The sequence below is a fragment of the Pinus tabuliformis genome, chromosome 8, assembly GCF_031772625.1.
Source record: "Pinus tabuliformis cultivar Carrire ecotype Pingquan chromosome 8, CPIR1, whole genome shotgun sequence".
Classification (NCBI taxonomy): Eukaryota; Viridiplantae; Streptophyta; class Pinopsida; order Pinales; family Pinaceae; genus Pinus; species Pinus tabuliformis.
Genome location: NC_142294.1, coordinates 254,705,955 through 254,778,043, shown reverse-complemented (window position 1 = coordinate 254,778,043; position 72,089 = coordinate 254,705,955). Strand labels below are relative to the sequence as shown.

The following is a 72,089-nucleotide window of genomic DNA, read 5'->3' as shown; positions in this document are numbered from 1 at the left end:
CAAGAAATCCATGCAATCTTTTCTTGGCCAGATTAACTTTGTAAAGAGATTTGTTCCATATTTTTCAAGAATCGTGTCTCCTTTACAAGAAATGATTAAAAAGAACTCAAACTTTAAATGGGACCAAGACGAACATGAGGCATTCAATCTGATCAAACTTGTTAATGCTCCATCTTTGCAACTCCAAATTTTTCCGATCCTTTTGTTTTATATACATTTGCCTCTGATAGATCATATGCTGCAATACTTACTCAAGCAAATCAAGAAAAGGCAGAATCCCCAATTGCTTTTTTCAGTTCCAATTTAGAAGGGGCTGAGTTAAATTATTTAGATGTGGAGAAACAAGCTTATGCTATTTCCAAAGCAATTAAATATTTCAGACCCTTTTTACTCAAAACACATACAAAAATCATAGTACCGTTTCTGACGGTAAGAAATCTTCTAGTACAGAAAGATGTGGGTGAGAAAAGAGCCAATTGGGTTACTGCCTTATAGGAATATGACGTGGAAATCAAAGCAGCAAATATTGTAAAAGGTCGAGGCTTTTGCAAAATGCTAGTCGGAGCATCGCTGATGTCCAAAATTCCATCTGCAGAGATACAAATGTACGAGGTAAGCCTAAACGATGTTGAGTCATTATATGCTGATATCATTTATTATCTAAAGAATGGATATGCTCCTCCAAACCTTGATCATACCAAGAAAAGATCTCTAAGGTTGAAAGCCAAACAATATTAGCTCATGAAAGATATTCTTTTTAGAATAAATTATGATTCTGTTCTCCTTAGATGTCTTGAGAAATCTGAAGCTGAAAAAGTCTTACAGGAACTCCACGATGGGCCAGCAGGCGGACACTATGCTGGAGACGCTACTGCTCATAAAATCTTACGTGCAAGCTATTACTAGCCCACATTATTCAATGACTCACATAACTACGTGAGGAAATGTCAAGTCTGTCAAACCACTGCTGGGAGACAAAAGAAACCATCCTTGCCACTGCAACCAGTTAACATTGAGCAGCCTTTCGATCAGTGGGGATTGGACGTAATAGGTGAGATCATTCCTCACTCTTCTAAATAGCATAGATATATCCTTACAGCAACAGATTACTTTACTAAATGGTTAGAATCAGTTCCACTCAAGACGGCTAGTGTTGAAAATGTCATCGAGTTCATAGATCAGTTCATAATCACTAGGTTTTGGTTTCCTTCTACTTTTATGTTTGATAATGCATCACATTTTTCTGGTAATGTGATGACTGAATTTGCACTCAAAAGGGGTTTCAAGCTTAAATACTCTGCCAATTATTACCCACAAGGGAATGGGTTAGCTGAATCTACAAATAAAAACTTAATAAGAATTATTAAGTGAACCATTGACCAAAATCATAAAAATTGGCACAAATCTTTAATATATGCTTTATGGGCAGATCGAATAATGTAGAAAGCCTCCATTGGCACTTCTCCCTTTAATTTAGTTTATGGGAAAGAAGTGGTTCTTCCAACTCATTTAGCAATCCCCTCTTTGGCCTTGGTTCAATATATTGATGAAGCACCAACTTCTTCCTTACAACTAAGGCAGCTGGAAATAATTAAGTTAGAAGAACAACGAGAACAGGCTAAAATAACTCACGCTCATCATCAAGCATTAGTAAAAGCCTCTTTTGATTCAAATATGATATCCAGAAAATATTTTCAGATGGGAGATTTAGTTTTAAAATGGGACAAGGCTCATGAGGAAAAAGGGAAACATACAAAATTTCAACGAATGTGGCTTGGCCCTTTTCAAATCATAGAAGTCATAGGTCCGTCTACTTTTATGTTACAGGATTTAACAGGAAAAAGAGATTCTTTACCTGTTAATGGACAAATCCTCAAAAAAATATTTTCCATAGGAGATCATTCTTCTATTTTGTAGAGTAGTTGTTTTAGTTTTATAATAAAACCGGTTGTAAATGGTTACATTAGGAATTCACGAAAATGATAAAAATTCTCTTTTAGATTTTGTTTTTTCACTTGTATAAATAGAATTATTTTAGAAAATTGATCATTATTATTGAAAGATATAGTTAAAGACTCTAGGCCTAGAAATGATACTAGTTTCAACTGTATAAACTTTGACAAAAAAAAAGACTTTTAGTAAGAAATTGTTTTGTATCAGTCCAATGAAAGGTATCAATAATAAAACGAAGATTCTCTGTAGAAAATCTCTTTCCAAAAACTCTATTATTGTCGTCCAGAGCCATCTTAAGGAAACAATGATTTCCTCCCCACTTAGGAAACTTCAACGTTCAGGGAATGATCCAATGATACACTTTAACTTAAAGAGTAAGAGGTCTCATCATGAGCTGGCTTATCATGATCATAGATATTATAGCTTGCTGACTTTGCCAATACTGCATACCACAACAGGGCAATGACTCAAGATTGTTGCAATCAAAAGACAAGGGGTCTCATCACGACCCAACTTGTTCAACAAAGCTATAAATCAGTGAATGTCTGTGTCATAAATTGGCTACCAAACCAAGACATTGTTCTTTAAGGGTAAAAAAGAAAATGAAAGCAATAAGTGTGGATATGGTTTTCTCTTTGAAAATTGTAAATTTCTCTAAGTAGGATATAGGATCATTGCTAGGTAACAGGTAACCTTGTTGAGGCTATAAATGCCTGCTGGCAGCAGAGGCTCTACCTAGGACAAATGAGCATATTCAAAATTGATTTACAGAGAAGGCTTTGTTTTTATTTGTATAAACCAAGTAATGGCTGATGTAGATACAAGGACTAGCTTGAGGGAGTAAATAATCAAAGTTGAAAATATAAGAAACAAAATATCATTGATAAGTAAAAGCATAATGTACTTTGTATTTCTATAATAAAGTTTAATTTTCTGGAAAATTTTCTGTTTTGGAAGTTTAGAAAATCCAAAAGAAAAGCAGAGATAACTGGTGCTTCCAAGTGAATCGCCAATTGTTGTGGCTAGCAACAACCCTCCCCTTCTTATTTAGTGTTATTACTAATACTAAATAAGTGGGAACCCTTAGTCGAAATTAAAAAAATCAATTAGTGCTTGTATTTCCTTTTTAATAAAACTTACCATTGTAAACTTAGGAAAATCTCCTTGAAAAATCTAAAAAATCTAAGTTTTATGATAAAGTAAAATTATTCCTTAGGAAATATCGCATCGCAAAAGGATCATGCATACCTCCTTGCAAGCCGAATTCCAACATTGTGAGATCGCGATGCGGGACTACAAACATATATTGCATCTCATGCATCAAACACCACTTATGTTAAAAAACTTTAAATTGCCGATATGTGATGGTGCATATCACAAATCGCATTTCGCAGAAATCAGATTAACGAAAATTGTCATATGCCACGCTCCTGCGATATTGCGATAATACGATATTGCGATATTCTGATTTTGCGATTGAGCAGCAATGCGATAATGCGATAATGTGATATTGTGAATTTGCGATATAGCGAGCAAGCGATGTTGTGATTCTGTGATGTTGCGATCTGCAATATTGCGAAGCAAATCGTAAAATCGCTTCATCGTAGGTCTTTCGAGCTCATTGTTCAAAAAAGTATTTTCCATAAACCGAGACCTGGTTATGCGCTTGAATGTTAATTAATGAATTAGTTGCTGATCATTAATGAAATAGGGTTTTGTGCTTATCAAGAAGTCATTTCACGTAAGGTGGTATATTTTATACGTCTTCGGCATTTAATACTTTCCCATCACCTTTCCTTATCATTATTTTCACTTCACTTGTAAATTGCAAGAACGGAGAGCAGAGAATGATAGAAAGGAGTACGCGGGATACTATGGGAAAGAAAGGCAAAGCCCCGAGCTCTGAAGAGAAAGAAATGGTGCCCTTGTATACAGACACCGCCTGTAACAGAGACGCTGGTATTTCTACTTGGGAAGGCATGTATAGTCTACTTGAGGAAGAAAATCCCAGAGTGATGGAAGTTACAGCTACTGCAGGCTCACATGGTTCTTCCGAGGCATCCATTACAGAGCTAGCTTGTTCGTTCTTACACAGGATAGCGGCGAGGCCCAAAATTCTCCCATACACAGACATGGTTAAATGGATACTGGACAACGCTGATATCAGAAATAGACAGTTTAAGACTCAGGGTCAAGGACTCATTGGCTCATTCGCTTCACAAGATTTGAGGCTCATGTATCATTTACCAGAACCACAGGCAACTTATAACAAGCAGTTCATAGAGAATTTTGCAAAAGAAAATCAAGACCTGGCAGAATGCACCAAAGACTGGTCAAGAAGGGATGAACCGCTAAAAAAGGATAAACATGGTATGTATAGTACTGGTTCTCTCACCTCCCCGTATTGCTTTGCTACTGCCATGCTCTGTAGACTTTTTGGAATGCGAGTCATTAAAAAAATTTCATTTGAATGGCTACCATTATTGGATGCCGCCACAAATGCTACTATCATGGATTGGGCTAAAATATTGTCTGATAACTTAGTCACGGCCATTGTAAATTATCGGTCTAAAAGAACTGTTTCTCAGAGAATTTATCCCCCTTTCTACTTATCTGCGTATGTGATGGATGCAATTTGTTATGTTTTGAAGTTTCCTTTGATGGGTTGGAAATGGACGACTCAAGACCCCTTACCCATTCATATTTATCATAAGGAATTGTGGGATTCTAAGTTCACTCCGTATTTCTATGAGATTTGTCATGGAATCATGCTGCCCCTGTACAAAATGTTGTATGATAAAGATGCTCCAAGATGTTCTCCTGAAGCAGATGTAGACATACTCCCTGTCATGAGATGGTTCGAAGAAGAACTATGTACATATGTTAGGGTATTCGGAAGTGCCGCTTCCCCTCACATCTTTCCTTTGTATGTCCCTGATAAACTCATGGCACGAGAAATTGCTTATCAAACCTGTGGGGAAGGAGGTTTGACTAAAGATTTGAAGGACAAAAAGAAGGCTATTTGGCCACAATTTCCTGTAGCCTGTGGGGCCTTTTCACTATTTGATGTAGGCCATGCATTCATAGAAGTAAACAACATAACATGTCTACAATTGTTCAAATTTCCGGGAAGACCATTCGACCCTTATGATATTGCTAAGACTTTCACTATTGCACTCAAAATAAAGGTGTTTTCTAGAGAAGATGATCTTTTTGATGACATATTCCAACAGAAAAGCACACTTGAAGAAATTCTGCATTCGGCTCAAATGCAGAATTTCAGCAGTTCAAGATATACAGGGAAAGGAGGTTAGCTAGTATTCCTTTGGAAAAACTACGCTTAGAACCCGTAAGGGAACCAACTCCAAGTATTAGTCTTAGTGGAAGTTCAGGCACAGATAGATCTAAATCTAAGTCCGGGAAAGAAACATCTGAACATTCTAAGTGATTAGAGAGTGACCATGGGAAAAGCGAGGGGTCAGTAAAGGATACTGCCCAATCAAAGGGCTCCCATCGCAACATGCTTTTACCTCCCCACAAATAGATCCACCCCCTCTCATCGTTCAACCACTAGTCAGAACCGAGCTAGATAAAGAATGGGATACCTTCAATGATTTGATCAATCTTGAAGGACAAAGCACAAAGACACCTGTGAGCAATGTACAGACAACAAAAGATATAGTCACAGGAACAATTAGCAATGTCTCAGATATGGAACATATTCCTGTTACCCCATCCTCTGAATTTGTGCTCAAAATAGAGGAGATTCCTCCTCTTGATATATTTTATAGTCCAAAACACAAGGCAGTAGTGAGAAGACAAAGGAAGAAAAGGAAATTGGAAAACGTGCTCTCTCATGATGCAGAGCAATTAGATGTCTTATAGCAAGATCCTACTACCGATCCTACTGAGAATCTCACCAAATTATCTCAGATCGGAGGAGCATATGCCCCGACAACTATTGATAAAGCATCTGAGGTACAACAACTGCTAAAAGAAAAGGAAGACCAGATACAAGTTTTGCAACAACAGCTGCAACAAGCCAATGCCAACAATGAAGCACAGAAATAGCTTGAAAGGCTACAGTAGGACTTCCAATGAATGCAGATAGGCTACCAGAACAGTTTGGCTGAGAGAGAAAGACAATTACAGGATATGCAAGAGATGCACAAGGATGACCCTAAACTTATAGAATTCATCACAGAATCCATTTCCTTGAACGAACAACTACTATAGCAACAGGAAGAATTAAGCCAAAGAATATCACAGTGGAACTCGTATTGCGAAATAAGTGATAAAATCACTAATCAAGTTGTGGATTTACAACATGATTATGATTTAATTGATAAACAAGCTACTGAATATTTGGCTTGGAAAGAAACAGAGGAGGGAAAAATAACAGGCGCACCAATAATCAATGATAATCACAAAGAAATGCTCTTTAACAAATGGGATGCGCAAATTAGAAAAGCAGAACAAGCAGTAGAAGAAGCAGCCACAACAGCAAGTAGTGTTATTGACTGCATAAATGATAATTTGCATAGGGAAAATATGATATCAGAAATCACTCCAGGGTGTCTACCGAAAGCTCAGCAACTACAAACAGACTGGAGATAGAAGGCTCAAGAAAAGGCAGAATCAATCCAAAGGTTAACCAAGTTGAATTGGGATTATTACTGGGCATACTTTGTAAAACCACATAGCCAGTGCATGACTCTCAAGTGTATCATCAATTCTGCTGAGAAAATGGCGCCAGCTCTTGCTGATTTGTTTTTCTCAGCACAGCTAAAATTGAAAGTTGGCCAGCCGACTCTTCTCGAACAGATGCTGAACGCGTGTGATTTCAAGGAGCAGATGTAGAAATAGTTAGTTAGTAATTTTAATTTTAGATTTAGTTTTAGTTTTAATTTTGTTTTATTTTTTGCCTGAAATGAGGACGGTCATTTAAACTGCATCCTACATTTTTGTAATAAGTTATTTTAGGTTTAGTTAGTAGTATTTAAACCCTTCTCATGCATTTAAAAAAGGGTCCTGAAATTTATCAAAAACTTATCCCCAGAACATGCACTTTTGTACCCTCTGAGGAGGTTTTGATGAATGAATGGAATAGGAATTATTGATATTTGTATTTAATATCTGCGACTGATGTTGTACTTCTGTACTCTTAGTGGATGTTGGATTAAGAAGAGATAAATCATTATCGCTTGAAGCTCATGAGTAGAACTAGTTATAAGTGGTACTTCTATCTCTTAACTATTTCTGCCTTTGTGTTAAAAGTGATATTCATGTTCAGTTGTTTATATATTGATGCATGAGTGTCTGAGTTATCATTTGGCACTTTTGTACGGTGATAGCTATTTGTTTATGCTTAGTGTATGAGTAGCTTATTATGCGATATGCCTTTCACAACTGTTTCATCTAACTTTTTATACGAAGTGGTTTATCTGTATTGAATTATTTTCTCATAACAATTGAATGATATTTATTACCAATTGTTATTTGAAATCATTTTAGATCGCATAACAGAAGGATTACACCCTGAGTTAGTGTAGATTTAGATATTTCTGCTTATTAGAATACAATTTGCATATTGTCATATTAGAATTAGAAATAGAGCATCTCACTTAGGAACTTTTAGAAAGGGAAATATCAATTCTTCACACACACACATAAATTGGGAAACTGGTCCCATATCCCCAGTCGGACCCCCTACACCAAATGGAAAAGGAGCTGCTAACCAAGGTCCGGACCGGGTGGGTATCCCCCTTGTTGTAGACCCAATTTTTGGGGCTTCAACAGATCGACATCTCCAAACACCGTTATGTCTCTGATTCCCATTTCTTTAGCAGCATTTAAGGCCAATATCAAAACCTCATACTCTGCTATATTGTTGGTGACCTGAAAAGTCAGCTTTAAAGACAGATGTATGCATTCCTGTGTTGGGGATACCATCATTACACCTACTCCTGTAGCTTCCCTAGAGCAAGCTCCATCAAAGAAAATATCCTAAATCTATGGCCCTTCCTTCTCCATGACCTGGCATACTGGTTTCTTTAGTTGCACGAAGGCCATCTGGGATTCCTCAATTTGGAGAATACATGCTCTAAAATTAGTGTCCACAGCATAAATTGGATGATTAGTGGGATTCTTTTCATCACTAATGATATAGGCCAGTTGAGCTTCCCCGTATAATCTCCTACTTTCACCTCCAAAGACTAGAATGGTACCATAAGACAGTTCATTTTGAAATGTCCCACCTAATCTCTTAATCCATCCTCTGGAAAGTAACATGCCAAACTTAGGAGGGACATCTGCTACCACAATATCCATCATTATGCTCTTCATGGACAGTTGGGATAAGGTGATGGCTAGATCTTTGATTAACCCCAAACATTTCACCTTTCTTGAGTCAAAAGAGAACAAGTCATGATAGGGTCTAGTGATGTCAAGGCCCAACTCATCCATGATAGCCTTTGGCATTACATTATGGCTGGCACCTGTGTCTAGCAAATAGTTGTGAAGGGTTTTGTCATGAATAGTCAAGGACACATAGAATGATGGGGAATTGTCATCAGCAGGTTCAGTCATGGTACTCAGAACAACTGGGGGTTTAGAATCTTGCAAATTGGCACAGTCATTTGATGCTTGTGTGGCTTTGAGCTCAAGGGCATCAAGGATGGGTTTCTTAAAGGCCTCATTCTTTACTAGTTCTATCAGAGGTACAGATATTTTCAGGGGACTTGTCAGGACCTCTTACCTCTTGAGCTGGTGCTTTGAGGATGTTGGCATTAGCTGTTGGTCACTTCTGCTTGCTAATCCGCTGCTCTGTGGGGACAATAGCTCTTTGGACATGGCTTTCTTTACCATTACTCATCCTTGACCTCAGGTTATATCTATGCTGATCTTCAATTTGCAAAATAGCTTCTCTGTCCCACTCCTAGATGGGCTGGTCCTTGAGTAATGACTGCTCATAGGCAACTAATGTCAAAAAGGAAGCACTGTCTTTGTCTCCCATGTAGTTCTCATCCTCTTCATCAAACTACTCATCCTCCATGACTACATTCTGGAAAGGAGTCTTCACCTTCTGTTCTTCACTCGCCTCTTTTCCCCTTTGCATTATCTACAATTGTTCATTTTCTCTCCTATATGGATTTGGATTTCTAGGAGAAAATGTATTAGGAACCCTTCCTTTCCTCGAATGTTGCTCAACCTTTAGCTTGGAGATTTCGGAGGCCAATGACTCTATCATCTTGGTCATTTTCTCTATCTTGGGGTCTAAGGATGAAGAAGATTCACCCCTCTGTCTCCTTCTATCAACATGTCCCTTGAGTTTCTCTGTAGCCATGATGTTGGATTCTACCTCCAAGGCTGCATCCTGCATTTCATCCAGAGAAGCACATCTTCTTTCTCTCAATAGCAGGTAGAAGTCAGATTCAAAGGCATTGGCATAAGTGAGCTTGGCAGAGGTGGGAGTATGTTTCACTTTAGCTGGTATCTTGTTGTACATGTGGTTGAACCTCTTATTGAAATCAAACAATGACTCCCCATTCTCCCTTTTTAGGTTCCCAAACTCGGTATGATAATAGAGCAGATCTTTCTTATCCCCCCAATGCTTTAGGAACACATCATCTAAGGCTTCAATGTCTGTTATAGACCTAGGGGTCAATTCCCTAAACCATTTTCTTGCCTCTCCATCTAGGCTTTGGAAAAATACTCGCATCCACACATCATCTTCACTAATGTCTAGATTATCGGGATAGCTATAAAAGGACTCAAGATATTCTTCATTTGTAACCCCTTTAGTCCCAGTGGACTTAGGCATGTATTTCTGATATTCTCCAGTAGGCATTGCATTTAAAGGAGTAGGCAGTACTAGAGGTCCATGCCTAGCAGTTATGATTCTTTCCATTTTGGTGGGTGCTTGTGGACCTGCTATGGCTGTGGTGGATGGAAGAGTGTTGGCAGTCTAGATGATAGAGAGCTGAGGAGTGAGTGACAAGGCTAAAGGAAAATGAGGTATAGGAGCTGAGGTTTCCTTCAGGCTTAAAGCAAGAGGAGAACCTAAAGAATAAGGAGCTTTATGAATCTCTGAAAAATTTTCTTCACTGGTAGTGCTAGAGGCTATATTCTGAACATGTATTTGTTCTATTACAAGCCTTTCTTTCAGAGATATGGAGGATTATTTAGGTTTACCTGATCCTGATACTCCTTTCTGTGATATCTTTCTTCCTTTGATGATATTTTCAGGGTTAGGTACTGGGTCAACTGGTGACTTCTGAGGATTTCTCCAAGTATGCCTCACAAACTAAGCCAGAAATATGATGTGGAGTTGCGAAAAGGTTCGACCTCCAGTAGAGTCACTAGATAAATGATTACGACCAAAAATGTGTCCAAACTTTGTCTATCATTAGAGTTGGATCTGTGTTGTTCTCCGAGGGAAGCTAAGCTTTAATCTCCTCTCCCTAGTAGTGGCGCCAATTATGTTAGGGCTCCAGGAAACTCCCCTAGGTTGTAGTTTGAAGATGCTAGGTAACATATAATCTTCAATATGGTTCTAGGAGCTTATTGGGATGGGTGATGGTTTGGTTCAAGCCAGATAACCACTTCTACTCTGTTTTCACTCTAAACATGCATGAACACCCTCAGACTACAAGGCTTTAGACCACCAATGCTCAATGATTTGGGATTTAGGTGAATAGACAAAGAATACTAACCACACCAACAAATGCATACAGAATGTATGATGGCCAGCTGCAACTAGTAAAGAAACTTGCAAATCTAATCTATCAATGTAGAGATAAGATGACAGTTATCTTGCATTAGATACAGGAGAAACCTGAGTGACCTACTCACTGATAGATTCAATTGCCCAATTCAAAGATAGGATGACAGTTATCTAGCTTTAGACATAGAAGAAATCATGAATACAACACTTCAAGCACAAGCTTAGAACAGAGGAGAAATGGGCATTGAGCAATTAACAACAAAAGAAGCTTGCATTGCTGAAAATGAAGATGAGATGCTGCAAGTTACAGAATATCTACAGTCTCCAGAATTTGAATCAAAACACAATTGCCAACCTTGATTACATATTTCTTCTCGCTATTTATGATCTATCATTACAATGGCCCTTAGTCATTTAGGGATGGAGGGGTCTTAATTGATGACCAACTACCATTAACTGTCTGATAGCATCTTTAAACGTAGCTGATTTCTCCACTACAGAAACCTGATCAGGTCTAATATCGTGCTGTCCTCAAGGTGGTCAGATTGATCATGGTAGTGGAGTTCCATGACTGTTTAATTCGGTTGTTGAGCTGTGCTGTACCCTTTTCTCCTTCGACCATGCTCTTCTTTTAATTTGGTTTCATGGTCAAACCGTTGCCTGACTGACAGAGTTGGTCATCTTCTTATTCGTGCAACAGACAGGACATGGGGTATGGAGTGCATGTTAGATGAATGATTGCGAGTGATCGTGAATGGTGGCCGTTAGATCAAGGGAGATGTGCGGTGGAGTTCATTCTTGGATGCTAGCGGTCATGATGTGAGTGGAATATGTCTGGGCCATTAGATCTTCATGCAGGTAGATCAGATGGTTATTGGGTGGCAGAGATGCACGGACGGAAACACGCGGGGGTTTGTTTGATTTGAGTGGTGATTGTTTTTATCGCGTGGGCATCGGGCGGTAAGCGGTAAGTGTCAGAACTCGTCCGATGCCATTCACAGAATGACACGTAGCAGTGAGGAAAATGAAAAACCACCCTCATCGGGCAGGTACTTATCACGCTTGTTGTCTACGCGATATGGGCGATGACTGTTAGATATGGTGGGGGGTGATCTAATAGTGGAGGAGTGTCAGACAAGTTGGTGTATCAGATGGGACATGGACCGTTGGATTGGCGGGGAAAGATCAATGGCGAAGATGCAGTGAAGGTGCAAGATGTCTTCGGGAAATATGTTATAGGTGCATAAGGCATATGGGTGAGGTTTTATGGGGATTTTGGCTATTGCGCTTAGGACTAAGGCCAAAGAGGAATTTGTCAGGGCACGAAGGTTAAGTTAGGAAAGAAGAAGGGTAAAGTGGGAGCGGGTTAAGGGAAGAAGAGGAATAATGGCCCATGTGGGACCCTTTTAAGGACAATGAAGCAGACTGAACCTTTCCTTCAACCTTCAAAAAGTCAGTACTGCATCTCAGGGCTAAGAGGAATGATTGCTTATGCAAGTGAAAGGCATGAAAGAGGTTCCTCGCTCTAAGGAATCAAGTGGGAATAGTAGTCCTGGAAAATATACGAGGTCAGTATAATATGGTTATGAATTTATATTATGTAATTATATTATGTTTATGTTATGGATAGGCTATGCTGATGGTTACATAGCAAAATGAAAATATTGTGCTTTACGGTATGTTGGGACAAGCATGGATAATAAAATAGAAGCAAGTTCGTTTGGTAAGGATATTGTGGTCTTAGCATGTGTAGTACTGGTGTTGTGTACATGTAGCATATGTAATATTGTGTACATATGATGTTATGTGCCTATTGTATATATGGTTTTGTGTATATATTGTATATCGAATGTTGAGCATAGATGGTGCTATGTACATGTTGGATATGCGGTGATGCATACATATTGTACTATGCACATGTTGGATATATGGTGTTATGTGCATATGGTGTTGTGTGCATGTTGGATATGTGGTGATGTGTACATATGGTGTTGTGTGGATGTTGTACATGTGGTGTTATGTACATATGGTGTTGTGTACATGATTGTACATATGCTGTTGTGTACATGTTGTACATGTGGTGATGTGTACATGTTTTACATGTGGTGTTGTGTACATGTCAAGCATGTGGCGTTGTGTATATGTGGTGTCATGTAAATGTCGTGCATGTGGTGTTGTGTACATGTGGTATTGTGTACATGTTGTACATGTGGCGATGTGTACATGTTGTGCAGGTGGTGCTGTGTACATGTGATGTTGTGCACACATTGTGGAGGTGGTGTTGTGTACAAGTGGTATTGTTTGCATGTTGTACATATGGTACTAGTGTACATGTGGTAATGTGTACATGTTGTATGTATGGTACTGGTGTACATGTGGTATTGTGTGCATATCATACATGCTGTGTTGCAGGCATGATGTATGTGCATTGTAGTTGTGGCATCATGACATTTGTATTTCTTCTATTGTGTTCTCTGTAGTACATGTATTGTGTTGTTTTGTACATCACATGTAGATACATGTATTGTGTGGTGTTGTACATCAGGTATAGATGTATGTACTGTATTGTACATCGGGTGTAGGTGTATGTATTGTGTTGTGTTGTACACTGGGTGTATGTGTATGTGTTGTATATCAAGTGTAGGTGTATGTATTGTATGGTGTTGTACGTCGTGTGTGGATGTACATGTTGTGATGTACACTATGTGTATGTGTATGTGGTTAAAGAGAAGGCGCTAGGTTCTTTTCAGGTGTGGCAACTGATCTGGTGAATGTACGGAAAGAAAAAAGGTAGAAGCGAAGGACTGATTGAAGGATAGGTATCAATATTTCATTTCAATTTTATTATGCATGTGATTTATGCTTATGATTGATGATGGTTACATGTGATCTATGATTTTTTGCTTATGATGATTGCATGTGATTCATGATTGTGATCTATGATGGTTGTATTTTGAGCTAATTGGATGTGATATGTTTATACATGATGATTTGATCAAAGATTCTAGTTTGACTTGTTGTGATAGGAAGTAAACATGATTGCAAGTGTACCCTATTGACGAGCCACCAATGAGGTATGATTTGAATTTATTTCAATTCTTCTTTAGTCTAATGGGAATTATGTGCTTCCTACAGGAAAACATTAAAATGCCTTGTTGGATGGTTGAAACCGACTGCAAGAATTAGGAGCCTTAGTAAAAGGAATTGGAATATGAAGTAATATGTTGGTAAAGCACTTGAGGAGCATGGCCATTGTGGGACATTGGTACCCAATAGTGTCCATTTATTTCCATGAGCATGTTATGATTGGTATGATGGTTTTGAGCCAGGGATATGCCTTGGTTTTTGGACCTTCCGATGCCAGGAAACCTTGCTAAGGGAGGGGTCACCCGAGGGACTGTGTAGTAGAGAAGGGGATACCCCCAAAACTTGGAAGGTGTGTGACTGCACAGAAGGGGGTGGTTGGATTGCTTGAGGGATTGTGTAGCAGAGAAGGGAATGTCAAGGAATGTACTTTTTTGGTCATTATCATTTCAAGATGGAATCAAATGCACATTGGGAATGCACCCTGGAACAATGAGTTGATAACTATTCACTTAGAGGACAAGTGGTGCAGGATTGATTCAGAATTTTCCTTTGATAGTGGATTCTGGAATTCCTAGGAAGTAAGTGAATCTTGGTACTAATTTTGGGGGTGGAGGTGTGAGACTTTGGATTCCCTTGTTGCAGATACAGGCATCATATCCTTTTATTTGTTGGTTGAGAAAATGTACATATGTGTACTTTATTGTAAATAATGTATGGTTATTTGTTGTTTCAAGAAAATGCTTAGAAGTGTGTATGTGGTTATTATTGTAAATACTATAAAGAGATGTGTTATAAAGCTCTAGTAAACAGTATGATTGTCATGTTTCAGTAGTGGTCATTAAATAATGCAATAAGATGTGTTATAAATCACCATAGGCACTATGTGTTCCCCCAGGGAGGAGGGTTCTATAATAGCCTTGGTAAAAATACATGTAAATATAAAAAACAAGACCAAGGTCATGGGACACGTATTCCAAGATGAATGGTGGGAAAAACATCATCATGGGGTGTCACATCGGTTTATTAATAACTAAGGAAATTGGCAAAGGAAATGGAAAAGGTTTTGGAAAGGCATGAGGCATTAATTGACATTTATTTATGAAGATAATGGAAATTAAGAGAAAAGGAAGAGGAAAGGTCACAAGTCGCATGTGAGGAGGAAAATGAAGGAAAATAATTGAAAACTTAAGAAAATAGAGGCCTCATTAATAAAAAGGCTTCTGAGGCTTAGATGGTAGCTTTTGGCTTAGACTTTTGTTAGTTAACTTATGGTTCTCTCTTTTATTCTCTCATTCTCTCATACTCTTGGATACTTAGAGTTTTCTTGGAGCACTCTGGTAGGAGTGTGGCATACTTGGGATTTCAAGTAAGAAGTCAAAGGAAAAGCAGGAAATTGTAAGAGGACATCGAGATTAGTCGCTACAACGAATTTCGCTTGCCAGTGCCAAGTTGCATTTATGATTTCCTTGCTATTTTTCATATGCATGGCATATGCATGTGGTTATTTGGTTATGATCTATCATTGGCATGGAGGATTTCCTGTATTAATAGTGGTTTTGCCTAGCCTTTTCATTTCCTGGATAGCCATGTTGTTGTGGGTTTTACTTTTGCTTTCTAGTTGGATTTCTTGTGCCTTTGGTTGTGGGTCGAGTTATTATTTCCTAAAATCCTTGGTTGGACAAAAGCTCTGGAAGCCCAGTAACAACTTGGGTTGAGTTACAAGTCCTGGAAGCCTTTGTTGGAAAACCACTCTGGAAGCCCTTGGTGGCTTGAGTTATTATTCTTGGAAGCCTAAGTTGGGCAAACACTCTAGAAGCCTGATAGTAGTTGTGGGTTGAGTTACTAGTCCTAAAATCACTGGTTGGAACAAACAATATGGAGCACTCGAAAACTTGGGTAGAGACCAATCTGTGATGGTTAGTGATGTCCAATCGTTAAGTTGAATCATTGGTTGATGGTTGAGGTGGTTGGCCTATAGAAGCCCTAGACAGTTTTGATTTATTTGTTTAATGAGATCCAACATTCATTCTTAGAATATGCCATGGGGGTGACTATCTGAAAGAAATATTTAGCTCAACCTAGTCTATGATTGGGTTGTTTGCGGAAGTCCCATTCATAGTCAGCTTATGCAATCATCAATAAGAGCTCTTCCTCCTTGGTATTTTATGGGTGAATATACTTGTCTATATGTGGCTTATATGGCTGTTATGTCCATGATATTTTTGTTGGTTATATGATGGTTATGAGTGAGTTTTATGACAGTGAAAATATATGTCTCTCATCATGTTTTGGTTAATCACTGAATGTACAATGAATATATGGATTAATATATGGTAATGTAGTTATTGTGATGTAGTAATGTAGTTATGCTTCACAAGATCACAAACCCTGGTTTGACATTTAATGACAAGTAATTTAACTCACAATTAAATTATCCATCAATGATCTTGAAACAATAAATTATATGAAGTTTAGATAGAAAAAGAAAGAAATTGAAATATCTTATCTATTGGACCAAGTGTCGTCTTTTTTTTTTTTTTCTACTTGACCAGGACCCCCATTGGAAATTACAAATAGATAATTCCTCTTCCACAAGAATGCAATGGGATGATCACTTTTTATTTTCTTAGATGTTGCAGCCACCATTACCACACCAACATTGGCCTATCCTTCTAATGCTTACCTCTTAGATCGACTCACTCCTACACATGCTCCAATTCCACAAGATTTGCCCAACAAATGCCCTTTCACACAAAAATAGGGGCTCTTGAATTAATGGTTACAAAATTTTCATATCGAAAGAATATTTTCTCCTCCCTTTAACTTGTTGTCTAGCCCTTGATGTCTTATAGCATACTTCGACAAAATGTATTTCAATTCTTGAGCCTATTATCTTGGTAAAATGAGGTTTCTCTCAAGATTTGAAGTTGTTGTTGCAACCTTCATTCCAACAGATAGAATATTGGTGAACCCTTATGAAATTGAAAGAGAGGGAATTATCAATTAGGGCATTCATCCCATTATTTTTCCCTTTTCATTCTTCCCTTTATTGGGCCATGAATACTATAAAAATAAAGAAAAATGGACTCCTACAAGTTTGTGCATATAAACAAAAATGGATTGGGAGTGTATTGTATCAAAATTAAAACAATTGGAAGGGAAATCCACTTACCTTAACCTTGAATGACCTCGAAAATGCGTATTTATCCTTTATTGGTCACTCACGCACTTCTACAACTCCCAAGAAACAAACAAGAATGAACAAAATGAGCCGAAATCCAGTATTTAGTTATGCACGGGTCAGCTTTTTTTAGGGCACATGTAAAAAAATTGGTGAATGATTTTGGCACGTGCTCGACACAAGTCAATCTTGTGTCAAAAACATTTAATCCCCTATTCATGTTCAACATGATGGATTTAGGACACAAATGTGGGGCGGGGTGGATTGGTGGACGTGTTAGGTGATTTATCATTGATTAAACAAACCTTGGAATGTGAGAGGAAATATCTGAAAACAAATTTTTATTTTACCAATGCACCTAAACTATTTCATAATTTTCAGTGAAGGAAATGATAATGAAGAATTTATGGATGAGAGTCCATAAAAAAAAATTTCATTGGGAGTATAATGCATGAGCATCTTTCTTTATTAGAAATAAATGTGCTTAATTGTTCCTAAGTCTAAGCAGTGTCTAGAAAATGCTATATTATGTAAAATTATATTTAAATTGATTATATTTGTTTAGATATTAGTTAAGATAGGTCCCTAAGTTTCAAAGCATTCCTCTCAACTTCCTCCAAATATGTAAGAGAGGAATTATCTCTGGGAAAATAAAGATATTTCCATGGCTAATAATAGAGAGGGACACAATGCATTTTTTGGGAAAGCAATGAAAGTCTTGATCACGTTATGCTTGAATTTTTCTTCTAACGTTGAGTTTTTTTCATGGTAATATCATCTAACCATGCATAGGGAAGCTCAACCATGTTACAACCAATTTCATTACAAGACTTCATTCATAGCACCAAGTGTCCAAGGCCTGAAAGAACATAATTATTATGGTAAATCTTGTTTAGACGAAACATGCCCCCAAGCATAGTGGATTTGGAATCTTGAGATAGTGTACTCAGTTTATATATATATATATTTACATTTACATTGATATTGACATTGGAAAATAAGCAAATTCTTACATCGTAAGAGTTTGGAGATTGATATATAAGTTCTATTAAGAAATGGATCACTCTTAGAACCCCATCCTAACTCTCCACTATCACAAAGGTAGCTTCACATCTACCAAAAATTCAAAGTGATCTCTATCCATTCTTTGTTTCACATCTCAAGCATTAAGTTTTCTATCTCACCCGAATTACCACGAGTGAACTTCTCCAAGATAATACGTAGTTGTACCTTCTAGTATGATTCCCCAATTAAGGTAATGCCCTTTCAGTCCAGTAGTTAATCCAGCTATGAAGAGTGACACAAGATGGTGAGGTGCGGCTTCGCCTTCACAGTTTAGAGGCATTTCTATAGGGGAATAGCTTGATAAAGACTCCTAATTACTACGATGGAAATGGGGCAGTTCAGAAGTAGTTAGGAAGGGAAGATACTAAGCCGTTAAGAAGGGGATAGCACCCGGCGTTAAGCATAGTGAAAATAAATATTAATTTATTAACCCAATTTAGTTGGGTCTTTCTACTCATTTAATTTGTTGGTGAACTTTGATCTAGAATCCAAGTAGAATATACTAATCATCCTTATTCCAATGTCAACACTAACAATATTTTAAAGTTTAAATTAATTTAATTGCTTTCCCTCCTCTTTAATCCTATGTAGTTTCCACCTATAAATTCTATTTTTACTCTTTAAAAATGAATGGTAACTCTATGTTCCTCTCTTTCCCTTTTATTTCTTTTATAAATGATTTTAATTAGACTTCCTTCCATTCCCTCAGAATACATGAGATCTCATATATATATATATGTTTGTTAGTTATAATTATTTAGATATGTTTTCATTTTATAATAATTTACGCATTTGAAGTCTAATGCAAGAATGGGCTAGATATTAAAAAAAAACCGATAGAATAAATATTTCTAAAACTTTAATGATAAACAACAACATGTACGGTTACTAAATTAATTTGAAAAGAAATATGGTGTTTTATTGTGTCGGGAGATTTTTACAAACCAGTATGAGAGAGATGTGTATGTGGTAGATGTAATGTAAAAAATATTGTATGTTAACATTTTTTTAATATTATTAAAATGTATTATTTTAATTTAATATTATAATATTTTTAAAATTTAATCTAAAAGAAAAAAAATATGAGGAAGATGTATTTGTGTGAAATAATAATGTAACTATATTTAAATTAATTAATAAGTACATAAAAACTCAATAGTTACAATAATCTTATAATATAACAAGATTCACAACCATGTATATTCATCTTATTTTACCATAGATATTATTAACTTATAAATAGACTTTGTAAATAGGATTTGTTACAATACCATGAATTATCATGAATAGATTCCCAAAAATCATAACTTATTTCAAAATCAATTTTTTCATAAATATTTTATTTTATTTTTTTAATAACATTTTTTAAATTAAATCTAAGAAGAAAAAGGTATAGATTTATTTAATAAGCCATAAAAACTTAATACATACAATAAAACAAAATTCATAACCATGGATATTAAACACCTTTTTCTATGGATATTATTAACTTACAAATAGGTTTTGTAAATAGGCATTGTTATGACACCATGCGGTAATATCATGCTTATCATCAATATGGTAAAGATGTTGTAATGTCATGTCCTGTCTAAACATTTTGACTAGGACAAATTACATAAAATAAATAAATAAATAAAAAATATAATTAATGATCAAAATAAGATAGAGGTTAAATAATCATTTTATCATTAGTGGTTTCTTGGTTCTAGTTTTTTCCAACCCATAGTTTTTCCCATGTTATTCTTGTATACAAATATATATAAAATACAAAAAAATAATTAATAATTAAAATTTAATAAAGGTAAAATAGTCAATTTACCTTTGGACAACCCAGGGTTTCTTAGAGGTAGGGTTTGACAACCCATAGTTTTTTCCATGGTGTATATATATATATATATATATATATATATATATATATATGAGTACTATAGGAATAATTTGTTTATATATATTAGATAAGAGTATCATGGACACAATCTATATATATATTATTGGCTTAGATCTATCTTAACTTTAGATTTACCAAGTGTTGAGAAAGATTAAAGAGTAAATTTCTTTGAGAGTGAAAAATGATTCAATCCATCTTAACATTTGGTAGATCCAAAGCTAAGAAAAATCTAAGCTGATAAGCATATAATGAATAATAAATACTTAAAAAATAGTTTATACAATGAATAATATATATATATAAAATAGTTTAACGAATGTATAAAATTGTATAAAAAATATTAATTTTCTGATTATAATTAAATTAAATTATTTTGAAATGGAATAAGAGAATAACTTTTTAATTTATGAAACATACTTTATGATAATATCATAAAATTTTCAACGTTAGACTGTTAATAATTTTGAGTCAGTTGAACATCATTATATTTTTTCATGTACTTTTAAGAATAAAATCATATTCCTTCAAATAATTGGAATTTTAACCATAAAAAGTTGTGGAAGTGAAAATATTGCATTCATGTCATTATTTCTCTTTGCGATCATATTTTTATTCTTAATATAATTCTATTTTTACTTTACAATATTCCATATTAGCTTTAAGATAATTAAATATAAGAAGTCATAAACTCGATGTGTTGACATTAACTTTTGTATATGTTCAGATGTGTTACATAATCAGCCTAGGTTGAACTAGGGAAGCAGTACTCTACTTAGATTCTTGATAGGCCTTCAACGTGTAGTGGATTGCACAACTTGCCCAGTGGGTGGGTTCCATTTTTCTCGTTGAGCATGAAATGTTGGGACTCCACGCCATGACGAGTACGCTGCTGCAAGCGATCTTATCTGGAGAGATTAGAATAACTTTAATGGTTGTCGGAGACAGTTTTGGTGATGTTTTTCTCTTTGCGGTAAAAAATATAATAGAAATCTATGCGATCAAATCAACTCGCAGTTGGTCACAATCAATAACCTGGAGATGCTCCTACTTTATAAAGATGGAATAGAAAATCAGTGCCATAAAGAAGTTTCCACAAATCAGCGCAAACAAACAAAAGTTCTAGTGCAAAGCCCGGAGCAAATCAATAGCCCCACAATTTGCAACGCAGCAACAGTGATAAACTTTGAAACCTGCCTTTTGCAGAAAATGGCCTGGAGCACTAGCATTTTCATCCATGTTAGTGACATGTCAGTAAGTCTGCTCCATAAATTATTTGTTTTATGTCGCGTGAGAATTTAATTGACTTTTCTTAATGTAACTGGTAAAGTTTTTTGGTTTCAGCAGAATTGATAAAGTTAGTGGTTCAAATAAATTATTGTTTTGAAACGAGTGACCAGAATTTAATATTTGCTTTGATTGATATTGGATATTTAGAATTAGGATACTACTTTTCACTTAAACCACTTAATACAACTTTATTTCAACCTGAATGTTTTGGATTTAAATATCTGAATTTCTAATTCATTTTACTCTTTTAAATGTTTAATTATTTAACCGGTAAAATAAATCAAAGTTTATATTAATAATCCTTTCTTGAAATAAATCAATGTCTATACTAATAAAAATTTCTTAACTGAATTTGAGATTTTCTTCAATGAATTGAGTTTAATGGTAAACAGTGAAGACCTTTTATTAAAATCGGCACAATTAAGCCATAGTCATTTTGCAGAAGTGATGGAATTTGTAATTATGTTCAACGGTAATTTCATTTTGATTCAAATTCAATTTTTTTTTTCAGAGTTATGATTATGTTGATAGTTTATTTCTTAGTGGTGTAGAATTTAAAATTATTTTTTTCAAAGTTATGATTACTTTGATAGTTTATTAGTTAGTTTCGTATAATTTTAATTTAATTATCTATTAAATAGTAATTTGATGATAAAAAATAATTTTATAAAATAATTTTAATAATAATCAAAATTCATATGTTAAAATTTATTTTATATATGGTTAAAGGTATGTCTTAAAGTTAATTTTGATTGATTAAGAGATTGTTTTCTTTCTGATGGAAGTAAAGAAACATATTAACGACAAAAGACCCAGAGGCATTTGGTAGGAGAGAAATCCTTGGACCACTAGTGTGTAATTCCAAGTGGTGTAGTTTTCTTTCAATAAAGGTGATGAGTTAGAGTTTATTCCCAAATAGTAATCAGTGATGACTCTGTTGTTGGTTTCATCACCAAATTACAATAAGTTTTATATATATATATATCCATTGAGATTTGTTAAGCCATAGTATTTCCTTATAGTAAGCTATTCACAAATTAAGCATTCTGTGATAAAATAAAGATAAATCTGGTTACCCATTTAATTTATATATTATTTTTTTTATAGCTAATAATAATAATAATATTAATAATAATTTATAATAAAGTTATTATTTAATTAATTTTTATGATTTTCTTACTTTACTCAATATGAAATGTACCATAAAATAAATATGACTGTGTTGATATTTAAGATAAATTGATACCTATTCATGTTTAACAATCATTCTATTTATATCATTATATTAATAATAATTTAAATATTCACATTAATCTTATAAATAATTATATACATTGTATATACGCTAATTTGATATGTCATTTAATAAACACTTTAAAATTAATTTATTGTTATTATTATTATATAAAATTTATAAATTATAATAATAATCCCATTTAAATCCAATTATCAATTTACTTAATTCAATTCCATATATCAAAAAAATAGGAAAGAAATAAAAATAAATAAATAAATAAATAAAATCAATCATTCTGGAAATGGTCAGATTGTTTAGTGGGAAGGGGGAGCGCGAGGCGAATGGGGAAACCTAGTCACCTCTTTTCTCTAGTTTTGGCAGCAACATGTGCTTCGTCCGCTGCGGTTTCCGCTGTCGCCTCTCCGTCCTCTACCGGTTGCGCCCTGATGCTACCATCACAGCCTTGTTGTTGCGGGTTTTCTAGTTGGGGTTTCCTGGTGTTTGTCATGAAGTTATTCGCTTCTAGGGTTGTGGTGTTTCTATGCTTGTAGTCACTGTGGTCACCTTCCTCCTCTCGTTTCACTCCGTTGCTACCATTCTAGTGTTGCTTGTGGGTTGTTGCGGGTTATTTCCGGTTGGGATTCGTTGATGTGTGCCTGGTAGATGTTTTTAGGTTAGGTCATTTTGGCTTTTTCACACGTACCTTTTTGTTTGTTGCTTTCTGTTCACTCTTTGGTTGCTCAGGGTTTTTGCCTTTGGGCGTGCTGGTGGGTTATGAGTTTGGGTTTATGGCAGCTTTATTATTTGCTTTTAGATTTTTGCTTTATTATTTTGCAATTTGTTTTGATTTTTTATAAAATTGATCATGATTGGGATATTTTTTTTTGTTGTGTTTTTAAAAACAGATTTTGGATTTTTTAAAATAAAATATGTTTTTTTATTAGAAAATGGAGTTATTTTTGTGGCCATTGTAGCGCATCTTTATCTCGATATTCAGCAATCGAAATAAGTTCAGGACTGATTGTATAGGTCTAAGTAGATCTGCTATAAATACACTTTTTCAATATATATTTATAAAATGCAATTTTATTTATCTTTATAAAAAAATACTATTTATTTTCAAATAAAAAACAATAATCTAAAAAAAGAGAGTATGCTACTCATTGGTTTTTTCTATTCAAAGGGTGCTATCGCACCGCCACTGAAAATCATTTGTTTTGTGTTTATTATATTTCGGTATATTTGTTGCTGTTTCGTTTGTTTGTTTTTTTGTTTTTTAGCCTGTTTTGCTTTATTTTTGGATCGTTACGTTGTTCCCAGCTTTCTTGCCCTACTTCACTCTAAACCTCTTTCGTTTCTTTATGTTATTCCTTTGACCGGTGGAATATTCGTGTGTGCTTTGAACATCCTAGGGAAAGAATGTAAGCAACTATAATTTCCTGTTCTTGCTTGCTGTATAATTATCATTTTATTTTCAATAAAGACATTGCAAATGCACTCCATGTCCTTTGTCAAATGCAGCAGCTAATAAACTCATTTATAATAAATACATTCTGAGCATCACGAGCTTAAAGGTCGTGTATGCTACACTACTTATTTCTAGTAGCGGTAAATTTCTACTGTCAGTCTTCTGTGTTAGAATGAATTTTTCATGGCCGGTGCCTCAAACTTAGCAAGTGCACCGTCTGCAAAAGAGTCGTTGTGCCTTCCCTGTCATTTGGAGAATCACAGGAATGAATCTCGCCATTTCTGTAATGAGCGGCAAGCCCCTCAAATTTTGCCGATCCTCATCTTTAAGCTTCATTGACATTGCGTTGAGCTACCCTCGATGACTTCTTGACCATTACATAAAGTAGGGAATGGCGACATGAAGGACAAGAGGGATTGGAAACCAACCATGTGTCTATGCAATCCAAGTGGAAACTGTGAGAGCATTCTGGTAATACTCTCACCTTTTCTCCGTCCATGAATTCTGTCAAGCAAATAGGGCAATCCATGCCTGCCAGAGGCAAGCCGGCCGTGTGGTAAACTGTGGTGGGCAGTGCCTTTATATCGATTTCCCTGCAGATGCTACCTTTAACTCCTCCAACACCAGAGACGGTCCCTGGCTCGGCCACCACTGGCCATCGTCTGCAGAGCAGTCTACAGCGTATCATGACACTCACACCCAAAGCACATATGATGGAACAGAGAAACGCCGCAAGGATGATGGCTAAGCTCGAGTCGAAACTAGCTTTCGCTACGTAGGTAACCGCTGCCGGAATCTCCACTGACGGGCTGATGGGAGTCGATGACAGCAATATCCTGCGATCTTCTAACAATGTCCTGTAATGAACAGAGGATGGCAAGGAAGAGATACTCTCCATTTTACTGGAAAAGAGGTCCAATGATATCGAACCTTCGAGGTGTGTCAAGGCCCAGTGGCTATTAGGTTGGACACCGATTGCAAGATTATTGTGAAAGCCGAGGAAAATGTTGCAGATGGAAGGAAGATTCTGTGGTTGTGAACGTATTGAGTGGACGCTTCTTCCTAAATAGATGAGCAGGAAGAACAGGGCATATTCCGCAGGAAAAGGCAATGGGGACGCGCCCACAGAAAACGCTCCGACAGGCATGAAAAGACTGGACGGTCTTCGAATAAACAAGAAACTACTTTGATAAAAAAAAGAACTGGGCCAGAGTATAATAACTACGGAATATTAGTAATGGGGGGCAGACAAACGTACTGGTTGTACCATGAGTCTCGAGGACTCTGATTCTTCCGACCCATTAGTTCCGTTGCATTATTCTGACATCCTGTTCTTTTATATGTTTGTACGGTTTGCTGCTTGGATATGCTTCGTTTATACCTTGCTATCTATTATATCAAAAGTTATAGTGAGCACACTATCGCCCTGGTCGTCGCTGCCCCGAATGTTATCGGATTCCAAAATAAAGTAAAAGCAAATTCAACTCCATAGATCCACTTTTGGGCCGGGTCACAACCATCTGAACTCAAATAATGTAGATTCTTCTGAATTTTTTTGTTGGCTAGTTTATCTGCAGTCACAGATATCACTGCAATATGCAATATTTAATTTATGATTTGAGTGGTTATCTGAACAAAAGCATTTAAGTTATTAAAATCACTAAAAATAACTAATATTATTATCGAAATTGTGAAAATCACCCAAAAAAAATAACAACTCCCGCCTACCTAATTTTTTCCATTTACATCATAAATGCCTTGTGGCTTAACAAAACACCATGAATTATGACTTAATAAAACACCATGCACTACATCCTTCTGAAATTTAATATTACACGATGAACAAAACACCACTCTACACATCACATCTACACACCATGAACTAGATCCTTCTGAAATTTAATAGTACACGCTACTTATGGGAGTCTCACTAATTACTCCACCGCTTTACACACCATGAACTAGATCCTTCTGAAATTTAATAATACACGCTACTTATGTGAGTCTCACTAATTTGCTCCACCCCTTTCTAGGCCGATTCTCCATGAAACAGGCGTAGAGGCATCTTGTTTCATTAGTCGAGTGTTCCCGAGTCTTAAACTATGCCGTGTGAAGTTATTAGACATGGGCAAAGATTTCAGTCATGCATGTTAAGTCATATAATGTCCACGTTTTTCACTTCTGGATTACAAATTCTTTACAACATTATGTATGTCATTTGGTATGCACGGTAAAATTCATGATTTAATAATTGTTTTTATTTTACAAAAACTTAATTCTTTTTTTTAAATATCTTACATAGATCAGTGAGCAAGCACCAAGTGGTACACATTTCAAAATGGGGACGAATAAAAATTAGTAGTAGGGTAGTAGGGAGGAAATGCTATAGCGAAAACTAAAGCATACATAATAATTATTTATTAATCATATAAAAATTAATAATCATATTAGATTAATAGGTTTATTGGTCGCACTTGCCTGGCTGTTAATTTTAGTTGACTTTCTATTATTTTACCGAGTTGTTTTTACTTCAATTAAAGTTTTTGAAAAATATTTTTATTTTCTAGTAAATTTAAAATAATTTTTTTATTTTTGTGATTTGAATCAAAGTTTTTGAAAACATGGAATATTCTTATTTTCTCGTAAATTTAAAAATAATTTTTTATTTGTGATTTGAATTAAAGTTTTGAAAAACTTTCTATATTCTAGAAATCTTATTTCTAATTTTTAATTGGGTGAGTTAGTCTTGATGTGACATAATTGTTAGAAATATGTTGTCATTGATGGCAGAAAATGACAACGGTGTTGATAGAAATGGCAAAAGACAAGATGATTGTAAGATGAGGAGAGCATGGAGGGAGAAGGTGCAATGATTTTGAAGGCATTTCTTATGCATAAGATCACTTCAAGAGTAGATGAAACAAAATTGGATGGAAAGAACTGTGAAAGAGCTTTCTAGTGGTATGTGGAAATCAGAAAATGCCCTGAAGCTATTCAAAGTCAAAGGTGACAAACCCCATGGTCAAAGGTTTTAGGAAAAAATAGAGTTGTGGTCTTAGCAAACTTTAAATCTGGCAATTGGTGAAACTTGGGAGAGTGTTATGGGCAAATTTAGTGTTCCTTCAAACGACTAACCCCTATACCTAGTAGCTAGTCTAGAACAACAACTAAAGTAATTCCATTGCTTTTCCTATAGCTAACAGATAAAAGAAAGAGGAACAAAAGAACCAACCTGTATCTCTCACTTGATCCCTCTTCCCTTTGACTACTTTCGCCACTCCCTTCCATACTTAACTCACTTGGAAGGTACCTGCACACAAGCCGAGACAGAAAACCATCAAAGCATACATATCGATCTGTTAACTAAACATATTATAGAATCCAAAGTACAATATACATCATATAAACACATGAATGGGAAAAATCATAGAACTCGTTATTGAAAGAAGGAAAGATTACAACCCATGTAGATGCATGCTCGATTTAGTGTCATCCTTCTAGCTTCAAACCCTTCTCTCCTCGTGAAGCAACAATTTGACATGATAACCTTACTCTCTTGCAAGTCTCACTCAAACAACATTTCCTTAACTCAAGAAGTTCCAACCTCTCCAAGCCTTTGAATGCTTGGTTGATTTATAGCCGAGTGTAGGAGGTTAAGCCATTAATGGCCCTCATGAATGCTTTACCAAAATTGGGAAGTGGTTCCATGGAGGAAGGGATAATGGATTAAGGTTCATTCATCTTCTTCCTCATCCAAAAGCGATCCCAATCCATCTAGAAACTTCCATAAGCATCCATTGGATGAGGAATCCAATGGATTCATTTCCAAAATTCGATGAATCTCGCTCGACGTAGGTAGAAAAAAGGCTAGGTGCGATGCATAGCACCCAGACAGTGCTGTTACTGTAATGCATTCCAGCCAGATTGAAGGCCACCTGCGCTGATCTCTTTAGGAGAATTTTTTGGATGAATGGTGTCATGAAACTCTTGAGAGGCAAGCATGACGTAGGTTAACTTCATTAGGGAATGAAAACAACTGAATTAGTGGTTGATGGACCCTAATAATACAGATCTGGAAGTCGGGGTTAATGTGCCCAAATTTTCCTGTAATAGTTAACCCCCAAAGCATGAAGTCGAAAATAAAAATGTCGAGTGAGATGCTTTACCACTTGGAGAGAAGGTTTCGAAATGGAAGGAGACCTGCATCAGTTACAATACATATATCATGATACTTTGATTTTTTCTCACAATTTAGCTAAGGGAAGGCATACCCATGCTCAGCTTTATAAACTTTCATTACATGTACAAATATAGTCGTCTATAGATGTAGACCCATGAGTGGATGACCATGAATGTAAGGCCATTGTACATTTGATATAGTACTCCTGAAAAATATATCGCAGCCCGGATGGATGAAACTAGATCCGGGGTCTTCAATCTTGTTCAATCTTTCACTCAAGTACAAGTCTAACCATGTGAATAGATGATCTGAAGTCGAACATGGAGAGACATCGTCTGATTACCAACCAATGATGTAAGTCGTTAACAGATGCGAGAGGAATCATCGATAATGATAATGACCCTCAAGGTACTACAGTACATTTCGCAAGGTGTGAATAAATGATTTGATGTCGAACACCATACAAAGTCTTTCAATTGAAGGCCAGTGATGTCAACCTATCCCTGGAAGCGAGAAACCTGCCATTCATGTATGCAAGCCTCAAGGTACTGAAGGGGTGTTTTGAAGTCAACTTCTTGGATGATGCGCTGATGTCGACAAGAAGCAACTCGTCGCAAGTGGGCCTTCATGTATCCCACATCAATGGCACGAAACGAGGTAAATGATTTTGGATATGAAACATCGACTGAAAACACAAGGTTCAGGAATGGCGGGCATGAAAATGAAGGTTTACTATATTGTAAAGGATGAAGTTTTGAATTGAATGACTTCTCCTGAACATATCGGTGACACTAAGGTGAATTGCTAGCATTGACCCAAAACAAAGTGATGGATGGTATGATAGACCAACAGTGTGATAGCCATCAAGCTGAATGACCCAACCCACATAGTCAAAGTGATGAGGTGAAAGTGTCATGTTCAAGAGCGACCTACTACCATAAAGTGTTCCCAGCTTTTTCCCATTTTCCCCAGTCATTTCTGACCAATACCTCTTTATTTCTAATCAAGCTTAAGGAGGATAACATATGCTTACTGTATAATTCCACGCTTCGGGTGAATCCATCACTATTTGATGTTTTAACGAGTCTAGCAAAGGTGAAACACGGTCTTGTCTAGATGGACAAGTTTGTCGCTATTTGATGTTTTTAACGAGTTTAACGACAAAGATAACTAGGTTCTTTTCACATTTAGACAGTCTGAAAAGGGACTAAAAGGAAACTCCAAAAGTTCTTTTTCGTACATTTGTCTTTCAAGCCCAAAAAAGAATAAAACAATACAAGAGAGAACCTATTGATCATGTTTGACCAACGAGTACCTTTTTAGTAGTTAATCTATTTCAACTCGAAGAAGGGATAAAATTATACTGAGTAGATATCGATTCTAATCCATTAATGAGCTAGAAAGAACAAGTGCTCGGCAATCTTTTCATGTTTAGAGAGTCTGAAAAGAGCTTAAAGAGGACTCCAATGGGGGTTCCTTTTTCGTTTTTAACAAATCTCGAAAAAGCAATAAAAGTTTGCTTTGTGGTCAAAGATGTTCAATTTACACGTAAGCACATCGTAACTGCTTGCCAGTTGTTAATCCTTCTCAAGATTCCATCAAAAGATTAAACAATACATGTTCATGTATTAAATAAATAAAAAACCAATGTTTACTCGATTAACGTGCAAGAAATAAACATAAAAACTGGTTCTTAGCATTCATTTTCACCATCTCGTTTTTACCTTCTGAACTCTAGAGTAGTCTTTCCTGAAGTTCACCATTTGATTGCAGAGGATTGAAGGGATCATTCCTTGTGTTGTTTGGATCAAGTAGAAACTAACTCGATTCTCTTTCATTTCATTTATCTCCTGTTTTAGTTAAGAACATTTTAGGGTTTTGAGGTCCCTATGGTTTCTTTTTCCAATTCAGGAATTTGAAATGGTAGTCATATGGAGAGAATGAGAGCATGAAGAACCAGATAGCATAGCCTTGAGTAATCAAGCCACAATCAAGGTCCTAAGAAATTGTGGATTACTCAAGTATTAAACTATCCAACCTACGATAAAAAATGGATCTTCTATAGTTTCTTATTCAATCATGGGATCCAACTGATCAAACTTTTCACATTAGGGACAAAGAAATCCCTTTTACCATCGATGATATATACTTCCTAATGGGACTGTCAAGGTGGGGTGCCCCCATTTCACTAACAGGACCTTCCCTCGGGGGCAGATCGGTGAAAGATTATGTGCGACAGTTTTGTAGGCAAGGTGCTCAGCCTAGCAGAGATGGAAAGATACTTATCAAGGATGTTAGTGATTTACCGCTAAGGACGATCCTTTTTAGTATTGCCAGATTGGCTGGCAGTTCCACGCTTCATTTGGCCACCAAATCATACATGCAGTACGCCTTAGAATGTTTAGAGCCAAAAGTATTCAATTGGTTCGGGGCTATCCTTTCATCTGTGAAAGAACAACTGACCAAGGTGAAAAAAGGAAATCTCATCCATGGATCCATCGTGATCTCTTTCGCCTTGGAGAGAATACCTCTCTTGCGGCCACAGCTCATTTGACTGGGTGTATCTTGACCAAGAGACCCACGGATGTGGAGGTGGATAGATCTAATGGCTAGGCATGGTACCCATTCTACGATCGTTTTTACCTCTACATTCTTTGAATGGTTCAATCGACAGGAGATGACTTTTGCAGAATATCCATATTTAGGAATGGATTTGTGTGGTGATCTGGATTTACCATTACCAACTGGAGCAATGTGGGGTGCTATTGTTAAATTGTTTGACCAAGTGTTTTTAATTTTTTAAAGTTTTTGCATTTGTTGTGTTTTTTATTAACTCCAAGACTAAACAAAATCAATTTTTTACGTACATAGATATCGGACCTGTTCGACCTGTGGGAGACCCATGAGATGTAGTTGAAACAGCATAGAGATCTATTGGGAGAGTGATTCTCCGAGACTTGGATTTGGTCAAGACTTTGGCTGAGTTGCAAAATCACATAGAGGGTTTAACCTTAGGTATTCTACATATCCAGATCAAAGAGCTACCTATGTAATTACAACGCCACACCATTGGTGTGCCGGGTCACTGGATGAGACTCTTGCGCATGATAACACAGGAAGTGACCTGCTATCATGAGAACCATTAGCTTACTAAGATCATTTCTGCATACATTTAGTTTTTTGGCTCAAACGACCAATTTTTGTCTTGGACACAAACTGCTTGTAGAAACTTTTTACAATTTACTTTCAGGGTTTTATTATGGTTGAGTGATGCAATCCTATTGAACTGATGATGTTAATTGAAAATATTTACTTTACATGTGTTGCAAATGTCTATTTAACACATAATTTGCAACAGAGTCTGTTAATGTGTTCAGACTTCTAGGAATATGTTGATCTTGAATAAACTCGAAATACCTTTCCAAAATATGAACTCTAAGGAACATACGATGAATTGTTGGTTTTCGGAGAGTATAAATGAGAGTAACTTGTAGCACAACGAGTTGTGAGTCCAGCGTAATGATAGTTCGATGAATGCCAAGTGAAATGGCATCAGAGAGAAGTTCAAACAACGCGCTATACTCAACAATATTGTTTGTTGACCGACCAATACAAATCCCTCTAAAACTCATTAACTTGTCGCTCGAAGCAAAAATGGCCTATGCTGCAGCAGATAAGTTTTGTGTGCTACGACTAGCACCATCGGCGTAACCAACACATGGTTACGAAAAGTTCGACATCTGCAATAAATGCAAAGTGGATTACCTAACCAAATAAAAACCCTAAAAGAAACACACTTAGACATGAAATCCAAGCATATTTACATGAGTTTTACCATACTCAATCAAGCATAGTAACGTTTTAAATACAACCCATTTCTGGGCTTAGACAATGGAACTCCGTCATAATCTACTAACTCAATGGAAGCTTTCATCAAAACGCGCTTAACAATATAAGGGTCCATCCAAAGTGGTTCAAATTTTCCTGCACCAATTTTATCCAACTCCTGATCATAAACCAAGATCAGGTCACCTTCTGAGAAGACTCGAGGCTTGACATTTTGATCATATCTCGCCTTTACCCATTTCTTGTGTGATTCGTTAGCCAATGCGGCATCACGATGGGTTTCATCCAGATGGATTAATTCAAAGAAACGTGCTTCTTCCTCAGAAGTGTTAGGTAGCAAGTGAATTGCGAGTTTGAGTGACGAAATTTCACATTGAATTGGAAAGACTGCTTCCAAACCATACACCAACTAAAAGGGTGTGAATCCAGTAGCATTTCTCACCGAGGTTCGATATGCCCACAAGGCTGAGTATAGGATTAAATGCCAATTTCGTTTGTGAACTCCAATCATTCATTATAACATGTGCTTAAGGAATTTGTTGATAGCCTCAACTTGTCCATTAGCTTGCAGATAATATGGAGGAGAACTATCATGTGACAGTCCTAATTTGTTAGCTAACTCAACCATCATGTGATTACAAAAATGCAACCCATGATCTGTAACTATGGCCTGTGGCACACCAAACCTAGCAACCACATGTTTGAAGAAAAATAATGCAACTGTTTCACCATTGTTGTTTAATGTAGGCATTGCCTCAGCCCATTTGGTAAAATAGTCATGAAATCAATGCCCCATTTAGCGAATGGTCCAACAGCAACTACTGGATGCGAAGGTGCAAGTGGTAGTCTAGCTTTCTGATCAAAAATTTGACATGCACGACAACTTCTGACAACAATTATGCAATCTTTGATTATTGTTGGCCAAAAGTATCTAGCACGGAGAATTCTCTATGTTGTTGCATACCCAGATAGATGTCCACCATAAGCACCTAAATGATAATCATTCAAAGCTTTCTCGGCCTCCTCATGAGTGAGGCACCTACATAAAATCGTATCAATACCACCGCGATAAAGCATGTCACCAATGATCAGATAATTTTTGGCTTGGTATTTGATACGTTGTTGTTTAGAGTGAGAGGTATCGGGTCGGAAAGCTTGGGTCTGGAGATAGATCAGTATATCTCCATACCATGAATCACTTGACGAAATGAGAAATAGAGACTCATCCATGATTGATGTTTCTGATGTTGAATCATAAGGAAACTAGTTCGTCAAATATGAGAGATTTCTCTGATTTGGATTTAACGAATTCCAAATCAAATTCCTGCAATATAACTATCCACTTCGAGTATTTTCCCCCCAGTAATTGACGTGACAAAATGTATGTCATAGGGTTGCAATCGGAGATAATTGTAGTTTTACGCAGGAGAATATAGTGACGAAACCTCTGCATAGCTTGAACGACAGCCAAAGCTAACTTTTCCACATAAGAATATTTCCTTTCTATATCATTGAGATTATGGCTCAAATAATATACAGGATGTTCTATTCCATCTACTTCTTGGACTAAAACCACTCCAATGGTTGTATCTACAGTGAGGAGATACAGGTAATAGTCTTGTTGATAGTTTGTGGCATACATTAATGATGCTCTAATCAGGGAATCTTTAATAGCATTAAAGGAAGCTTGCGCAACCTGATCCCAATGGAAGGGTACCTCTTTCTTCAACAGACGTGTAAAACCTTTAGCCAACTCTGCATAGTTTGGAATGAACCTCCTCAAAAATTTTTCCTTCCCTTGAAGTTTTTGTAACTCTAATAAATTCGAAGGCGGAGGCAAGTCAAGTATTGCCTGAACCTTAGTTGGATCGAGTCGAATTCCGTCTTTTGAGACTACAAATCCAAGAAATCGACCAGAGCCAACACAAAACACACACTTGTGTGGATTGAGTCTTATTTTGTAGTGTCGGCACCATAATAATATTGCTCTAAGATGCTGTGGGTGATCAGTCTGCTTTCATAAATGAGCACGCAAATCATCAAGATATGGTTGTACGATGTTCTTAATGTCATGGAAGGCATAATTCATTTCCCTCTGAAATGTAGCCCCTGCATTATTCAAACCAAAAGGTAGCTTTCTATACGCGAATGTGCCCCAGGGACAAATAAATGTAGTTTTTTACTGATCCTCTGGGCAGATATTGATTTGATTGTAGCCGGAAAAGCCATCCATGAATGAAAAGATTTCACATCTAGCACATTTGTCAATAATTTGGTTGATGAAGGGTGTAGGATAATTGTCTTTTGGACATGCTTTATTTACATCCCAGTAATCAACACACAGTTGGATTTTCCCTTGTTTTTTCATCACGGGAACAATATTTGATACCCAATCAGTAAGAGGTACAGGGTAAATGAAGCCAGCATGCAAAATTTTTTCAACCTCTGTCTTAATGGCAGCAGCTTTCTTTGGATGTACAGGTCGAAGCCGCTATCGTACTAGTTTGACATTAGGGTACATTTTGATTTGATGTTCAACAATGCTTGAATCAATACCTGGCATCTCCTCATAAGACCATGCAAATACATCTCTAAATTCATGAAACAAAGTACGGTAAATATTGAGTTCCAGAGGAGAACAAGATTTGCCGACATGAACATTTTCTACAACTTTTTGCTTGGTCGAAATGTCTATAGAAATGGTTTCTTCTATGTTAGACAAATTACGCTCAGAATCTACCAAATCTATTCTAATAGAATTCAAAAAGAAATCTACAATTTAAGGGTGCACTAGTTCTTCTAAATAATCCACACTGGAATCTGGAGGAAGGGAATGATGATGATAATATTCCCAAGGTTCTTCTCCTATCATCATGGATTGGATGATTTCCTCATCTGTAGAATATATACAAGCAAAAGGATTGGAAGAAGTACCATATTCATGCGAACGATCTACCCATACAATTGGTGAATGTGGATCTGGAAATGCCACACAAGCAAGAAAAATTGATTGCTATGCCAGTTCGATAATCTCAGCAAAACTCTTGTCTTCAACACTATTGGTGATCCTCTTTAAATCAGATGAAGTAGAGGATAACATGTTACATGTCTCGACTCTCACAACTTCTAATGATTCCAGATGGTGGAGGAAGTGTGAAAGTACCCATTATGGAGGGGTCTTTGAAAAGACCTACACCAACAGATTGAAGTGAAAGCGAGGGTCCGTTAACAAACAGAATGCTTCCCATAACTTGAGAACTAGAGGAAAAAAATGAGGTTTGGTCGATAACTATTATTCCACCTTTATGAGGAAATGAAATCGTATGAAAGTACGTGGAAACAATAGCAACCATAGCATAAACCCATGGTTGTCCAAGTAAAATGTTGTAATCAAGGGGTCCGTCAACTACCTCAATCTCAACAGTTACCGTTTTTCCCCCTAGTTCTACTTGCAAGCTATTCAAAATCCCACATGAAGTATAAGTTCTTCCATCAAAAGCCTTCAATGTGGTTGGTGATCTTGACAATGTAGGTGACCCCAGTGTTTTCCAGCAGCTCATTGACATAATACAGATAGAAGCTCCCTCATCTATGATTGTTAGATGAATACTTTTGTTGAGAGATTTAACCTGAATTAGAAAAGCTAATTGAGCTGGCAACTGTGGTGTATATCTTGAGTGATTAAAAACCACAAGATTAGAATCCACTCGATCTACTCCACCTATTGCCGATAGTAAAGCCTACTTCTGGGAGGGGAAATTTTGTAATACCTCAAGCGTTGACATAACAGAAGGAGACTAAGCAAGATCTTCTACTATGTTATAATTTTGAGCAACTCGAGCTCAAGGGTTAAACATTGGTTTATGCACAACTCCCTTCAGTGGCTTTATTGTTAACTCTGGTGCAATGGGTAGTGGAATATTTTCCGATGCGGTCGAAGTTGAAGAACCAGGTTGATCAGTGGCCTGATTATTTGATGAGAATGGTGGATTACCATAATCTTTACTACGTGTCTGAACCATAATCTCATCCTTAGGTTTTTCTATGGATAACATTAATGCTTGGGATGCGGAAGTATTTTCTGTTGCAACCATATTGGTATTCGTGTTCGGAAACGGATCTGTCAACACTGCGGATGCGATAGAAGTTTTTAACAGCTTAGAAACTTCCGAGCGGTGAGGACAATCTCTTGTAAAGTGCTCATCATTACATATCAGACATGGATAACGAGGTTTCTGTCCCGAAGTAGAGGAATCAGATGATTTGTCTTGAGGAGGGTTTTTAGTTTTCTTTTTATTTTTCCCTTTCTTCTTACCTCCTGGTTGCTTTGGATTCTTACCTTTGTCAGATGACACGGAATTAATCTCGAAAGCAGGAACCTCAGGTGCATTTACAGTTTGATTTGTGGCAAATGATTGACTAGATGGTCTACTCGCCGTTTGCGTGCTCAAGGAACTGATCACACCGTCTCCGGCATGAGAGTCCCTATTCAATGATGGAGGCAGAATGGATTGATTTAGGTGCAGTTCATGTGGAATTTTGTCATAAATCATGTTAGGTTGTGTATAAATCAAATCCAAATATTTGGCATGAGCAATCACTTGCTCTTCTATAACAACTCCACCTTTAGCCACATCCTCAGTGATAGATGGCAGTAAGGACTTAATGAACCACTCAGCTAAAAGCTGATTAGGAACATAGGTTTTAACCATGCGATGATGACGATGCCACTCATGAATATGATTCGTTATGTGAGTAGAAGTCATTTGTTTAAAGTTGGTCAAAAGTTCCATTCCAGTGTCATATCTAATGGGCAACTGGAAGTGGGTCAAAAAGGTAGTGGCTAAATGGGTGAAATTATTAAAAGAAGCTCTCGGAAATTCAATATACCACTTAGCAGCCAAATAAATGAGCATTCTTTGGAAAAGATGATGTCTTACTAAATCATCATTCAAGGAGTTTGAAGAACACTATAAATGATAAGTCATAACGTGATTTGACAGGTCTTCTCCAGGATTTTCATTAAACTTTAGAATATCGGAAGGCAACTTATGAGAAATTACCAGCCACCATGGTGCATACAAAATTGGATCATTGGTAAGCCGGTTTAAATCCGGTAATTCTAGAGTTGCCACAAATGGAAATTGTTGATTCAAATCAGGTTGAGCATATCTGGGATAATATGGAATTGCATGTGCCATAGGCCTTTGCACACCTGCATAAGGCAGATATCCTTGATAGGGCGGTGGGACATATCTGATATATGGATTAAAACCAGGTTGACCTTCCATTTGTCCGTAACCGGGTTGGGCTTGATACACAGGACCCTGATATTCTTGATATTGTCCTTGCCTAGGTTGAGCTTGGAAAGCAGGCCCATACTAAGGTTGGACATTGTGAAAAGGAGGTTGTGGATACTGTGGCTGCCAAGGTTGTTAGGGTATCGGTTGTGAAGTTTGATATTGCCCCCCAATGCCAGTTTGACCAGGCTGAGAATAAACTAAACCTGTAGCAACTTGAGTTACTCTAGATAATGGCACACTAACCTGAGGTAATTGTACCCTAGAAACAAGCGGTTGTTGCATAATAGCCTGAGAGGTTTGGGTTTGCTCACTCGAAACTTGTGGTTACGAAGTAGCGGAACTAAATTGCACAGGTTGAGATACAACAAGTTGAGCTTGTATCTATGGTTCCATAGTTATGATAGGTTGGGTCGAAATAATCGGCTCAGTTTGCATAGGTTGTGTTGGATACACAAGCCTTGGTTGTTGTGGCATAGTTGGCTACCACTGACAGACTCTCATTTCAGGCTGACCTGGATACGACAGGACATAACCATAGGGTTGTCCTCCTTGATAGGGAGGATGGTGTGAATAGGCATACTCCTGACAATATGGTGGTAATCTAGTGTTAAGAGAATATATGGGTCTTTGTTCACCAAATTTCCTAGTTTGATACTAGTAAGCAGGATCAAATTTTTGTCCTTGATAAGAAGAACCAAGTAAAATTCCCGATGATGACATTGGTGATGATGATGGCAAAGAAGAAACCCCTAAGTGGATTCCATACATAGACTGGTAACTAGCTGGGATGGATGGCTGTCCATATAAATGTGACTCAGGTGTGGTAGTAAACATCGAAGAAGTATCAACAAAAGATTTTGTTGCAGCTGCATTAGATCAAATAGTCTAGGATGTTTGCAGTTGTTGTGCCATGGTTAACCGACCAAAAATTTGACCTAATTAATCAAGTGGGATCTTAGAGGCAATAGGAGAATGAGGAAGAGACTCTGAATAAAGATATAAACCAGGTCCAAAATGATGTGGAGTCCTGGGGGTAGAATTTTCTTCAGCTTCTTCCTCTACAGTAATTAATCCAGGTGGAAGGATTTCACTGTCAAGTCCAAAAAATACTTCTAGTGTTAAAGATGGAGTTTCAGGAACTACAAATGACTGAGGTATTTCAGTAACAACTTCGTAATGTTCAAGGTCAAAGTCCAGATGTTTTGGTAAAAGAGCTTCAGTTTCAAGGGAAGGTTTGTGAACAACTTCAGGTTTAGAAATGTCTTTGGTTTGAACTTCTATGGGTTTTGGATCAAATTCCAATTGAACAGGTTCAAGTTCTGAAGTAATTTCTGGTTGATTAACTTCAAGTTGTGGATCAACTTCGGGTACTTTTTCACTTGTTCCTGTTATAGTGGCCTCAGGCAGTTGAGTAACTTCTTCTTGTGTAATAGATATAGCAGAAATAGTTGGAGTAACTTGAGGCTCAGTACTAGCTGTGATAGGTGGCTTTGGTAATTTAGATGAAGTGCCAGACTCAGTTTGATGAGTCCGCCTTGACCAGATTGGTGTCGCTTCCGCTGGCAAGGGCAGTTTGATCGTAACTCTCCTCGAACGATGGAGTGGAGGTTGATCTTCCTCTAGAATTGCTAATTGTTCTTATCAACCTAAACTCAACTAAGGAATAAGGATGTTATTCGTGGTCAATTAACTTTTATGACACTAGAACATAACTTTGCTTTTTCATTTTTAAAGAGTCGAGAAAAAACAAAAGATGGCTCTATTCGCTTTCGATGTTTAATGAGCTTGAAAGGACAAGCGCTCAAATGAACCTTTTCTTTTAAGGAGTTGAAAAAGAATGAAAGTGACTGCTCTGGAGATACTAAGCAAGAGGGTTTACCAAACTAATCACAAAACTGCAATATACAACTTGGTGGTAAATGAAAGAGAAATTACCAAGGATTTATCGTATGGCAGTCAGTCTTCCCGAATACTGTGCTCGGTGCATTGTGATCGGTAAGGCAGTAGAATCAGCTTCCTAGGTATAAAGGATTTAAACCTATTGGGGTCTCCCACTATATACTCGATAGTACAGGGAGCACAAGTTCGTACTAGTACTTATCGAATCAGAGAGGAGGAATCACCCAACCTCAATGAAAATGACAGCCACTAGGTTTTAAGACGCTGAAACACGTCTCTAGCCTAGACACCTCTAGATGTTTGCGTTAAACTCCAATGCGTTATTAGGTTAATTGATGTAAATTTTAGGTTGATCTTGTTTAAAATTTTCCTTTGAGGTTTCACCATGATATTTTTTCTGAAATTCCTTATGCAACTAGAATGAGAAGCACTCTTTCCATTTGTTTTCAACGATGAAAATCCTAGCTATGAAGGATAGAGAATATAAGTGCTTTTTAGATCAAACAACAAAGAGCACAAACTAATGCAATTCCCTAGACCATTCCTTTTAAGCACACAAACTCAAACTCTAAAATGCAATTGCATGTATTTCTTTTTCTTTTCAGTTCCTCTTAATGTGAATGATGCACTAAGAAAAGCTAATGCACAAATGATTCAGAAATTATTTTCACGAAAAATGCTGATTTATGAAAATTTCTCTTAAAGGGGAAGGAAGACTAAACGACACTTTCAACTTTAAAGAAATGAATATTTTCGACACTTTAAATGAAAATATGAATCAAATGTACAAATAGATCAATCGATTATTTTCTGAAGGAAGAATTTAGGACACTTCGTTTTTTGACAAAACAATCAACCGAAACTACTTTTCGACAGTGGACTGCAAATGATAAAACAAATACATAAAAAACATTCAACAATCCAGTCTAAATTAGGTCAAAACAAGGAAACAAAGACTGTTTTTAGAGACAAAACCTCATCTAAATCCAACACGCAATTCAAACAACTAAAAATTGACTAAAGGCTTCAGATCCTAGATGGGAAAACTGATCCTAAAGGGATCAGTGCAGGATAGAGTGAAGGACAGTGCAATGCATCTCACTGAGTCTCATGTAGAGGGTGCAATGCAGTGCACTATGTTAGTTACAAAGGTGCGTTGATTACAGAATGAAAATTTTGTGCTCAAAACTGACTCAATTTTCAGTAAATTGAACTTGAATTCGATGAAACACAGAAGGTATGGTATGTCAAAGTGTTTTAAGAGATTTATAAGCTACAACAAGGGATATGATCGTTCCGCAGCAGAGTCGCCATTTTTTATGGCAAAATTTATTGTTTCTTCAAACGACTAACCCCTAGACCTAGTAGCTAGTCTAGAACAATAGCTAAAGTAATTCCATTGCTTTTCCTATAGCTAACAGATAAAGGAAAGAAGAACAAAAGAAACAACCTGTAACTCTCGCTCGATCCCTCTTCCCTTTGACCGCTCTCGCCACTCCCCTCCGTACTTAACTCACTTGGAAGGTACCTACACACAAGCCGAGATAGAAAACCATCAAAGCATACATATCGATCTGTTAACTAAACATATTATAGAATCCAAAGTACAATATACATCATATAAACACATGAATGGGAAAAAGCATAGAACTCTTTATTGATAGAAGGAAAGATTACAACCCATGTAGATGCATGCTCGATTCAGTGTCATCCTTCCAGCTTCAAACCCTTCTCTCCTCATGAAGCAACAATTTGACATGATAACCTTACTCTCTTGCAAGTCTCACTCAAACAAAATTTCCTTAACTCAAGAAGTTCCAACCTCTCCAAGCCTTTGAATGCTTGGTCCATTTGTAGCTAAATGGAGGAGGTTAAGCCATTAATGGCCCTCATGAATGCTTTGCCAAAATTGGGAAGTGGCTCCATGGAGGAAGGAATTATGGATTAAGGTTCATTCTTCTCCTTCCTCATCGAAAAGCAAGCCCAATCCATCTAGAAACTTCCAGAAGCATCTACTGGATGAGGAATCCAATGTATTCATTTCAAAAAATTGATGAATCTCGCTCGGCACAGGAAGAACAAAGGCTAGGTGTGATGCATAGCACCCAGACAGTGCAGTTACTACAATGCATTGCAACCAAATTGAAAGCCACCTGCTCTGATCTCTTTAGGGGCATTTTTTGGATGAATGGTGTCATGAAACTCTTGAAAGGCAAGCATGATGTAGGTTAACTTCATTAGGGAATGAAAACAACTGAATTATGGGTTGATGGACCATAATAATATGGATCTGGAAGTCGGGTTTGATGTGCCCAAATTTTCTTGTAATAGAGAGAAGATGACAAAAATACTATGGAGGTGACTATTTAAATGGCGAGCATGTTCACGAGCGGATCAAGCGCCACACGTCCCCATCGACGCATCAACAAAATTGCGGGGGGTCAGTGCGCTTCACGTTAACGCATAGGGGGGATGGTGCAAAGGCAGTTTACCTAGACTGTTGATTGTGAGATCGATGATCGAGGATGATTGTGCCCCCCGCCCACCACCCCCCCCCCCCCCCCCCCCCCCCTTCTTAACCATAATCAGCTTCAGGGGGGTGCGTAAACCACAAACTGGTTTTGTGTAACCATGGCCATGTCATGTGATCGCAGACTAAACAATGACAACTGGGTTATACAGTGACACAAGGTGGACATATATAGGACCAAAAAATTAATGACAAGGGGGCCCAACAAATACATCGAATAATATGTGGATGCACAAGTTAATATTGATAACATCACCATGACGATAATATAGACTTGGAGACATCACAAGATTTTATTTTTTTTGGGTGTCCTAGTGGCTCATATCTCGGTGACACGTGTCACACTCTAGAGGCACCATGTGGCAGAGATGATGTAACCATGACATCATCCCATAGGCTTGATCCCAGAAGGCTTTAAGCAGTGCATAGAGGAAGATCTACGGGGTGACTAGGCATCGGGCATACATGGCGAATGTCAGTGATAGTTAAGCTCAAACTTTCATTTATCAGTTCATAGGTGCAGTAGACAGACCCATCAGGGCAACTCATCCCAATCCCAAGATCTCAGAGGTAGGTTAGGATAATGGAGAGAAGAACCTGTAGGCTAACAAAGTACCAAGATGAGTTGGAAGTACACAACGAAGCTGACGACCAATTAGAGAAGGTAGAAAGGAAACCCCAAATGACACATAATCCCCTAAGGTAGACCCTAGAGGAATTTATGAAATAATGAAGGGATAAAGCAGCCAGGAGCCTAACCTTAAGGACTGAGACTTGTTTCTGTGTGGCGTAGTGACCAAAGGTGTGGGTTGGATAAGCACTAAGAGACTAAGGACAAGGTTGCAACTACTCGGTCATATAGGCTATATGGCCAATGTACAAAGTGTCAAGGGCTTAAGGGTTAAATACGGTAGCATGGACATTATTTTTAGTATATTTGGAAATTTTTCCAACTATAACACTCACCAAAGTTAGAGCTATAGTTAAAAGTACAATTAAACTTTGATAAATTGCTAGAATCAATAGAATTGACAAAAAACCTAGAGATTGAATTTTGAATAGTAGATCAATGCCTGCAGACTTGGAGAAAGCATTCAAATAATTTGAAAAGAGCTAAATAAATACAAAATAAGAGATTCATGCAAGGTAAAATCAATAAGTTAACCAAAATGCAAGAAGCCAATTTTATTAGTCAAAATTCTTTATAAGCATAATTGATTGAACAAGTTTTATAGAGTATTTTGGTAGTGTGTGAGTTTATATGGATTGATGTTGTCGATGTTTTCATTAATTAGAAATTGATGAAGGTGTTGGTGATAGTGGGAAAATTGTTTATATTGTAAAACAAATGTCCTTCTTTATTTGAGTATGAAAATTGTATGAAAGGTTAATCATCAAGGTTAAGCAAGTTGTAGATTGCAAATCAGGGGTTGTAACTCCTTCGAGTAGTTACTAGTAAATTTTTATAGGTTGGAGCTCCTTTCAATAGAATCTGATAAATTCAGGCGTTGAAGCTCCTTTCAATTGTAGTTAATAAATTAAGGGGTAATTGCTTCATGTTGGTTGTAGGCAAAGAATTTTGTAACAACAAGTTGTAGCTTACCTTGTGAAGGAATTGAAGAAAATTTTGAAGAATTTTTGTGTTTGTTTGTGTTACTTATGTTATTAATTGACATAAGCATCTAAGTGCATTGCTGAAGTATTTCTTGGTGTCTTAATATCATTACAGGTGAAATAAAGATTTTAAAATTCCTACAGTGTTGATTCACACCCACCTAGTATTGTCCTAGTTTCTAACTATAATTCCCCTGGTGGATGACGATTTATTTTCAGCATTTTTGAGTGTCCGATAAATCATTTTAAAATTTTAAAAAAAAGTTCTAATGTTGTAAGTGGAAATTCTTTCAATGAGTGTTTTGACACTCACATTAAAACTTTTATGTCTCACATTGTTACTTCTCTACCCAATGATGCTAAAGTTAACAAGATTTCAGGTCTCTTACATAAGTGAGGTGGTGGGCAGGTTGGGGGGGAGTGGATGAACAAATAAATGGACGAAGAATTCATTGTGAAAAGTGTAGAAGTGCAAATGATGGTAAAGTATAGTGGCAAAGCCTAACTCAATATTATTTCAATGAGACTAAGAATAAGACAAATAGATTAAGACCCTTCCAATCAGACCATCTATGGGACTGCCAATGCTTCAGTGTGCCGAGCTTACATTAAAAGATTTCACTCTCTTAAGGAAGACTAAAAAATTTGCATTGGTTTAACTTACATTCATCTTAAAACCTCCACATATCAATTCCTTATGACTATTGTTATTACATTAAATCATCTCTGCCTAACCTCTTACAGAGTTTATTATATACGCAACACAAACTATGGCAGTTAACTGTAATGAAAGAACAAAGTGATTGTGTGGAGCCTATAACTAGCATTTACACCTTATGTTGCAAAGGAAACGCCGTAAGGCATAGAGTGGTGAAGAATAGCATAGAGTGGGGAAGAATAAGGACATGTATAGAGTGGGGAAGAATAGCATAGAGTGGGGAAGAATAGGGACATGTGAATGGACATTGTTGAAAGCAAGGGTGGATGATAATGAGTTACAATTGCAATAGTTAGTTATGTGTATTCTGAAAATGGATATTTTGTAAATAATAATAGTTTGTGAAAGAATAGCGACATGTGAATGGACATTGTTGAAAAAAAGGGTGGATGATAATGAGTTAGAGTTGAAAGTAATAGTTATGTGTATTTTGAATATGGGTATTTTGCAAATAATATTAGTGTGTGGAGAAATAGCAACATGTGAATGGACATTGTTGAAAGCTGGGGTGGATGAATAATGAGTTATACTTAAAATGACTAGTTATGTGTATTCGAATATGGCTATTTGGTAAATAATAGTAATGTCATGTAGAGGTTATCCATTATCCATGTAGTTGTTTTTGTTTATGTGAACATGTTTTTGTACCTCTTCCGAGATGTAATTTTTCCATATGCTACCTATTTAAGGTGTTATTAGAAAATACTATTATATTGTAACGGAAGAGGTGAAAGAAACGATATGACATTGTAACTTGTTGAATAGTTCAATATACTAACATAGTAAAGTCTGATATACTATAGTATATACCATATTGCATTTCCAATAGATAGGAGGCATTTGATTGAAATGAAATTTAAATACTAAAATCTAAAGCATTCCTAGGAGACGAAATAGTTCAGAAATAGCCCACATTTTGATTGAAATAAATAGTAGAGTATACGCATTTATAAGAAGCATAACATTCCAATATTGGCATTATATTTCAGTCAGTTTTGAATTTAACCAAATATACGTGGATTACATTCATCTATCATGAATGTATCTGAACATTGGTAAGTAATACCTTCAAACAGCGTATGAATGTAATCTGAACATTGGTAAGTAATACCTTCAAACAGAGTATGAATGTAAACTGAACATTGGTGAGTAATACCTTCAAACAGGGTATGAATGTAATCTGAACATTGGTAAGTAATACCTTCAAACATTTTATAAATTGAAATATGATATATCAATGCACCACTCACTATAAGATGTATTGTGATTCAGAATATTTTTTCATAATTATTTAATTTATAGTATTGCCACTCCCAACCTGACGTTTCTTGTAAATTTGGAAGGAACTTTACTGTTCTAAACCCTCATATCCACATTCCCAATGTTCCTGTATTCTAGATACTTGTGCAATGTGAAGAAACTTTGATGTTATAAACAATCATATCCACCTTCCCAATGTTAGGGCATTCTAGATTCTTGTGCAATGTAGCTATTATTTTATAACAACAATATTTCAAAGTACCATTTGGCACTACCAAGAGTGTCTAAGAGTACAAAAATAAAAAGGCCATCACATTCCCCTTGCAAGAATGTCTAAAGAGTACAAAAATTATAAAGCTATCGCAACCCATACAGTGCACAAAATATGCAAACGTATGACAAATTTGGATGAATATATTACTGTAAGTGCTAGTATGTGGTTGGGCACATCATCATTTAGAAAGAAGAAACAAACGACACAACAAAAAGAGTTAGCATCCGTTTAGTTCCCAAGGTTGAAGTTGAAAAAATTGGATGTGTAGGCAGGTCATTGAAATAGGATTTAAGTTTGGAACTCATAATTTTAAGCCAAGTTCCCCAATTTGAAATAAGCAGCCACCTTCAACATGCACATAAATTCTATGGTGGGCTGGGCAAAATTACAAGAAAAATGTGTATGTATTAAGAATAATTGATGATATAGCCGTGGGTTGTTCTCAATGGTGATAGTCAGCAACATTTCATTGTATTATTCCCATACAAGGGGAGGCCACACTTGCTGCCGAGTTAATAAAAAATTTGCTGGTATAATCACCTTACTTACAATGACAATAACCACTCTTACACTAGTAGCACATCAAATCATATCTAAACACCAGTGCACAAGAAGTTTATTATATCAAAGTAAATGTAACCCGCATGTCTAATTCAACTCCATTACCAGTAGTTCATTCTATCAATTTGTGATGCTTATATGACATATATTGTCTAAAATGATGCAAGCATAAAAGTTCAATGCAGTACTACAAGCCTCCTGCTCTGGTTGAACTCATTCTGTCAATTTGTGATTCTTATATAACATATAGTCTTTAAGGAAGCAACCAAGAAAACTTTAGTACAGTCCCGTAAGCCTCCTGCTTTAGTTGACATTCCATTCATTTACATTCCAAGGAAAATTGTAAAGTTATAACTAAAATTGTAAGTTGGTTTGGATGGCCTAAGACCCGACATATCAAATCAGCAAAGGTAATTACTAAAATTCAGGTTATAAAGTCCCAAAGCCGTTGGCATTGCTCCATTATGAAAATTATTGATCTTAGTGAAACCGCATATTTATGATACAAAGGAAGTGTAGATACAATATGATCTTTGGATGATAAGCCTTCACCTAAAGGCTAAAGGGTCAACACATCCTTAGCCTCAGATATCTCTAAATAGAATGGACACAATAAGCTTTAGAACATGACATTCACTAAACTCGTACTTTGAAACCAATTTCAAAGTATTCTCGGTTATTAACTTGCATATATACAAGCATACAGTGCAACAGGGTAAGTATAAATAGGGCAAGCCACAGCAGAAAAGGTCTAAAGCTGATGCAACTTCTCCTGGTTACAGAGCCTCTCTTCACTTTGTCTGTTGTATGATAAGTGCATCTAGAAAAGCTAGCAAATTGATCAATTGGATGTCGAATAGTTCTACTGGTGCATCCTGGCACCCCAAGATGATGCTTGACCCGCATCTCTAACATTAGCTCTCTGCTTTAAATTGTAGAGCTGGTCTTCCCATCTTGATCTCCATTCTTCTTTTGCAAGTTCCTTCCAAAGGACAAGTAAAATAGTCAAAACAAAATAGCAAGAATTGTATGTGTCAGCCACATATTTACCATGCTAAAGCAACCCCTGGTTAGCACATTATACAAGTCATGGATCACAACACAATACCAAACGACACCCACATCATGACATGCATAAAAAAGAGGTGAATGAAGTCTTTCAGTCATTGTTTATAATACAAACCTAACATAAGATAGTTCCAGATTTTGAGATCCAAAGATACACAAATTCAACATCAAACTAAGCCTCCCCAAACAAATATTTCAAATGCAATTCAACATACCATTACATTTCCTCGAAGAGCTATTTAATCCTAATCCACATCTGAAATCATTAACAACTCACAACCAGTGCAACATAAATCTCTGCCAAATCATGGAAATACATGTAAACAAAGAAAACTACTATGCTAGGCATACTAAGCAACCTGGAGTGCTTTGATCTTTGTTCACCTTAAAACTGTTAGCAGTTTGACAAAGTGTATTCAAAACAATAGAATGAAGATGTTTGGACAATACAAATTGTGTCTATTTCCATACAGATCAAACTCTATGAAATTGACACAAGCAGTCACAAATGCTTTGCTAAACAGAATGCAGTATTCACCAATTAAAAACCAATGTAGCTTAAGACAAAGCTACATCATCTTAGATGCATAACTTACGATTCTCACATCCTCATCTTCTTTTATTTTTGGCTATGCTAAGCCTAGCCCTAGGCTAGCCCATTTATTGGATGGAAGAAGACTGATCCACCCACAATGGGATGCTTATCACCAAGATACAAGTGCGGGACTTGGCCGAGCCTGGATGTCCCTTCGGAAGTTTAATTCCCCCAAAGTGGCCTCCATCCTCAAGCGATCCCCATGAGGTTTGAACTTGTGACTTGGTGGGAACCAAATCCCATGCAAACTAACCGATCTACACCTCATGGGTTCTCACATCGCCATCTTGAATGCATAACCTATGATTCTCATAAATAATTAGAGAACTTAAGTTTCATAACATCATTGAGAGAAGGTAAAAGACCCCTTATCCATTCCACATAAATAATAAAATAAAGCGTTCATCCATTCCATACAGACAATAACAGTCTATTGAAAGGTGGGAAAAGAACTTGCATCTACTTTATTTCAAATCCCAACAATAATCAATCCATCAAGACCCATTTTGGTTCAAATAGGTGAACCATTTCTAAACTTGCATCATAATAGAAGGAACTGTTGATTTGGGGTAGCATAAGATGTGCTCCAGCCATGAAAATTGGTGGATAGGTTGAAACACATGAGATCTCCAAGACTGAGAATTGGTTTGGGGAAATTCCACCCGGTTAGAAAGATATTAAAATAATTAATAGTTTTAATGGAGTTCATAAGTCTAAACTTAGGAAAATTAAAATATTAATGGGTATTAATATAAAATTGCATGAGAATGTTCTAAAATACATGGATCAAGCCCAATCTAATCTCAACCGTTGATTAGAGATTTAATCTCGGCCGTTGAAAACTTGACATAAAACGTATAAGAGGAGGCATGAGGGTCAGTTGGAGATATACCAAGATTTATTAGTCAGTTTGATTTTCTGGAGCAGGGTTTGCTGAGAAAATTCGAACAAGTAATCTGAGTTGCAGCGAGGGGCAATGAGTGCATAGCAGAGAGGCAGAGATAGTGCCAAAGGACCAGGACAAAAGTAAAGGAGGCTACGCAGAGCCAACAGGAGCCACGCAGAGGGCCAGAGTGACTGCACAGAGGCTCGCAGGGCCTGCGTGGATGACGCAGAGGGCCAGAGAGCCAGCGCAGAGCAGCAGAAGGCTGACGTAGGGGGCTTCTGAGTGACGCAGAGGCCAGGAGGGCTGACTCAGAGCTTCTGAGAAGCGTCAAAGAGATTTTCGTGGAGCAAACTTGCTGAATATCTGCTTCCGAATAGAGGTATGGTTGCCAGATTGATTTCTCTGTTGAGTGAGCCAGTTTGGCACCCTAGTTGTACTCAAGAAGCGTTGCTTAGTAATAAAACCCTCAGAACTGCTGCACCAGTTTTCCCAAGTTGGGTTTTTCCGGGGAAGATTGTCCAAAAATAATGGTGTCACTTGTGTGTTTGTCTATTCTTTCTGTTGATGATTTTTAGATGGTTGAGACTGCATTTGTGTTTATTTTCAGTATTTATATGGTTAAATAACTTGTTAAAAATTTAAACAAGTAGGTGAAATAAACCAGATAGTGCAGGAAGAATTTCTAACAGGTTAGACTTAGAAATTTCAACAGAGACTTTTTCAGGCCCTTGTGCACAAAAACACATTGTTCAAAGTATTTTTTTATGAACGAAAATTCAGGTTGCAACAACAGATGAGCTAATTTTAAACAACTGGCCTCCCAGATTTTCGTAGACCCATCATTTTGATCGCTGTTACAATGAGATCTTATCTAACACGAGAATACATCAATTGAACAATAAGGTCACCAATGCTACAATTAGCCCTTCATGCAAGAGTTAAAGCATCGACCAAAGATCTCATGATCTGGGCAGAGAGACGGAAAGGTTATTCATTTAGTGCTTGTTGCATGAAGAAGAGCATTTGATGTGTGGGACCAATACTCTATCACAAGCCTTCCAAATAACGATCCTTCCCTTTCCATCAACTTCAATGGATGATCACACTCCACCATCTCACCTGCATGAATTCAAATCAAAAGCATTCAAATTAGGTAGAAATGAATAGACTCACTTTCACTACTGTCCATTTCCTCAACTGCAACAAATTTAGTTGAAAGCAATCCATGCATACAACATAGAGATAAGATACAATTACAGGGCCTTACCATCACTGATGGAAACCACCATGTCACTGTCCATAACAGTCAGTATCCTATGTGCAATGGTAATTATAGTGCAATCTGCAAATTCCTTTCTAATTATTGTCTGGAGAATGGCATCTGTAGCATTGTCTATTGATGTTGTTGCTTCGTCTAGAACAAGGATTCGACTTTTCCTTAGCAATGCACGTCCGAAACAAAATAATTGTCTTTGTCCTACACTCCAATTCTCTCCATCGTCCCCCACTGCATTTTATTGATCTTTTAGTGCCACGAAAAACTTGCAAATCTAACAGCCAAATTCTTGGCCTCATGTCAAAGAATTCCATGACATTTAAAAATATATATTTAATACAAAATTTACCTGGTGCATCTAGGCCATCCACCTTCCCTCTTACAATGTCTCCAAGTTGACACTTGTTCAGAACCTTAATAAAGAAAGAAAATAAATTCAAAGCATTATTTACTATTGTCATTCCACATATGATAAATTCAATGAGATGTTATGTTGAATAGCATTTACATACTTCCCAAATTGTCAAATCTGAGTGCTCAGATAATGGATCCAAGTTGAAGTGAACAGTTCCTCGAAAAAGAGTTGGTTCTTGAGGAATAATCCCAAGGCGCGACCGCAAATCATGAAGCCCAATAGAGGTAGTATCCAAACCATCTATAAGGATTCTACCCCCTGCAGGTTCCACTAATCGAAAAATAGCACTAATGAGAGTGGTCTTCCCACTTCCTGTTCGCCCAACAATGCCAATCTTTTGCCCTCCCTCAAATGTACATGTAATGCCCTATAAAACAAGGGGGCTATTGGCTTTATATCTAATCTGCACACATATCAAAATATATTCGACTACAAACATCATAAACCATTCAAATTTTAGTTAAAAAAATAAATGTTAACACATTCATCTTGTTGGAATGCACAACTCAGGTACCTTCAAGTCTTGCAATTCCACCTTCCCATGCGAGGGCCAACTATCTGGTGGTCTACAATCTTCTATAACAGCTGGTGCCTCACTAGGAATGTGCATGTACTATTTGATGCGTTCTATAGAAACAATGTAGTTTGCAAGTGTACATTGGATGTGAATACTGGAAACCAATGACATGTTCAATGACAGACCATATGATAGTGCCATCCCAACAAAACTTGCACCAGTTCAAATGTTAGGCATCATCATCGTATACATAAAAGCATCTAGTAACAACAGATATCTCCCACAGATGACCCTTAGTTTCATCGTTCATACCAGGATTGAAGCTGCCCTTTAGGAGTAGAACCATAGCAAGAGCAGAGGAACAAAGAACAATTGCACTTAACATCTCTAGACGCTGAATCAACCATTCATTTGCCGAGAAACTGTAGAAAAAAGGGGTTCAAATTTTTATCAATAAGGTCTAAGTTCTTCTTTAAGAACTGATCCTCAACCTTGAAAGCCCTAATGGTCATTGTTCCTGCTATGGACTCGCCAAAATGATTTGCGATAGGTGATTTCGTTGTACCATTCAGTCTCATCAGTTCTTTAGCAGAGGCAAAATCGTATTTCTGATTAAATTGAACAAACAAAAAATCAATTATAGCTTCTCTCAGAATATTCATAGTGAAGTACAGAGTCTTCTCAAGAAACTTGCGTGAAGTGGTGTTTTACCTGGAGTTGAAAGGTCAAATAAATCATTTGAATGGCTACAAACAAAACGTGCCATGTTACAACAGCCACAACTCCAAGACTGCTATAAGCATTCATGGTAGACGACATGGCAAAGACAAAAGAGAAAGGAATGTCTACATTGAGAATGTTGAAATCTGAAGAAACCTGAAAAAGGAGGTGGGGAAGATAAATGTCAGTAGTTTACTACCCTGATGTACATCAGTTTCACTTTTTGTTTTAAGGAGCGAAAAGAAAAGAAGGAAGCCCATGGTGATTACATAAAATACTTACTCTGCTCAGAACTCTTCCCAATGGAGTTGCATCAAAAAATGCCATTGGTGCTCGGAATAAAGAACTCAGAAGCTTAGAAAAGAAGGACTTTGATGCCTGAAGCCCCAAAATAACACAAAGCAATGACCAAAGGAATAAGAACAATATAGATGTGAACCCAATGGCTGAGTACACTGTTATTAAACTTAATACACTGACTTGAAGACTTTGCACCTTTGCAGCCATCCAAATATTTCCTGAAATCTGCCCAATCAGAAATATAAGATGACCAAGACCAGCACAAGAACAATATAAGAAACCTTTATTCTGTTTCAAATAGTCAATATATGGCTTCAAACCAGTGTCCCCAACTTCCTTATCTTCTCTTTTAACTAGCCGATCCCCCTTGGGAGCTCTATTTGAAATCAGTCTTTCTTTATGTGATTTGCTCCTTTGAATTTCTCTCTTGTCATTAATCGGTTCATCTTTTGTGGATGGCATCGTGGCTACTGATTCATTGGAACCAACAGTATTCCTATGTGCATTCACAAGCTCCCTAAATACCTCACTCGAGACCAACAGTTCCTGATATTTCCCAGTTTGATGAATCTCCCCATCTACCATCAACTACGAAAGAGAGAAACTTTAGTGTAGAAATTCAAAGAAAAATTGCCAAAGCTATGAGCATTAGATATGTTAAAATTACAGGAGTTATAATTATGTGCAATCTGTTAAAAAACTTCGTCAAAATGTTGTATACAAGCAAACAAACAGCTTCCACATGGCTAGGACAACTGTTTACTAACCAGAATAGCATCAAATGCTGGGAGAAAATCAACTTGGTGTGTTACAAGGATTACTGTCTTGTTTAACGGTGCTGCCATTATGCATTCCTACACATCAAAATCCATGATTAATAGGATCTACAGAAGCTAAAGAAAATGAAAATCATTGCTGTATAAAGGTGCAACAAGAAAATTAGTAACAACTACATAATAACTTTAAAAACCTTTATATTAGAAGGAAATCGACATATTAACCTTAAGCAGGCTAGTAGCTGTATGAGCATCAACAGCACTGAAAGGATCATCCAATAGATAAATATCAGAATCTTGATATAAGGCACAGGCAAGTTGTATCCGCTGTTTCTCGCCACTGCTGAGATTGACACCTCTTTATCCTATTTCAGTCTGATCACCGAAGGGAAGATTCTAGAGGTCTTTATCCAGTGGAGACTTGAGGATAACTTCCTGATATTTCTGCTCGTCCATGGGACACCCAAATAATATGTTGTTTCGTACTGTTCCAGTTTGAATCCATGCAGTCTGAGAAACTTATGTGAGGGTGCCACATACTTGCAACTGCAGAGGCGGTGTTGAGAACAATAAGAAAGAGAATCAATCAATTTAAATGGTTGACAATGTTAAGGTAAGGAGGTAAATAATTCATACTCACACTGCCCCTTAACTTTGGTACTTCTCCAAGTATTGCAGCTAAAAGAGTTGATTTTCCATATCCAACTTCTCCACAAATTGCCAATTTTTGGCCATTTTTAACCTCCATATTTATGTTTCTCAATGCGGGCTTTGATGAACTGGAATCCCAACTTAGTGTTGCAGAACTGATAAGAAGAGAGTGGTCAGAGTTATGAAGAAATACACACTCAACCACCTGATCCTGTAATTCAGCAGCCTCAAGAATTTTGATGATACGACTTAATGAGACCTTTGCTTGAATGATAATAGCAATTACATCAGGCATTAGTCGAATTGGTTCTTGAACAAGGCGTAAAGTGGCTATGAACGTGAAAACGTTGCTTGGAGTAAGAGGAATTTTTAAAAAATAACAGGTTATAAATGTTACAGTCGAAACCAAAATGGGAGATGACCAAAACAACAGCGAATTATAGGCTTTCCGAAACTGAACCACAGATAGCCATTTGAACTCTACCTTATGCAGCTTCTCAATAATTTCTTTGAAGAGTTCCTCCCATGCATGCAATTTCAGTACTTTCATATGCACCAGAGCTTCTGTGGTAGCCCTTAACCGCTGATCTTGGGCTGACATGAGTTCAGTTTGAAACTTATGCTGTAACTTTGCCAATGGAGAGTTAAAAAGAATAGTAATGATGATAAATGCCAAGGCCGAAAGTGTGGCCCATCCAATTGCATGGAAGAGGATGCCTAAAGCAAATATAAGCTGGAGTTCTGTTGTCCAATTCTGATGAAACCAAAAAGGAAGTTCGCCAATACGATAAGCATCTATCGCCATATAACTCATGATTTCTCCGGCTGTATGTACCTGTTTAGCTTCATTGGACAGCTTTAGTTGTTTCTGATAAATTGCTGCAACGAGTGAAGAGCACATTTGCAGACCAATCTGTCTAGTGCCAAAATACCATTGCCTTTGAGATATGGACTCTATGGTCTTGGCAATAAAGAGTGTTCCTGCCAAAACAAATCCTTCATATTTAAATGACTGTCTACATTCTGAAAATCCAATAAAAGCATTCAAAACAAGTGGTCCAGAAGACAGAGTAAGTATTTTGAGAAAAGCATAGAACCCAGTCCTTGCCAGATTTTTCCAGTGACAGCAAACCAAAGCCCAGAAAACTGATGGAGTACCAAATGGGTTTTTCTATTTTTGCCTCAACAGTTCTTCTGTAAATGTTGTATAATTATTCTTTGCTTGATCATCTCCACACACACAATGCAAATCATCTTCTTCTAGAGGCTTCTTCTTTTCTTTGGACAAAAGAGAATTCAACCACCAAAATGTTATCCTGCTGAAGAATCCTCCCTTGGAAAAAGGAGTTACAATGGAATTTAACTTCAATGTTATCTGATCTTCCTCAGAAAACCTCTGGCTGGAGTTGAGATACTCATGATTTCGGTAATCCCTGCCTAGAAAGGGTTCTGATAGAAGATCATCCTCTGAACTCTTCAAATCCTTTTTCGCAGCACAAATGAGCATCAAGCAACATGCTGGCCATGAAACAAGGGAGAGAATAGTGCCATAGGGAAGCTCTCTGTCATTGATGAAATTCAGTCCAGCTGAAACACAATCCACTGTTCCGAGCAAAAATGACACGATCCACCAAACACGCACAAATGTCGTTACAGACCACGTTAGCCCACTCGTTACTGTTAATCCGAGTGTAAACCATGCCAATCCTTGCACTAAAAGTACAAGCCATTCGTGCAAGGGAGTTAAATCAAACCCATTTCCCAATTTCTCTTGTAAAAGCCAAATCCCCAATCCCAAATTAATCGCACCCAAAATAATATTTATCACTGCAACACATGTGCGAAATGGCTTTCGAGGTTTCACATTTCTCAGTATGCTCGTCCACCTTACCCACTTGATGAGAATGATGGACCAGAATGTCAGCAAGAAGACTAAATGTATGAATGCGATCAAAGCATGTTTGCTGCATGAGGTCAAATGAAACGTGTGTAGTAATTCAGAGTAGAGAGATAGGGGTAAAATGCAGTTCTCTTCACAGCGTTGAGCAGGGGACAATGCATTTGAGGTGCCACAAAAGCTGTTCCAGAGCTCTGGGTTGATAAATCAATTCAATGCAAGACAATTAATAAAAAAATTGTAGAAGTTCTTGACAAATATCATCTACCATAACAATCTTATAAACATATGAATATCATATTATATATATGCCATACGACTAGGGCCATGCTACCCATTTTGTTGCAAAATCCGTGATTTCAAACAATAGAAACAGGATAACTCAGACTGAAAATAAAAAAATATAATCAGAGTAATGAGATTACCTGTAAATATTGCCATCCTTGTTCTGCAAACCACATCGGAATGAATGTTTTTGATATTTTGATTTAGAGCTGGGTCACTGACATTCTCAATGTGGATTGGGGAGTCTACACTGTCTGAAAACAAGTTATTGATGGTTTTTTCCTATCATATTCTCCTCTCAGAAGCTTTTAAAAGTAGTACACCATTAAACTACATAAATTGTTAAGCTCTTTCCTATGCCCAATGCATGAACCTCCTACTTCTGCAGTCTCCCGAATGCTCCCTGAGTTTCCTAATTGACTACTCAAGGCAATAAGGGAAAAACTCAATCAGCCAAGAGAACTGAACTTTCCCCAATCAGACAGAAACCATACTCTATCAGAGAGTACTTTCCCCAATCAGACTAGAAACCATACTCTGTTACAGATTATTCAAGTCAGGTCACATCAGGCCTGTCCAAGCTCTATACTGATACATTTAATGGAGGCAAAGACGCCAAAGTATACTGATCCAAAACAGTGTAACGAACCTTGGCTACTCTTAAATAGAAATTCCGTTCCCAGTAAACATCTTGGACAACACAACCTTCTGAATCTATGTGACATGGGTGCCCCGTCCACCCTAAAATAAAAAACAGAACACCCTTGTATGCAAATAAAGCAAAACTATCCCAACCTGACCATCTGTAGTTCTTTCAACAAGTTGAGATAAAACTCAAAACCCAAATCTGTAAACTATCAAGAAAAAACTGCACCCTGTCAATACAGTGTCATGAAGCCTGGCTAGACATAAACATAAATTCCATTCTCAATAACAAGACTACCTTACAAACCCAATTGGTGCTACAAAGAAGATGAACCATGTATCATAGATCAAGCAAAACTATAACAACATGTACTCTTTCAATACAATGTCATGAAGCCCAGCTAGGCATAAACAGAAATTCCATTCACAATAACAAGACAACCTTATAAACCCAATGGGTGCCACAGAGAAGAAGACCCATGTGTCACAAATCAAGCAAAACTATAACAACTTTCCCCTGTGACAGTCTGCAATTCTATCAACAACTTGGGGATGAATCCAAAACCCAAATTTGTGAATATCAATGGAAGCAATCACATAAGACACTGAAATAAAGTGACTTGCATGAATAACAAGCATTAACAAACAATTTTACTGAATCAAATGCATTTACTCTGCGCTACCAGTCTAAAACCAATAGCAGATCAGCTTCTGATCTATTAGCAGTTTGACGAAGTGTATTCAAAACAAATACACTCTGAAGCTCTGCATGACGCCACTGTCATCAGGTCCAGGGATCGATTCTTGCCCTCATGTAGCCTCCTCTGCAGGCCTCGTCATCATTTTTATGCCGTCCTCTGCACGAACCCTTCACTGCAAGTCCCCGTCGTCCTCTACACGAACCCTTCACTGCAGGTCCCCGCCCTCCTCTGGAGCAACTCCTCCTGCGCGCTCCTCAACACCCCCGCCCTACTCTGCATCAAACACGGATATCCGTGTGCAGGATGGGTTCGATAACGTGGTTAGGGTAAACGGTTCGATAACTAATAGCGTTACGTTTTTTTAAGGTTGTTTTTTAATGTTTTAAAACATTTTTTATTAAATTAGACGGCTGATTTTTGTTCAATCATCTAACAAAAGATCTAACGGCTACGATTAAGACAGAAAGGCATTTGGGGGAGTTCATTTCAGAGGGAAACGCCTTACGGCGTAATGAAATATTTTCACTCTAGAGACAACACAAGAAGTAGTCATTCACGGGTTGAGCACAGTCCCTAATAAAAAAATATTTACCACTTCCATTACATCTTCTTATCATTTTCGATTTACCTTCTTTGAATTCGTTAAGGAAACTGATAAATATGTCATTTAATAGGCTCCATGAGAAGATTAGCTTGTTGACGCAATTTTTTCAATCGAAGGAAATCCCCATATACAAACTCTGTGTTGAATCAACTACTGCAAGAATATTCAAAGTTACTCATCACCGTAACTAGTTGACAACTGGAGGGATTTGTCCAAATAATCAAATATTTGTCTCTACCATGGAACCATGGCATTCCTTCTTTCCTCCAAAGTACCACAATAAAAAACAATCTTCTACATTTGTTCCTCAACCTAAAGTGAAGCAACAAAGAAGGTGGGATGGGTGAGGTGTTATTACTCTCAGTGAATAGAGAAATATGGATCTAATAATAATGAGTAGAAATACATAAAAATGAATTAAAGCCTATGTAAAACCAATATGGGAATCCATAGAAACACTACAATTTTCATATTACATGATTGCTGATTCCAAACAGTGTTTTCCATACTCTTCTAGAATGAAATTCGAGAAGCAACCAAATATTTGCCAAGGAGCATTACACTATGGAATCATACCATATATGGGATTGTATAGTGCTTCATTGTGCGAAGCTTACATTTAAAGCTTTCATTGTGTGGAGGAAGCTTCTTCTGCACCTCTGAACTCTGCATTGGTTTAACTTAGGTTCATCTTAAAACCTCCATGTAGCAATCCATTATGACTATCTTCACTACATTCAACCAACTCCATCTAACCTCTTGCAACTTTTATTTCATACGTAGCAAAACCTAATCCGTTTAACTCAAAATAAATAAGAGAATGATTGTGTGGAGATTTCTTCCTTATGCATATATTTCAATGAATGATTTTCACTACAGATCCAACACAAGAAGTGCTCGTTCATGAGTTGAGCACAATGTCTAATAATGAAATTCTTACCACATCCATTACATCTTATTATCATCTTCCATGCACTTTCTTTAAAGTTGTAAACAAAATTGATAACTCTATCATCTAAGAGGTTTCATGAGAAGATGAGCTTGCAGATGAAATTGTTTACCTCCACATTTATGCATTATTATTGAGTTCATAATACCTTTACCACCATATTTTTTCCCTTAATATCTACATTTTCCATTACTGACATTGCTAGTGTATTGGACATAAATCTCTACTTTCAACATGTATTTTGGTCCTGGAAAAACAAAACTACCCATCAAGAATCTAAGCTTAAGAATTCACATTCCTATGTTATCTTTCCCCCCATAGTATATATTTCAAATGCCCATTTGGACGTATCATTTCGTTCTCAAAATTAAGTAACATGCATGTCAAGGGTTATGAATTTATGACAGGGACCATGAGAATTATTATGTTAGGCTCCACAGTTTTTAATCAATGGGCCTGTTGATGCCTCGAAAATCACTGCATCAACATCGTGGAAATCCACCCGGTCCGGACCTTAAAGGTAGTTCCTTTTCCGTTTGGTGTGGTAGCTTCGACTGGATATAATGGGACCAGTTTCCCAATGATTTGTAAATAGGATGGATAAGTGGTTGATTTTCTATTATCTAATGATAATGATGGATGATTTATTATAGAATGCAAAATTATAAACAACTTAATCTATCCCGGGAAATTTCCACTTTAGTGCAACTTTTGATGATCTTTATTTACAAATAGGCATATAGATGACTCCATTGATAAACAAGGACATTTTTTCATATGATAATTACTTTGTTCAAGTAGTTGAACAAAGTAATCATTAAAACATTATTATACAATTCTTCATATATCATTGACACAAATATGATTGAAAGAATAACATTCCTTAAACATTCAATAGTGATAAGTATAAGGAGTGCTGTTAAAACACATACATATATCAAATGATAGCAAGATTGAATAATGATACTAAACAAGTTGATAAAATTCAATTTAGGTAAAGTATCCATTCCAACAATACCTAGACTTGGTTTAAGAACAACCTTTGCTTGTAAATTTTGGTTGTGCCCCAAATTATATCTGCATTTTTGTAGATTGAATCTTTTCTCGCATCCTTATAGTGTCCTTCGAGAGAAGCACCAACAATAAAACCATTGCGTCAGTGCATTCAATTTTATGTTTGGGAGGGATATATAAATGTTGAAACTCCCAAACTTGAAACACCTTTCTGAATCATGATGTTGAATCGCAACTAGTCTCTATTCTGAAATTTGCATCCTCTACTTGCACCTATAGTATTTCTATGATTTTGATAATTATTCTCATAGAAATTCTGGCCGATTAACTATGATTTCTATTATATTACCTAGGATTCTTGTGGGTTGATGTAAGAATCAACAAACCCTGATTAATAGTGCAACCATAATTTCAAAAAATCATTTCTAAAAATAATTCTTCTTACAAGAGTTGTGTTGCCACTTTCATTTTGAAGACAAAGAGATTGGATTAGCAATGAAGGTCAGAAAATCATCACTGACCATAATCACGATTATTTTCTCCTACTTTTAACCTGAAAAATATTCCATGGCATTGTTGATTGTCTCATTGTTTTCACGATACCCAATATTTGATTCACTAATATGTCCTAATCTCCTACTATTTTCTTGTGAACGGCTCCTAGGGTGTTTCCTACACTAGAAAAGAAGAAAAATGAATGAAATAACTATCAAAGCTACAAAGCAGCGCCCCCCACCAAACACATATGAAGTTGATGTTATCCATATTGAATGGCTACTCACAACACGAGACACCCTAGTATTTCTCATATATTTTCTCTTGGCGTGACCTAATTACTTCATCAGGATTTTGACTCTTAATCCATGTTGTTTTGGTGCCCAATGGATGTCAACATCTATTTACTACTATTTTCATCCCTGGCTAGTATCAACCACTTCGACTTCATCATCTGTTTTGATTACACATCTAACTTTGATCTATGCTTCTAGGGTTCCCTAGACTTTTTGTCACCAATCTAATAAGTAAAAAGGAAGCAAAATAAAACCATGCGATAAAATTTTGAGCCATTAATACAACATGCAAGCTTATACATTTTACTTTTCTTTATCACAGAAATGTAAAGACTCATAATTCCATGAAATGGAAAGCTCAACCAAAGTTGACCATAACATTAAAAACAATCAATAAGCATCCTATAATGTTGCTTGCAATACAAACACCAAAATTGTTGTCAATGAAATTTGTTGGTACTATAACATGTGCAGAGGTTGGAAGTGTGACAATGTGGAAGATGCATAATGAAAACTTCCTCCACACCTTTGTACTTCATGTAATGAAATCTTCCTCTGCACCTTCAAGAGATGCATTCCCTTAGCATTATAGAAAGTTTCAATCAATTTTATTCCCTAGATCTAATGTATTCCACCCAAACTTAATCCAAATGCCTCCAAATTTGTGAAAATATAGCCAAATTTCATCCAAATGCATCCCGCTAGTGCAATTCCTAAATTATCTTTCATAGTCATCAATTAGGGATCATCAAACTAGAGAATAATTTGTACTTGAAAAATGGAACTATGATTTATTCTAACTATCAAGTTTAATGAGATATAAAGGAGGTTAGACTGTATCAAACCTCATTATGATATTCTTTTCAAACTTTGTTCTAATAATAGATTGGTATAGATGGGAAGTCTTTGACGAATATGCAAAGCAGGTTACCATCCAAGGATGACTTGCCTACAAGAAATATTGTATTGATTATTTTAATGGAAGCTAATTGAGCATTTTTGTTCTTTTCCATTTAGTTGATTTAGTTTGTGGGTAAGTCATCTTTTGGCAGAACATATTTCTCATCATGCATCCCATGACAAAGTAACAACAAGAAGCTGAAAGAAATGTAGGTAGTAATATTTTCATTATGTGGCGTATGAACCAACCTCTGCACTCCACACTGGATAATAAAATTCCCTCAACCATTTTCGAATCTTGTGATTTGTCAGCATTCAAAACCCTTTCCCAACATCATAGCATCATGCATAGAGGAGGAGTTTGAACGAGTGGAGGAAATACAATGAAAACTTCCTCCAAACCTCCACAAATCTGTCCTTTATGAAATAATTGCAATTATCCAACATCATGTCATTTAAATGAAATATTTTGTTGTGTCCCATTTAAACAAAAAAATATATTACAACCTCCTTTTAATCTTCTTTAATGAAGAGATATCTCACTACCAACAAAGCATAATAAACATGATTTTTTGGTAATGTGCAATTTTGGTATTTTATTGCATTAGAAATTTTGTGTCGAATTGACTGCTGTAGGAAGATTCAAATTTACTGATTACTGTTAGACCAAGTAGTAACTTCTCAAAACCAATTCGTTGTATTCATTCAGGTTGGTCTTTATTATATACATGAAGGAGAGACTGTTCATTTCATCTCCCGGTGACTCTTCATATTTTCCATTATTTATTTACATCAGTTAGAATTTCTTTTTTGCATGTGGTTCATGAGCACCCTGGTCAGTGAGTGATCGCTACGTCCACGGAAAAATTTGGGCGATAGCTAGGCTAAATCACCCCTTGACCTACTGCAAGACCTGACCCCAAGGGCTTTGGGTGGATTCGACCATGTGACCTCTCGATGGCGAGGCAAGGTTTTTTACCAACTGAGCTAACCCTTGGGGCTTTACATCAGTTACACTTATTCACCCAATCCTGATGATTAGGTGTCAACATTCCCCCCCTCAATCTGAAAGGATGTTGGTGAGTCCAAGCATCATTCTGAATCTTTCAAGCCTTTCTCTTCCAAGCACTTTGGTGAAGATGTCTACAATTTTCTCATTAGTGGAATAATGGCAGAGATAGATTGTTTTGGCCTCAACATGATGTCAAATCAAATGATATTTCGTATTTATGTGCTTCGTTCGATCATGGAACTTTGGGTTCTTGGCCAACTTTATTGCTGAGGTATTGTCGATCATGAGTGGAGTCGATTCTTCTTGTTTTACCTGCAAATCTTCAAGAATTTTCTTAAGCCACACAATTTCTTTTGTTGCCTCAGCTACTACAACATATTCTTCTTTTGTTGTTGAATCTGCTGGAACTGATTGTTTGCATGATCTCCAGGAGACAGCTCCTGATCCAAGACTCCTAGCATAACCTGAAGTAGATACCCTAGTTTCTTTGTCTCCATCGAAGTCTGAACCAGAGTATCCAATCAAGTTGAAGCCGTCTACCTGAGTATACTTGATCCCAAAGTCTTGAGTTCCCTTCAAGTACCTTAGAACTTTTTTTGCAGCAGACCAATGTCCCTCACAAGGTGTTTGCATAAACCTAGAGAGGATTCTAACAACAAACGAAATGTCTATTCTAGTAGTAGTTAGGTAGTTGAGACTTCCTACAAGCTGTCTATACTTTGTTGCATCCTCAAATTCTTTTCCTTCAATGGATGCGAGCTTTAAGTTTTGTTCCATTGGAGTAGTAAGAGGATTGCATTTTGTCATGCCAAACCTGTTCAATAGATCTCCAATGTACTTCTTTTGAGAAAGAAATATGGACTTCGGATGTTGAGCTACTTCAATACCAAGATAGTAATGAACATAGCCCAATCAGTCATTTCAAAACACTTCCTCAATTCCTTCTTTATGGATGCAATGTAGCTTTAATTGTTCCTTCAAAAGATCATCTACATATACCACAAGATATACAACTATTTTGCCAACTTTCTTGACAAATAAAGTTGCATCATCAAGATCATAATGTTTGGAATTGAGTTTCAGAAGATGCTCAGTTAGATTTTCATACTAGGCTCACGGTGCTTGTTTGAGGCCATACAAGGATTTCACAAGTTTTCATACTTTATGTTCATGTCCTTTCACAGCAAATCCTTCAGGCTGGGACATAAAAACATTCTCTTTTAGATCTCCATTCAAGAAAACAATTTTTACATCCATTTGATGGACTTTCCAACTGTTCTGAGCTGCTAGGGCAAAGAGTGTCCCGATGGTAGCCCATTTTGTTGTGTGGGCAAAAGTCTCCTCATAATTGACCCCTTCCTTCTGTGCAAAACCTTTTGCCACAAGCCTGGCTTTGTGCTTGTGAAGTGAGCCATATGCTTTATACTTGTTCTTGTAGACCCACTTGTAGCCAATTGGTTTGGTTCCTAATGGAGGATCAACTAGCTTCCAAGTGCCATTCTTTATCAGGGCATCATACTCCTTTTTCATCACTTCTTTCCATTCATCATGAGAAGCAGCTTCTTTGAAGGAAGTTGGTTCGAAATCTGTAGACAAATTCAATTCACAATCATAAGAAACATCCATATCAATAGCTGAATCAAATTCATCTACATCACCTCCATTTTGCCGGTTTGAATTTCTAGTTCCTGTCTTTCCAACCTCATCAAGATGAGCACTTTCAAGTGTCTTTGTCAGCCACTTTGGAGGACCTTTCACAGATGGTCTAGGCTACTACGTTGATTGAGTTGGGATTGAATCAAGAATGAGTCTCCCAATTCTATCAATCACATCACTTAAAGTATCATCCATTGTTGGAGTTTCATGCGGGGGAGAGAGTTCTTCAGAAGAAGATTCTATAGGTTGATTTAGTATAGGAATCCCCCCTTCAAGATGTGGAAGCTGATTATCAAATTCTTGAAATGATTTTGCATTTGTGAATCTATCCAAGCGATCAAGTTGTCGCTCAATAACATTGTCAGTTTTGGATGATTCAAGAAAGATTACATCTCTAGATACAACAAACTTTTTATTGACTTCATCATAGAGACGGTATGCTTTGGAGGTGTTTGAATACCCCAGGAAGATACATTTATGACTTCTTGCACCAAGTTTGTTTCTATGTATCTTTAGTATCAAGGCATAACAGGTGGAACCAAAGACCCTGAGATGCTTGACCGAAGGAACGTGCCCATACCACATTTCATAGGGAGTCTTGTTTATGATAGCATTAGATGGAAATATATTCTTTATATATACAGCACATAGAACTGCATCAGCCCAAAACATCAATTTTACATTTTTGAAAAATATCATGGGGCACACCATATTTAAGATTGTCCTATTCATTGTTTCAGCTACACCATTTTGTTGGGGATTATAAGGCACAGTTGTTTGATGTTTGATCCCATGTTGGCGAAGATGGTTTTCAGATTCATTTGAAGTGTATTCTTTTCCATTATCAGTGCGAATAGAGCTAATATGAGATTGTGCATCATTTTCAATCCATTTATGAAAGTTCTTGAATGTTTGAAAAGCATCGTATTTCTTCTTCAATAAATAAACCCAACACATTCTGGTGAAGTCATCAATAAATGCCATCATATATTTGTTTCCATTTGCAGAAGGAACAGGCATTGGACCACATAAATCTGAATGAATGAGTTCAAGTTTTCTATGTGCTCTTGAATGTGAATCATGAAAAGACTGTTGCTATGCTTTCCTAGAATACAAGCATCACATTGCTTAAGTTTCTTAGGAATTGTAGGCAAACCAGCAACACCATTTTTCTTCAACAAGCAAAGGCTATCATAGTTCAAATGTCCAAATCTAGCATGCCATAATAAACTTGATGGAAGTGTACCTTCTTCATAATGAGAGTTGTATGAGAAATGTTGTGCACGAGCAGAGGTACCTTGCAGCTTGAGAATCCTTTCTTCTTCTATTCCCCTCATGACAAGTGAGCGGTCATATGCTTTTCTCACCTCAAGATTGCCACGAAACATATGAATGGAGTGACCTTGCTGGTGGATGTGGACCAAGGACAGCCAGTTTCTCTTCAGCTGTGGGAGATATAGAACATGATGCAGAAGAAAGTCTGGAAGACCAAGCAATTTAAACCTGTTTGTGCCAAGCCCTAATGGCTTGAGTTTTGATTGGTCTGCAAAGTATACTTCTCCATCAACATTGTCAATAAATTCTTCAAAAAAATCCTTTCTATGAGTCATGTGGCAAGTTGCTCCTGAATTAAGCAACCAATCATTTTTCCAAGAAGCAAGTGAAGCATTAAAAATATCTTCATTTACTCTGATATTACATTGTGCCATAACATAATGAGCAAATTCAGGTGGTTTACCTTGGTCTTTGTCATTAGTTTTACCTTTGGGTTGGTTTCTTTGCTACTCAATTTTGTCCCAAGGTAACTTGCATGTAGAGGCATCCTGTGATCATGTTCTTTTGCAGCGTATGCAGTGCAAATTTGAATTTTCTCCTTGAGAGTGTCTGCCCCCCCGCCTCTGAAACATCTTCATCTTCCTCTTCGAGCACCTCTTCCTCTGGAAGAATATTGGGCAAGATTCTTTTCTTTATGAGCAAGGCACACAACCTCTTCACAAGATTCAGGGACTGTCTTCTTTCCAAAAGCTTTCTCTCTTTCAGCAAATTTTTTCACAAGAGAGTCAAAGGTAATATCTTTGAGATTTCCAATTGGTTGCAATGACTCAACATAATTGGAGTAAGTAGGATAAAGTTCCTTGAGAAAATAAATAAGAGGAATATCCAATTCAACCTTAGTGGCTTTGATATCATGCATTATAGATTTTACTTCGGATGTGCAGCAAGATGACCTTGTCAATCTATCCAAATAATTGAACAATTCTCTCTGACATAGAAACAAGACATTCCTTCTTTCCTACCAAGTAGTGGAGTTAAGGATCATCTTTTTTATTTGTTCCTTAAGCCAAAGTGAAGCAAAAAAGAAGATGGGATGTGTGAGGCAGTGTCGATCATAGTGAATAATGAAAGATTGATATGATAATAACGAGTAGAAATACTTTGAAGTGAATGAAATCCTACATAAATCCAATACGAGAAACCATAAAAATTACTACAATTTGTAGATCACCTCACAACTTGTTCCAAATAGTATTTCCCACAGTCTCCTAGAGTGAAATTCAAGAAATGATCAAATTTTAATTGAAGAATGTGACACTAAGGAAATAAACCATGTAATGAAGGGAAAGAAAAAAATGGAAGGAATATGAAATATATTTTGATTTTGGTTGTAAGTGTAACCTTAAGACAAGGAAAACTCAAAAGAATCTTAAATTTGTGTTGAAATAAACTTATTCAAAAAGAGTTTATTTAGACACAAATATAAGGGTATGACCTTGGAATCAGTAAATTATCCTTTTTTACTAGTTTAAAACCTAGTTACAGATGAAAATCCCAATATTGTTACCCGTGTATCGTGTTGTCACTCACTGCATTATGGGTTTCAATTGGTCAAGGTTACCCTAGAGCATTGAAGTTAAATCCATTTTTTAGGCTACACAAGCCATCAGATCTTAACCATACCCTCCCCATTGTCAAGTGCTCAGAAAAATATTTCCAACAGTATATGGATGTCCAAAAATGGACACCTGGAGTAGAAGATAAAGCATTTTGAAGATTACCTTGGAAAAGCCCAACTCATAGAGAAAAATGACTAAGTGTAGAAGGCAAATCACAATCAGAGGTTTGAGGATCACTAGTACAAGATGGCTAATTAATTAATAAAAAAAGACTAAAATTTGCATATAAACAACCATTTTTTAGTCGGTGACCAATAGTAGCTAATTTACAGTATCTTATAACACAACCAACTTTTAGTAATTTTTATTTTAGTCATTAATTGGTTGTCTCGATTTTATCATCTAGTAGTATATTTAGTCATAAATTTGGTCATTGATTTAGTCATTAATTTCCAAATTAATGACCAAATATACAACAAAATATATTACTATATGGTCAACCAAGAAAACCAATTAATGACGAAAGAAATATGACCAAAAAGTTGGTCGTGTTATAAGATACTCTAAATTAGCTACTAATAGTCATATATATGCAAATTTTAGTTGTCATTTAAAACCAATCAATGGCCATAGAAATATGACTAAATTTTGGTTGTGTTATAAGATACTGCAAATTAGCTACTAATAGTCATATATATGTAAATTTAGTTGTCATTTGGAATCACAAATTTATCATTTGCAGTAGTCTTTTTTTTTGTAGTTTCATATTTATTATATAAACAACTAATTTAATAGTTTATATTCATTTCATTTACTTTCATTAATAATCATTATAAATGACTAATTTAGTTGTATATTCATTTTATTTGTGTTCATCATTAATCAATATAAACTACTAATTTAGTAGTTTTAGATTGATTTTATGTGTTCATTATTAATCAACATAAATTAATTAGTATGATTTTGCAACTAAATTTAAAAAATGTCATACAATGTGCATGCTCATCTAATATGAAAACGCAGAGTTTCATATGTTAATTACAATACTAAACAATATCAATTGCATCTATAAATAATTTCAACCACATAAATTATATTATATGAAATGTTAAAGTATTACAATATGAGTTTCTAACTTAATATTGTTTGAACTACAATTTACACATGAAATGATGTTTCATCACTTCAAAACATTATCATTGTGTTGCCAAGGCATTACAGGTGAATTCACCAACTCTAAAGACTTGACCATCAGTGTTTATGTGTGTTTATTATGTGGGATATTGAATCTAAGAATATCTCTAGATCAATTATCTTCTCTATCTCTTCTTGCATTTGTCGCTCGAGTGTTAATGCTCTCAACCTCTTTCTTTAATTCCTGCTTCTTAGCATCAATACTGAGTTCATTTTCTGAAAACAAAAGAAGATACAATGCATAGTGTAAGACATCAAATACAATGAATAGTAAAATATAAACTAAAGTAGATTATAAAAAGTTTATACGACATATACCTCAACATCAGTAATGTCAAATCTATTTTCCCCATACAAGCAAGAAACTCAAACAAGTTTTCTTCAGTTTGGTGAAAGTGGTACTATAATGTGGCCAGATGATCTGTATAAGCAAAGAAAATAAAATGTCACCATATAAAATAACACCTTAGAAACTTAGTATTCAACCTTCAGGGAAAGTTTAGGAACAATCATGCCAACTAAGTTACATGCTAAAAAGTTCAAGCTATAGGTAACTTGTGAAAACAAATAATCAAAGATGTGATGTTTAATCCTTGTCATTTTATTTGCAACAACATTTCATTTTCTAATGCATGAACTTGGTCAGTTATATAAACAACATGTACCCAAATAACAACATGAAAGTAAAATTTTCTGATAGTCATGAAAATCGTTTAACACAAAATAGTTATAAGGATTCCAATCAATATTGTGTAATACTAATTTCATCTTCAAGCTTTGGTTGTTGTTTAAATTGACATGATACCAAGTATTTTGAATTTCATAGTTAAAAAAAAAAACAAAATCATAAGAAACGTTCAAAATACAATCAAGCAATAAAGATAGGATTTCATGGAATGGACATAGCAATTATAAAAAATTTGTTTACCAGTCCACTGATGTCTTTTTTGTCATTCTTAAAACATTTGCTTTCCCGAAATAACCATAAGGTGAAAGAATCACAAGATTAAAAACCATAGGAATCCCTTCTAGAAACATTTCCAAAGTTGATGGCTGAAGTGCCTAGCGGACCTCTAACAAAAAATGAATCATATACAATACATGCTCCGCATTGTCTCCCCGTCCTTTTTCAAATCACGTTTCCTGTAACATGCCCACAACAGAGTAACAATCAAACAATGACATTGACATTTGTTTTTATCTTTTTCTATCTATAAAATTTGAATCTAATTTGTTTCGAGAACATATTAATTCATATTTAAAGTCTTCTTGATATATGAGAAGGTACCAAGCAAGCATGACATCAGAAAAATTGACCTCAATGAGGTCCTCAAACAATTTCTACAATATCTTTTTGGTGCTATGATATCTTAGGTATAAAAAAGAACATCTATGCAAAAGAAAAATCCATATATTGCTTATGTTCAAACTCTGTATATGGTGTATTCTTAGGAAACTTTTTAAGATGTTCCTCCACCTTTACCAAAGCGAATTGTAGCTTGGTTAAACTCGGTATCCTTTCATTCAGCATCAATTTCTACAAGATAAATGTCACACATTATTCTTTCCCATTTCTCAACATGCTTCATATGATAAATTAAAAGTCACATAAAACCAAGAGCAAACCCTTTTCTAACTAAAACAAACAAACAAACAAATAGTGCCTCTAATAAAACTTAATTCTAATATCAGCAGATGAAAAGAGAGTGGACCATTTTTGCCACTTGACTTTCCTTGTTTTTGTGATGAAAGTGCTCGAGCTTCAGGAACCAACAAATGTGAGGGAAGTTGTAAATGTGAAAAACATTATGTTGAGCTTTGTATACTTCTTCAAAATGATGTGAATGATTCCATTATTGGATGTGGTAAATCTCATAATAGAAGTGGCCACATTGGATGCAAATATTCAATATAAAAACGTTTGGACATGGCATGTATTCTAATAAATTGCATTGCAATGACTACCATGGGCCTCCATGGGTTACAACTCCTCAGTATGATAGTCCTGATGATGAAAGGGAGATGACAACGATAAATATGGGTGGTCTTAGTTTGTATGGTGGATATCTTCAAATCAAGGTCATCATCTTAATGAACTTAGGTTCTAACATGGTAAACCTGGATCTGGTCCTCACCTAGGATCTCCCAAGGATATTTTCACAAGAGTCTCACAATTTATCCAGTAAATAAATAGTTAAATTATATATTAAAACAAATCGAAGTGAACTACTCAAAATCCTCTTAGGTTGGTTGTCGTCAAGTGGTTAAATCAAATCCCTTTTAGTGCACAAAACTAGGTTCAAATCCATCCGGAGACATGTTACTGAATTAATATGGACAACGAAGTTATGTACCTCATACAAAAGTGGGTAGAAGTCTTAACAACCTTGATGGCCCATGGTTGTGGTTTGTCTCAACAAGTGAGGAAAGATGCAAGTATTGGATGAATTTAATGTGGCCAACGAAGTTATCTACCCCATCCAAAAGTGGGTGGAAGTCTTAGCAACCTTGATGGTCCATGGTTATGGCATATCTCAACACATGAGGAAAGATGCAATCTTGGATGAATTTAATGGAAGAGATACCATTGGCCATGGCCTCTACGAAATGGTAGAGCCCAATTCATTAACAAATTTCCATTTTCCAACTGCAAAAAAGAATATCACAAGATCCTGAACTGGATGGAAAAATACCTTTGCTATTGTAGCCGTCAAGTCATGCATGGAATGTGCGGCCTCGTATGATTCAAAGAAAGATGCTTCTTCAAACTTTTCTATGGCACTTAAATACACCTATGCAAAAGTACATTAAATCAACTTTAAATATCAAATGGAAATAAAGCTAAAATATCAACTATGGTGTTAATGTCAATCCCAATAAAAAATTATTATTGGCTAAAAATGAATATGTAACACACAATAGTGCCATCTCCTTTTCTTGCAAAAAAAACGACAACCAATTGGATCAGTTCAAGGTCAGGAAGTGATGTCCATGACAAACTTGGGCAAGCCAACACACCCTCAAATTATTAATTCAATCAAAATGGGAAGGTTTAATCCCTCATCCAAATGTTGAAACAATATGAAATTAAGGGCCTGAACAAAACTGCACCCATATCAAATACTGAAGAGCTCATTTAATAATCTTACCATTACCTAAAACCAAAAATGTTTTAGAACTTTTCAACCAGATTGAAGCTTTGGCCAATCATGTTTGGCAACACCCATTTTCAAGAGAATATGCCTTATAAAATTTACAACATCTAACTTCACAAAACTACATTGCTAATTAAGTCATGGTGTTGAGCTTCTTTATGCCTCAAATGAAAAAACATGAATTGTAATAATTATTCTGAAAGGAAAAAATAAAAAATTCCAACCAAAATTTGGAAGAGACATTTGCTTAAATATGTACCAAATAGTGCATATACATGACATATCCTTAAAGTCTACAGAACTAGAGATAACACCACCTTCACATGGTTATGAAAGGTTTTGGTGTCCACCTCACCAGAAAGAGTAACAAAACTTGTAGGCCTCTACTCATGCTTAAGTAGTGCAATTGTCGTTCCATAATTATTGAGACACCCCTTAATTGTTGTTGGTGGGTCAAAACCATGTTGAGTGCCTATGGTGACCATTTTATTGTTCCTTGAAAATCTTTGTGATATCTCTGCTCCAACAACAACCTTTTTTAGAGGACTAACAATGCGCAAGTAAGATGCCTTCAAGGTATCACCCTTACCAGTTCTGCAAAGCATGAGTCACTTTTAGTATGACACCGTAAAACTTTTTATGCAATGCTCCATAAAAAAGTTTGCAATTGCCCCTAAATTTTACCAAAAAACCCACTAAAATTCACTATTTTAGTTTACAACAATGGCAAGGACCAAGTCTTACAAGGTCAAAGAAGAAACAAAATCATGCTTTGAAATACCCAATCCTTCATCATATTTCAAGAAGTTTCCTCATGCAATGTAGAAAACAACTTCACCCCCTACAGAAAGATTCTCATTTCCAATTACTCCTGAGAAATGTGTTATTGGAGATGGTGTCAATACAATGCTTGTACTGACCCCTGCATAATCATGCATATATTGAAGCTCAACCTGTCAAATTTACAATATATAATGTAAGCAAAGTTAAAGTGTAATCCGTTTCACAAAAAAAATTACAAAAGTATTTTTATCACTATAAAACATGAAGAATGTTGTTAAGCATTGTGTTTATCACAACATACCAGCATGAAATTTTACCATGTAGATAAC

At 36.4% G+C, this 72,089-nt stretch overlaps 1 protein-coding gene and 1 pseudogene across 1 annotated transcript; both read right to left on the bottom strand.

The window, feature by feature from the left end:
- Positions 1–24,058: 24,058 nt before the first annotated feature.
- LOC149235116 (RING-H2 finger protein ATL77-like) lies at positions 24,059–24,789 on the bottom strand. The gene is made up of 2 exons (XM_089368463.1): positions 24,376–24,789; positions 24,059–24,133 (listed from the first exon to the last, which is right to left on the bottom strand). The coding sequence occupies exons 1-2, from the start codon at positions 24,787–24,789 to the stop codon at positions 24,059–24,061; spliced, it is 489 nt and encodes a 162-aa protein (XP_089224589.1).
- Positions 24,790–49,370: 24,581 nt separating this feature from the next.
- LOC149235115 (ABC transporter C family member 10-like) lies at positions 49,371–55,618 on the bottom strand (annotated as a pseudogene).
- Between the last annotated feature and the right edge of the window lie 16,471 nt (positions 55,619–72,089).

Coding starts and splice junctions, on each gene's coding strand:
- LOC149235116 (XM_089368463.1), bottom strand. CDS start 24,789: ATGGAGAGTATCTCTTCCTTGCCATCCTCTGTTCATTACAGGACATTG. Junction 24,134..24,375: donor AATTCATGGACGGAGAAAAG/GTGAGAGTATTA, acceptor TCCAAATGACAG/GGAAGGCACAACGACTCTTT.